Source organism: Dreissena polymorpha, chromosome 1 (genome assembly GCF_020536995.1).
Source record: "Dreissena polymorpha isolate Duluth1 chromosome 1, UMN_Dpol_1.0, whole genome shotgun sequence".
NCBI classification, from domain to species: Eukaryota; Metazoa; Mollusca; class Bivalvia; order Myida; family Dreissenidae; genus Dreissena; species Dreissena polymorpha.
Window position 1 is genome coordinate 182,519,955 of NC_068355.1, and position 72,089 is coordinate 182,592,043.

The 72,089-nt window shown below is 36.4% G+C and overlaps 1 protein-coding gene and 2 long non-coding RNA genes across 6 annotated transcripts; all 3 read right to left on the reverse strand.

Moving 5' to 3' along the window:
- Nucleotides 1-23,880: 23,880 nt before the first annotated feature.
- Nucleotides 23,881-44,286, reverse strand: LOC127864204 (uncharacterized). 4 transcript variants are annotated; one of them, XR_008041570.1, is made up of 8 exons: nucleotides 43,934-44,286; nucleotides 40,489-40,554; nucleotides 37,588-37,740; nucleotides 35,825-36,674; nucleotides 32,060-32,537; nucleotides 28,435-28,678; nucleotides 27,540-27,705; nucleotides 23,881-23,973 (listed from the first exon to the last, which is right to left on the reverse strand). It is a non-coding gene; the product is annotated as an uncharacterized LOC127864204 (long non-coding RNA). The 4 variants fall into 4 exon arrangements; XR_008041571.1 differs by lacking the exon at nucleotides 23,881-23,973 and adding an exon at nucleotides 25,801-26,651 and having other exon boundaries at nucleotides 26,848-27,705; XR_008041569.1 differs by lacking the exon at nucleotides 23,881-23,973 and adding an exon at nucleotides 25,801-26,700 and having other exon boundaries at nucleotides 26,848-27,705.
- Nucleotides 44,287-46,165: 1,879 nt separating this feature from the next.
- Nucleotides 46,166-57,257, reverse strand: LOC127864883 (uncharacterized). Its single transcript, XM_052404777.1, has 3 exons — nucleotides 56,859-57,257; nucleotides 46,412-47,433; nucleotides 46,166-46,176 (listed from the first exon to the last, which is right to left on the reverse strand). The coding sequence occupies exons 1-3, from the start codon at nucleotides 57,194-57,196 to the stop codon at nucleotides 46,166-46,168; spliced, it is 1,371 nt and encodes a 456-aa protein (XP_052260737.1). The 5' UTR covers nucleotides 57,197-57,257.
- A 9,159-nt stretch (nucleotides 57,258-66,416) lies between these two features.
- Nucleotides 66,417-70,041, reverse strand: LOC127864220 (uncharacterized). The gene is made up of 4 exons (XR_008041587.1): nucleotides 69,962-70,041; nucleotides 69,059-69,159; nucleotides 68,723-68,830; nucleotides 66,417-66,553 (listed from the first exon to the last, which is right to left on the reverse strand). It is a non-coding gene; the product is annotated as an uncharacterized LOC127864220 (long non-coding RNA).
- Between the last annotated feature and the right edge of the window lie 2,048 nt (nucleotides 70,042-72,089).

The window sequence follows — 72,089 nt, forward strand, 5'->3', positions numbered from 1 at the left end:
AAATCATTGAAAATAACTGTGCCTAACAATATCAGTTGCCGAATATTATCATAAATGTAGATCTACACAATTAGAGGCAAAATTTGCTCCCTTCATTTATGTTAGGGTTATGACTGAAAAACGAAAAACGCTCATATCCGCGGAAAGAGCTTTTATTGAACGTATGGGTTTTATAACAATCTGAACACTTCGGACAGTGGGCTACACATCGCCGGTATGGCGAATTGTCCGAGGATTCCCGATTGGGTTTTATAATAAACTATTACAAAAATGTAACGAATATTAAAATAGAAAAAAAATCATTTTAAATTATGTTCATACTGAACATTTTCACCAACTTCATGATTTATTGATGAATGTGCGAAGGTTTTTCTGGTTAAACAATAAAAAGATACGGAAAGGGTCGAACACAACGGAAATGTACTTCTGTCATTTTCCTTAAAAGTATAATGTCCCTTTCCGTGGTGTTAATTAAGGGCCACATGTCAAATTGCAAGTATACTGTATCGGACAATAATCGATAATCATGATAAATAAACATATAATTTAATAAAGATAAAGTCAGTATAGGTACAGTATACGTGTTTGTACATTGGAGTCTAACTTTGTATCGCATGTTATAAAATAGTAATTAATTCATAATTTTCTTCACATGCTTCAAAGTCATTTCGTCACACTTATGACGTCATTTTGTGTTTTGAAATGTATTGATGCATGCCACGGGAGAAAGGTTACTTTTCAGCGAAAGAGAAACAGCTGTTGATTATTTTCTTTAAAAAAGGGGCATAAAAGAAACATAAAATCTGTTCATGTAAGTGCAAGATCGTTTGTAATTTCACTCGTTATCATAGAACAATAATATTTTCACTTATTTTCACTGCGCCATTCGTGAAAATATATCTTATATGATCTCTCGTGAAATAACAAACGATCTAACACTGACATGAACAAATATCCTCTATTTAATCTTTTTGCATAACACGTCGTTTCTGTTCGTTTGTTTTCCTTTTTTAAAAACAACAAAAGCATTGGTGTATCGTTTCATCATTATATTCGTTTTTGTGTACAATGAGGTAATTATATACATTTCAACAGATAATTATATTACATATAAGTTAAATGTTGATTTCATATCAATTATTCAAATTAAAATTAAACCACCAAAAGCCCCAGTATTGTTCAATTGTTCAGAAGAGTGATGACATATAGAAAAAAAATCACCAAAGCAAGAAGGGACGGGTCTTACAAAGAGTTATGGGTTACACAACCCTACTGTTCGAAATAAATATGGTAAAAATGTACAACTATTAGAAGTATACATGGTAATAACTGTTTAATAACAGTATATTAACGACTTTTGAATTCTTACATGCGAGTTTATAAAACGTCATGGGGATGCTGAACAGTGAATAAAACTTGGCTGACCTGGTTATGCAATTCACTACAATCCAAACACTTGTTGTGAATCAAACCCGTTTTGCTTCAGGGTCAGTTAAATCCTGATAATCACAAAAACAAGATATTAACAACAGTAAGTACATTTTCAAAACAGAGCGAGTAAAACGAATCAATGTGTGATTAATATTTATGTATACATTTACAAAAACATAGTTGCGTGTATGTCATAATTCTAAAATTAGCGCATTTGCAGGATGAGGCGGGTTTACAGAATGTTGGGTTCGAGTGGTTGCGATGAGTTCAAAATATAAAGAAAATAAAGAGACCACCAACAATTTGCTGTCAAGTGTCTAATGGTCAAGATATATTTCGGATTAAACACAAACACACAAGTGTTGGTCTTTTTTAGAAGTAATCGCCCAAATCAGCCCAAACGCGACAAAACTCTCGGGAAGATATCAAATTCAGGCGACATACTTTGTCCCACTTTTGCCGAGCGCTCCGGTCCCACGCACTTGTCGTTGTAACCTGAACAATGACCACTATGCACATGCAGGTTGTTTCGAAGTGTATTAATATGAACATTGTCAAATTTCACAAGAAAGATGTGATTTAAATTTTAAAAATAATATCAGAACCTTCGATTGGCAGAAAATAAACAGCTCAGCTTGTAAAACCACGGGGTCATGTAGTTTCAGAGAAAATTAGGTGACTCATTTTTATATTGAAGTATGTATAATCACTGTAACCCCACGCAGGGATAAGGCGCCTTACTTTCGTTCTACGATGATTTAAAAAAATATTTTGTGATAAAAATAAGGACCTAAATAATCTACCTAGGCAAATATCAGCCTTTGACTCACAATTTGTTATTCACTTAATTAACATATACAAAGAATAAATGGCGTGTTGTATTTCAATACATACGGTATTTTCGAACAACTAATACCTTCTATTCCTTAAAATGAATATCTGAATTGTAAAGTATGCGTCAGTTGTAAGATTGAAAAATAGTGATAGTAGTAGTAGTAGTAGTAGTAGTAGTAGTAGTAGTAGTAGTAGTGGTAGTGGTAGTAGTAGTAGTAGTAACAGTAGTAGTAGTAGTAGTAGTAGTATAGTAGTAGTGGTAGTAGTAGTAGTGGTAGTAGTAGTAGTAGTAGTAGTAGTAGTAGTAGTAGTAGTAGAAGAAAAAGTAGTAGTAGTAGTAGTAGTAGTAGTAGTAGTAGAAGAAGTAGTAGTAGTAGTAGTAGTAGTAGTCACTGATTATACGTTTCGGAAATCATGCATTATACAAATTACACTTTTCAGAAATTATACTTTTTACACATAACACTTTTGACAATTATTATTTTTTATTTTTTTTAATTACTTTTTCATTGATTCGTATTTTGGAACTGTGTTGAATCAATTTTTTATTACTTTTTTCGTTGATTCGTATTTTTGAACTGTGTTGAATCAATTTTGTATGTGAATTTTTTTATAACAATTAAACGGAAAATGTGCCAGTATAACAATAAAAAAAATATGAAAATATTTAACAACAACTGAAACGACAAAATCTCGCATTGTGAAGGAGTTCAAGTTGATGTTTGTGGATCAATGTCCCAATGTTCATTTATGAGTAAATTTGCATTTCAAAGTGTATGAGGTCCTTACGCGTCCGTGACTGCATTTACTTTCTACAAACAAGGACGTTTGGTCGAATACTGAATTAAAGCAGCAATTTACAGCAATTAAGTTATTGTCACTGTATATGTAATTTTGGTGTGCTGTTGGGCGGAGATCCGGAAAAAAACAGAGGACATCCCTCTATCCGAAGAGCAAACCGGACATGCGTATATTAGTTCCCCGGTGATGCCTCTCCCAGCTGCAAAGCGTGGCTCGATGACGTCACAGTTTGACAACCTATGGCGAATTTCGTGTCCGGCCAGCAATAACAACAGGAACGGACGCCAATATTTACCTCTCACTCCCCTGGGTCCGCCCATCATCCCACCGCCACTTCTGGCTCCTCCACTGCCGCCATTTCTGGCGCCCATACAGAACGGGCCCGTGCAGCCGCCATTACCGCTTCCACTAACTACCGGAAACATCGGGTTGATGCCGCCTTAATGAAGAAATGCAGTGCTCGTGTATAAACGCTACATGTGGTATCTTAAAACAAAATTTGTTGTAAAATATGGAACAAAAAACATCTTCATTATCCTGGCGACATTAAAAAAAAATCGGATTTATCCATTAAGAGTCATTCTTCCTGCAACTCCATCCAGCTCCTTCTTTCATAGCATGAAGTATGATTTGGACTCCTATATCACGTTTCGATTTATTCTCCGCCCAAGAAACGGGACGGACGAACGATACAAGCGAAATTTATGATCCGAACTCACTTCGTAGGCATCGCACGCTCGAAAATGACCTCAATTCATCAATTTCCCCACATAAGGCCACTGCATAGACACACTTTAAGTCATTATACTAGTGAAATACATGTTCAATTAAACATACATAGGTCATGCAATATAGAAGTTTAAGAGATTAACTCAAGGTTTTATAACGTCGATTTGCGAATGCGTAATATTTTCTTAAAATAGTGCATATATAATGTAGTACGTATTCATTTAAATGTGCGTGTTTTGTGATTCTTAAAGCGGGACTGCACGATTTTGTCAAATCTTTGTGAATTTATATAAAATGTGTAATAAAAACATATAAGACATATATTTCAATATAAATTAAGATAAAAGTTAAGAAGAACATGTGTCGAAAAATGCGAAATAAGCCAGATATTTTGTTCTGAAATCGAAAATGTCTGTATTATAGTCAAATTCGACAGCATGCATATCATGCATGAACGATGTGAATCTAAATTTATTTTTACGGATCATTATAATTTCCGGCAACGATATCTATTTATACGACACACAAACACCAACTCCGATCCTCATAAAAAAGACGAATGCTTCGGTTATTGTAGGAACATATGTACGAAATATCTTCGTCACAATCGGCTCGGGGAGCTAATCTGTCTGCTGCATTTTATGAAATTGGTCTTCAATGTATACTTTTTATTCTTGCTTATTTTGTGTTCTTGTAACATATTTTGTATCAATTTATTACCATTTAACACATATAAAATTCGTGCAGTCCCGCTTTAATATACATATTACACAAAACTAATTGAGAGTATTCTTCAAAAAGTCGTCGCACACATAAGTCATTTCTTTACATTCATTTACACATTAATGTTATTCAATCGTTTAACCACGGGTGGTCGGACGGAAGGACATGTGCAATTTATCATGTTTCCCATTACGTGTGGGCATGTAAACAAACAGGTCAAAACTTATAATGAAATAGAGACAATGGCCTTGCCTATGTGTTATACCATAACATGAAGTACAAAATGTCATCCACGCATATTGAGAATTTTGATAAGAATACCATCGACGGGGTCATCTGTTATTTGTCTTTTTATTTAAACACCGTATGAGTGTATTTTAAAATTTGCCGCATTAAGACACTTTTGAATTAGTTGAATGCTAAACCCATTTCTTTATGAAAGCGGTGATACAACTCGGAACCCCTCGACCAAACGATGGACACTCTATTAGCCGCGTTTTTGGAATATTGGGTTTAATACATATGCTTTATAAACGTCTCAAATTAGTATGTGCAGTCCGCATAGGCTTATCAGGGACGACACTTCCCGCCAAGACAGGGACGGCACTGCCCGCCAAGACAGGGACGACACTTCCCGCCAAGACTGGGACGACACTTCCCGCCAAGACAGGGACGACACTTCCCGCAAAGACAGGGACGACTCTTCCCGCCAAGACAGAGACGACACTTCCCGCCAAGACAGGGACGACACTTCCCGCCAAGACAGGGACGACACTTCCCGCCAAGACAGGGACGACACTTCCCGCCAAGACTGGTAATTTCGTCTAGAAGACACTTCTTTTAAACAGTAAATTCCTTAAAAGCGGAAACTGTCGTCCCTGATTAGCATGCGCGAACTCCTTTTAACATCATTTATGCATTAAACTCCGTTTTATAAGAACGAGCCTCATATTTTGTTGATGAGGTTAAATCAAAAAACGAAATAACAGTACTTTCGCTTCCCGGACACATTGACCCGAAACAACTAAAAGACGCCCCGCTTACGACGTTAATAGCTCCTCATGCGTCCATCCCGCAAACTGAAGCGCTCCCGTCACTGTCTCCAACCGACGCTGCATTTCAGGGATCACCACTCCCGCCACTGCCTCCGGTTCCTGAACCAGATCCCCAAGAGTCTATTCCAGCACTTGCGCCGTGACCGCTCCCGGATAATGAGAGCCCGTTTCCGCTTGAAGAGCTCATACCGGATGCTGAAGTGGTTGGTTTTTCTGTGGTTTGTTCCAAATTTTGCTGTGACGCGGAATGTTGCGAAGATCCTAGAATGGTATTCGTGGAGAGTCCATACTTTTGCTCTAAAGTGAAAATGCTTAAACATGTAATGCCGCACCATCAATATCATCATCATCATCATCAGCATCATCATCAGCAGCAGCAGCAGCATCATCAGCAGCAGCAGCAGCAGCAGCAGCAGCAGCAGCAGCAGCAGCAGCAGCAGCAGCAGCAGCAGCAGCAGCAGCAGCAGCAGCAGCAGCAGCAGCAGCAGCAGCATCAGCAGCAGCAGCAGCAGCAGCAGCAGCAGCAGCAGCATCAGCAGCAGCAGCAGCAGCAGCAGCAGCAGCAGCAGCAGCAGCAGCAGCATCAGCATCATCAGCAGCAGCAGCAGCATCATCAGCAGCATCAGCAGCAGCAGCAGCAGCATCAGCAGCATCAGCAGCAGCAGCAGCATCAGCAGCAGCATCAGCAGCAGAGCAGCAGCAGCAGCAGCAGCATCAGCAGCATCATCATCAGCAGCATCAGCAGCAGCAGCATCAGCAGCATCAGCATCATCATCATCATCATCAGCATCATCATCATCATCATCATCATCATCATCATCATCATCATCATCATCATCATCATCATCATCATCACTCATCCTCATCATCATCATCATCCATCATCATCATCTCATATCATATTATCATCATATCATCATCACGCAAGGATTCAAATTGTGATAAGAAAGCTTTGAGAGGAGTGGGTAACACATTAAGTGAGTTTTCAATACATGTCCGGGAACAATTAGGAGGAATAAACCAATAGAGGAAATTTTAAAGCGTAAAAGGGTGTAACCGCTGCGGAGAGTTTGTAACCAATATGGTATGTAACCGCAAACCCTTGGGAATGTAAAGTTGGCTAGATTCTTGGAATAAGTACGCCATGTATACCAGCCGAGACTCTCTGGAAGGCGGGGCAGTTGTTTAGCAGATTCGGATTGAGATGAAGGCAGATATCCACCTGCAGACACTCCGGAAAACTCTGTGAAACTTGTATGAACAGAACCATTTGTTTGCCTGTTTGTTATTCAAAAATTAATATTTAAAAAAACAACAACATATGTTCAGAATTTTAACACGCTTACTGTAAGTAAAGACCAATTTTACAATAAATTATATACATAACGTTGCTTATCAACCAATTAAGATTTAAGTAAATAGGATTTAACAATCTGCAAGTGCAATTTTAAAATTCTCATTTATTTTCCTGATCCTCAAAAATATTTAACAATTTTATAGATACATGCGCCGAAACGGACCACTAAAAACTAAAGAATACATATGAGGCAAATTTAGAGGGGTTAATACCACGTCTGGCTATTAGGGTTGGACATTCTATTTGAGGACATTTAAAGGAACACCACCACCGCTTACTCGAAGTTTTAAATTTACATCATGGGATGGGCGGTTTTAAAATTCGCACGTTAAGACATCTTTTTCGGAGTGGGCGGAGGTAAATTGTAAATACTCCGCCCTCTAATCCCCACACAACTAAACGACCTCTCTGCACTTATAAATCATTTCTTTTTAAAAATAGTAAGCTCCCAATACTGTGTTCATGTCGATTTCATTGGTATACGCCGACGTATGCTTGAAGCTCTCTTGTAGCAGGAAGCGAGGTTTTTGGGCAGATGGTGAAAGTTGATAAACTCTTTGATGCTCTGTGTTTTATCATGGTATTCGTCCGATCCCAGATACACTCTCATCATAATCGAGCTACCGTTGCCAAAGAAAGCGGCGCTTAGAAGAGCTGATATGAGAGGCAAAAATAGTGTTTATAAAAAATATCGTTTTCAAATATAGTATTTCAAAGAATTTTTTTTTGAAAACAATGTTCCGAGGAATAGTGTTTCTAAGGAGCTAAGCCACTTAATATTTTTGCAGGTTTTGATTCAGATAGGCATCGAATTGGGCAAAATATAAAACTAAGATTAACACGTGCCTAACAAAAGAACTTTTAATTTTGTAAATCTAAATACATTACAAAAAGCACTAAAACTGAAAATGATGTTGTCATTAAGTAAATTTGGCCGCCGCGGAACGCACGCTTAAAGTTTTAGCATTCTGTTGATTTTGAACAAATGGTAAAATTGAAGACAATTATGACACAATATGTGTATAATTTATGACTTGTTAATTACACAATACTATTATTGATGGCAATATGTGATTCAACGAGTTTGTTTCTATACATATCCGGTTTGAATGAAATGTTTCTTTACATATCCGGTTTGAATGAAAGCAACATGCAAAGATGACGTCACATTATACACTTATTTCATGGATGCGCGGAGAACAGTCAAAACTGTTTCCCAAGGTATCAGGGATGACTTTGGTAGCTACTGTTGCCCGAGGCCGATAGGCCGAGGGCAACAGTTCCAAATGTCAGCCCTGATACCGAGGGACAACAGTTTTGACTGTTTACCAAGCATCCATGAAATAAGTGTTTTATTACCTGATCAAATTTCCAACATAGAAATAACAGCAAACTAAATTTGGATTTACACACAACAGTAATCGATAAAATCAATAATTTTGACTGTTTAACTGTAAAATGACGTCATTTTTTTCGACGAAATGACGTCATTATTCCAGCGGGCAACAGTTCAAACTGTTGACCGGTCAACAGTTCGATATTCACCGGTAACAGTTTAAAACATTGCAAATTTCTTTTTCGACGAGGAAATAGCAAGAAATAATTAATTATCATTTATATACGACATCAGGTAATAATAGTTAATGTTATGTTCTACTGTATATCATATAATAATAAAATGATCTCTTAATGTATGAACCATTCTGTGACGAAATAGGATATTTTTCTCAGATGAAATATATAATGCGAATAAAATAGCTCTACATTAAAAATGAGGTAGGCTCTGCGAAAACGGGGTTTAGTGAATTCGCACTTTCCTACTTATCTGGGTGTTCGCTAAAAAGAGACTTCCTTTAAAAGGAAAAATACCAAGAAAGCGTCAAAAGTTGTTTCCCAGATCAGCGTGTGCAGTCCGATTGCATTAAGCTCCATATTCCCAGAACAAGGCTGAAAGGTAAATATGAATCAAATAGAATCTTACACCCATGCAACATAGCAAAAATGGAGAATATCTTCTCGGCGTTGGTGTTTGGGGAGACGTTGCCGATCCCTATACTGGTGAGGGAGGTAAACGTAAAGTACAGCGCCGTTATGTAGTACGTCTTGACGCTGGGGCCGCTGTCAGTGACGTAAGCGACGTACGGCTCGTGGATATTGGTCGCAAGCTTTTCTAGCCAACTTGCGACAAACCGCAAATGTGAGAGCGACCGAAACATGTTCACGGACAATTACATGTACTTAATCAGAGCAACCGCAAATGTTTACAACTTTCCCAAAGAAAGAAATAAAAACGACCACCAATGTTCAAAAGGATATGTAAAAACTGGGCATAATGCATGTGCGTAAAGTGTCGTCCCAGATTAGCCTGTGCAGTCCGCACAGACTAATCAGGGACGACACTTTCCGCTTTAATGGCATTTTTTGTTTAAAGGAAGTCTCTTTTGACCGAAAATCTAGTTTAAGCGGAAAGTGTCGTCCCTGATTAGCCTGTGCGGACTGCACAGGCTAATCTGGGACGACACTTTACGCACATGCATTATGCCCAGTTTTTACAAAAAAAAGACACATTTGATCCACGCTCTGAGCAAACGGTTTTATGCATGTGCTAAACGTACCGTCCCAGATTAGCCTGTGAAGTCCTCACAGGCTGATAGGAGATGTGCTTAACGTACCGTCCCAGATTAGCCTGTGAAGTCCGCACAGGCTGATAGGAGATGTGCTTAATGTACCGTCCCAGATTAGCTTGTGAAGTCCGCACAGGCTGATAGGAGATGTGCTTAACGTACCGTCCCAGATAAGCCTGTGAAGTCCGCACAGGCTGATAGGAGACAACTTGTTCCACTGTAATTATATTTCTCGTTTAGAGAAAGTCTTTTGTAAGCGAAAATCCAGTTTAGGCGGAAAGTTTTTTCCTGTAAACGAAACATGTTATAAAAGCGGAAAGTGTCGTTCCTGATTAGCCTGTGCGGTCTGCACGGGCTGATCTGTGACGACACTTTAAGCACTTTTATTAAACTGCCTTTTAACAGATCAAGGCCCATATATATTATAACGCAAAGTTTAATTCAATTTAATATCCCACGACATCTATTGATTTCACTCATACTATAAGATTCCTTCATCGGGTTCTTTAAGCATTACGTATCGCGTCAATAATTATCTAAACGCTAGAATCGATTTATCTAGAAAATCATGGGAAAAGGCGAGTTAATTAATTAATATTCACGTTTGCCTCTTTGATTAATGTGCTCACTGACAAAATCGCGCGCAGAAAAGAAATACACAGTCAATATCTGTTTGTTAAATACTAATGTTGGCACCATACTGCCTCCTACCAAGAATATTAGAGGTTGTAATTACATATCGGTTAAGGAATGATCCTCGTTCTGGGAAAACCGGGCTTAATGCGTGGGCGTATAGTGTCGTTCCATATTAGCCTGTGCAGTCCGCAGTAGAGCCAGTGAAGCCGGAACTTTCCGCCTAAACTGCTTTTAGATAATAAGAGACTTCCTCTAAACGAAACATACGAAATCTAGGACGATATTTCACGCAATTGCATTAAAGGTAACCTTCAGCGACAATATCAAGTTGCTTTGAACAAGATTGCATCATAGTATAGTTGCATGTAACCAAATAAAATACGGAAAAATCCGACGTTTTACTTGTTAATTAACAACGAATTACTTTTTTTCTTCAAACATTAGGATGAGCGACAATTTATTTATTTGCATTTAATTTATGTGTAGCATATTCTGATAACTATATGGTAGTATATAACAGTTAAGGCTAGATTGCACTTTACCGGTACGCAGTTGTTTACCATTATCAAAGACCTATAGATAACACTATAGGTCTTTGCCATTATCGACAAAGCGGGAATTTGGGGGCGGTAGCCCCCGATACTACTGTAAGGAAATATATAGGATAAAAAGGATTATTAGCTGTTGCGTTTGGTGTAATGTGTTAGGTGTTGCGGGTAAGAATTAGGGTACGCTTTTCCGTTCTTTTTTACGTACCGGTAAAGTGCTATTGCCCCAACAGTTAAAGTACATACAAAAAGTGTTGTAATTTTCGCAAAATAACGTAGCGTTTTAAGCATAACTACATTTTGATAAATCTCAATTTGCAAAAGTGTCGTCATAAATTATAGCCACTCAGTTGTAACCACTTTGCTTTAAAATAATAAACCCAAATAACTTCGTTTTCCATTTGAATGACACGAGCCAGACATTGACATATTCGGCTGAAACGCGCAAGAGAAAAATGCTGGAAGCAGACTCGTATTAATATTCCGCATAAATTGCATTTTCACTAGCAGGAGACTTACTTTAAATGCAAAATACTTTAAAGCGCAAAGTGTCGCCTCTGATAAGCCGTTTCGGATAACACAGGCTTTTCTCTGACGACACTTTACGCACATTCATTAAATTCCGTTTTTCACTGAGTGCGGCTCAATCATAACTTGTTTATTTTACAGTACAAATATACACGCAAACGAAGTTATAGTTTAATTGTGTTAACTGTTTTATAATTAAAATTTGGCTTTTATAGCAATATTTTAATGATTGCGAATATATTTGTTTTACTGATATAAAGTATATTGATTCTTTTCGCGAATTCATTATCCCATGTTGTTAAAAATATATACCCGGTAGTCGGACAAGTGCGATTGTAAGTTATATGCAAGGTTTGACATTTTCCGAAAATATACCAGTATGAAATGCATACTTTATGTATCAAGTTAGCAGTTCTGTTTATTATACAAGTACAATTGAGCCGCGATCTGAGAAAATGGGGCTTAATGCATGTGCGCAAAGTTTCGTCCCAGATTAGCCTGTTTAGTTCGTACAAGCAAACCAAGGATGCCACTTTACGCTTTTATGGAAACTTTAGTTGAAAGGAATCTCTTCTACACGAAAATCCAGTATAGGAAGAAAGTGCCAACTGCACAGATTAAACTGCAACACAACTTTAAGTCCATGCAGAAAGCCCCGTTTTTTCCAGAAAGAGGCTAAATTGCATCGTGATTGAATACAATCGCCGGACTTAAGTCTCTGCGAAAGAGCCTAACAAAAAACCGTCCCAAGGTTAAATTAGTGTATAACGGATATTATATATATGTCAGCTGTCCAGTCGACCTGAAGACAGCGATTTAATTCTGAGAATTATTCGGTATTACGTACGGAACGAGTCTAGAATAATTGATGCAGCAAACAGCGAATTCCGTTGAGGGATTTTTACGTCGACACATGGGAGAATGACCGCCAGAGACATATTTTTCAATTGAATGAATATGGTTGGTTCGTGTTCAGTTGGTAAAATGTTTTGAGTTACACAGTACAACTTTTAGAAAATTGGCATGTAATATGTTTACAATAACTAAACATGTACTTAGAAAACTACATGTGTATACTGTTTTTAATAGTCATAACTTATTACAACAGCTAGTACAAAGATTACATAAAATATTTCTGTCCCGGCATTCTAATCCCAACCCAGTGTAAGTAAAAGATAATACGCTACCACTGAGATACGCTGGCTTTTATATTCATTACCGAATTATAAACCGTATTTTAGGACTACACGCATTCTTTAAATAATCGAGTAAAGCGTTACAAGCGATTTATTATTTTATTATTTTGCCGATTTCGAATCACGAGTATAATGAAACACTATATAAAACAGTTTTCTAAGACATCAGTATTCTTTCGCTTGTTTAAATATATTTGTATGTGTTCTTTTTTTAATCATGACAAAAATTTCTTCATTTTACAAAACCGTGAACAAGTGCCCTTATAGGAGCCGTCCAACAGATAAAGCGTCGTGCGACGCGAAACAATATTTGTGGAATCTACGAGGATTGCTTATGAAGCTACAAGATTCACCCGTTTTAAGCACGAGTATTAATGGTCGAGTGGTCTAGGCGGGAGTTTTTTTACTCCAGGACTTCAGAGGTCAGTGGTTCGACCCCTGTTGAGGATAACTTTTTTCCTTTTTTTAAATTGCATTTTTTTTACTGGATATTTTAAGTTCAAATGTTTAAATTTATCAATATAAAGCATTTAAAACATTTAATGACAAGATTCAATACATGCCAAATTCTGTTGGACGGCCCCTCTAAAATTAGATGTTAAAATATGTTTGAATGCTTACAAACACGCGACTAAAAGAAACATTTTTAAATATGTCTGATGAATAAAAAATAAGGTAAGTGATATTCTAGTTTACTGACCAATAACAACATGATTTTATTCTACATTTATATCGTACCATCAGGAACAATATTTGCCAATTCAACATTTACTTTCGATCGGGTGACAGTTTTTTACTCGTGGAAATTATTCTTTGTCTTTTTTTGTGGACACACATTGTTTTGTTTTCTCGAATAAATAAAAATTCGCTTCCGCTCACTTGACGGGAGCCCTTATTAACGTGACGGGAGCCCTAATTAACGTGACGGGAACCCTAATTAACGTGACGGGTGCCCTAATAAACGTGACGGGAGCCCTAATTAATGTGACGGGTTTCCAATTCGCTGCTTAGGCTGCAGCGATGAGTTTCCGGCAAGTACATCCACCACCAATTTAATTTCTGGAGAATCGATCTTAACTTTATCAAGACGATCGGGTTTGAATTTTGACAAAACAATGAAAGTTCTCAATCACGCTTTTCCGTAATAATTGTCAGAGATTTTTGACAGTTTCTGGTCGAAGCAAAGTCGATGATTATGTGAAAGAGGGCACATTGACACATGTCATCATGAACCACTTATTATGATGTTGCTATCAGTTTCCATGGAAACCTTTGTCAACCTCTGTCCTGGGTTTTTCAGATTCGCAAAGTTTTGTTTTAGTTATGATACTTGTAAGGAAACAGTAATACTGAACATTTACCATGCTCTAAAATAGCCATTATATGCTTCTTTTGAATATTTAAAGCGCCGAAAATTATAAAGCGTTGCAATGCGAAACGAATTTATAATTTGGAGAGTTCTGTTGTTGCCGTTATATTTTGGGAAACTTTAAGGATTGCTTATATAAAGTATAAAATACATCTGATGGTATATACGGAAGGATGGCCGAATGGTCTAAGTCACAGACTTTTTACTACAGGAGTCCAGGGGTCAGTGGTTCGAGCCCTGCTAACGGTTACCTTTTTTTCTTTTTTTAAATTTTATTATTGAATTTTTTTTACTGGAGCATATTATATCAAATGTTTACTTTTATCAATATAAAGCATTTAATGACAAACTTCGTAACATGCCAAAATCTGTGAAAAGGCCAATGTTTCAGAGATTACATGAACTCGTTTGAAAAGAGCATCAGTTTTAATCCAAGGGAACACTATTTATTTCGTAAGAAATGCATTTTATTATGGCAATGCTCGAAAGCGCGAAGTAGTTGTTGGTGTGGGTGTTCGTTGTGCTGGGGAGGGGCGGGGTGCGGTCGTGGTGGTTTTTGCTATGGTGGTAAAATTGATGCTGGAGGTGGTTTGAATAAGAACAGGGGGTGATTGTTGTGCTGGTGGTTGGGAGGGTGGTGGTAGTGATGGTGATAATGGTGGAGGTGGTTTTTGGCGATAGCGGTGGACGTTGTTGTGGTAGCTGTTGAGATGCGGTGGTGGTTGTGGGAGTGTGGAAGTTGTTGTGGTGATATCAGAAGCGGGGGAGGTAATTGAGTTTGTGGCGGTTCTAGCTTTGGGCGGGTAGGGGTGGGGTAGGTGATGGTTGTTGTGGTTATAGTGGTGATGCTATAGTTGTGGTGGTGGTGAAGTTGCGGTGTGTTGGTGGTGTGGTTGAGTCGGTGGACGTGATGGGGTTAGTTGTGGTGGCAACTGGTGTTGGAGTCGTAGTTAGCGGCTGTTTTAGTGATGGTGGTTGTGATGGTTGAGTCAATGCCCCAAGAATGCGTTCAGATCACGGTGTTAAAAGGGCTTAAGACGAGTTGGGGTCGAGTTTTCAGTGTGTGTTATTGATGTTTTATCTGGTTGTGTAATTATTTTTTTTCAAAACATTTTGTAAAAAAAAAAATAACATTTAACAATTTATATAATCTAAAGAAGTTACAAGGATGTTTTGCATAGATTGGCCTCTGTCAGGTTTTTCGTGATTAATTTATGTTTGTAAAAAGCGAACATTTGATGTAAGAGAGGCTATCGTTGTGCGCTTACGAAGTCATTAATGCGAAGTGCTTTCCCATGTTATCATGTATAAGTTTGAAATCTGCATAATTGCGCGCAACACAGGAAAACGAGACATTTGTGTACAAGCATGCACTATATATTAATATGTTTTGCAAATTATGTTTGTGATCAATTATATTACGCTTAAAAAGAAATATGTTCGCAAAATTGAATGTTTGTGTCGGAACCTCATAACCAAATTCCCGCAGACAATGGCGGACAAGCGTTGAGCGTCGAGTAAAAAAAACAGCAAAACAAACATATACAATCACGCACAGAAAAAAAAGAAAGTGTACTTCTGGTACGACCGCTAATTATAACCGGCCATTAATTCAAACCACCGTCCCAAACATAAGGACCTAGTGGTAGTTTTATATGTCCCACATCGTTTGTCAAAACAAAAAGACGAACTTTGATTTCACAACAATTATAACAAATATAAGAGATAATATGTTTTCACTGAACATGGAGTAACAAATACAAAATACATTTAAACAATGTGAATTAATTTATATAATTCGTATCGGAAACTACATTCCCCAATGTTGGACCGATTTGACCGGCAGTGCGCCGGGGGAAACGGTCCAAATTTGGAAAATATAGTGCTTGTCTAATGACTCTCTGGGAAAACGACGTTTAATGCATGTGCGTAAATTGTCGTCCAAGATAGGTCTGCGCAGTCTGCACAGTTTAACCACAGACGGCCTTTCTGGATTTTCGTTCAGAAAACAAAAATCCAGTTTAGGCGGGAAGTGTAGTCCCTGCTTAGGCTTTGTGGACTGCACAGGCTAATCTGGGACGAAACTTTTTTAGATTGGGATTGGGACCGAATAATTTATGTATATGATAAGGCATAAGATATGCGCTTGATGTATAGTTTTCCAGTTTAGGTATATTATATATATAAATAAATAAATAAATAAATAAATATATATATATATATATATATATATATATAAATAAATATATATATATATATATATATATATATATATATATATATATATGTATCAAAACCGAACGTGTTTGTGTTGTCCGCGTCATTAGAAATAATGACGTCATTTCCTGTCGAGAAAGATGGCTATGACGCCATTGTGCAAAAGCATCTCGCGACTGTATTCATTTTCCTCTGAAATTTTCGTATAAATTGTATTTATACCTTTGATAAAATATTTACCACATAACCAACAACATAAAGTAAAATATCTCTTTAATATTAGTTTTTATTGAGATCAGAATTAAAGAAATTACGTCATATTGCCGCTCTTTATGTCAAACTGTCGTTACGCCTCTTTTATTAAATTAAAAAAAATCCTATTTAATTTTACAAAGTGTAGACCATAATAATAGAACAGATAATATCGTAGACAATTTAAATTACAAACTTAATGAAAAAAGTGATAGAACATAATATCTATATAACTCACAATTCGCTCTGGTGCTCTCAAATTATATAATTAAGCTTAGATCTGGGAAAACGCGGTTTCATGCATGTGCGTTAATTTTCGTCCCAGATAAGCCTGTGTAGTCATCCTTTTCAGGGGCGACACTTCCTGCGTTTATAGTATTTTTTTGTTGAAAATAAGATTTTTTTTTTCTTAACTCAAATCAAGTTACGATGGAAAGTGACGTCCCTGATAGTTAGCGCACTTGCATTAAGACCCTTTTTCCCAGAGAGCGGCTGGATTTAATATAGAAAAATATCATAAAGGTGGAAATTATCGCCCAACATTAGGATGTGCGGACTGCACAGGCTAATCTCTGTCACGAGTATCGCCCAACATTACATTGATACAAATGTAAACATTTGATCTATAAAGCTCCAGTAAAAAAATAAGAATACAATTAAAAAAAAGGAAAGTTACCTTCATCTGAACCACTGAACCCTGGAGTAAGTCTATCGCTTAGACCACTCGGCCATCCGTGCTGATACAATTAGTGATTTATTTTATGCTTTATATAAGCAATCCTTGTAGTGTCCCAAAACTAACGACAACAACAGAACTCTTCAAATCATTAAATCGTTTAGCGTTGTAACGCTTTATAATTTTGCAGATTTTTAAATCGTCAAAAGATGCATGTAACGGATATTTTAGAGCATGGTAAATGTTCAGTATAACTGTTCCCTCACAATATGATAACTACAATGAAAATTTGCGAATCTGAATATTTTGTTTTAATATTGTCAATTTACCGACACGTGAACAGGTCCCTATAAGCCCTGTGTACCTGGAGCGAAACTCATATATTAACCCATTTATGCCTAGCGTCTAGAAAAAAGGCTTGGCAAACAGCGTAGACCCAGATGAGACGCCGCATGATGCGGCGCCTCATCACGGTCCGCGCTGTTTGCTTAAAGGAATTTCTGTAAGCAATATTCTAAATATGGAAATAAATATACTAGACATCCCTAATTTTGGAAATGCATTGATCCAATTTAGAAGGATGGGAGAGTCCATGAATGGGTTAAAGTCCCTGCCCATTCAGACTTCAAACAAACTTTACATAAATTGCTTCTAATGGTTATGGTACCGTTTTCAAAACATTAAAACATGTGCTGATCAAACAACAAGATGGCATGAAAGGCACAAATTCGCTCACCTCACAAAGACATAAAGGAACTGGCCTGTTCTTTGCAGCCCAAGATAGCATAAGAACAAATGTTGTGACCAAGTATCATGAAAAGTGAACTATAAATGTAACTTTTAGAGTGCTAACAAGTTTTTTTTTGCCATATAAGGAAAAATGCCCCGGACCCTTGCGGTCATGTTTTTCAACCAACCGGAACCATTTAGAATGTTAACAAGGCAAATGTTGACGCTGCACAACGCACGCCGGACTAAAGACGATCGCAAAAGCTCATCATAAGCACATTGTGCCCAGGTGAGCTAAAAAAGGCTCGAAAATTACCAATTGCGAAGTTTGTAGTAAACTCTCTCAATAAGCATTTTTTCTGATGTTAATTGATATTTCTTGTTTCTATTCATGCGATAGATGATGACGCTTCTGGAGTAGATCGAGTAAGTACACGGAGTTCGTACCCTGCGTATAAATGGATATATATTCGTTTCGCACCAAGTTCTTATAAACACGAACATAACTAAATGTACTACTTAAAAATGAAAGAATTTTCAGTGACTAAGTGTCATATCCATCAATCAGTAATTATGTTTTTTTCGCATGGATTTTTTGATCGGTGTACATGTGTTTTAAAATACTGTTGATATAATACTGACACATCAGTACATAAAAACAGAAGTAACTATGCGTATGTCTAAATTTATATGTATCTAGCCGGTCTGTCTTTAATTTCTGTATCTTTGTTCAACTGTCCTTAAACATGATCTTATATTTCGCAGTGACTCAGTGGGAATGGTGGCTGCCTAGCGTTCGTCATATCTCTCTCAAGGAAACAATATATAAACTAAAAACAGCGGAGTGCAATTGGTCTTTGCGTTGATAATTGAAAAAGGTGATTTGGACGAAGTAACTACAACTCAGAAAACGTGTTGTGGTTTTGTTTATCGCCTTAACATGATTTGGTTCCACATACAATATCTACTGAGGATATATCTTAAGGAACTGTCGTCATTCTGAATTGTATCAACTATTAAATGAGCCACGCTCTCGGAAAAAGGGGCGTAATGCAAGTGCGTAAAGAGTAGGCCCAGATAAACCCGTGCAATCCTAACATTCACTCGGTTATCACCGACGACACTTTCCGAAACTTGATTTTGCTAATAAGATACTTCTTGAAAACGAAAGATGCATTAAAGCGATCATAACGGTCGTCCCAACTTAGCATGTGCCGACTGCCAATCTGGGACGACACTTAACCAACATGCATTAAGTCACATTTTCCCAGAATGCGGCTCAATGGGCTCAATGACCGACATAAAAGGACACGTATTAAGTGCTAAAACATGGTACTTTGAATGTTATACAAAATATATAGTATTATACATAAATGTGTATATACATTGAATAAAATGTATAGAAAATCCACAAAAACTAATGCGACTGTACACAGTATTTTTTTTTCAAAAAGAATAGGCGTTTCGTCAACATGAAGTGAGTATATACAAATCTTATGATATGGGTTTCGTTAAAAATTACTATGGCTTTATTGTACTATATATGTATCACGACATTTATTCTATTTCCAGTATTTCAAATTAATTATATACTTCATAATGAGAAGACCCTACCTATAAAAAATACCTTTCTAGATTAGAATAACATATTATTTTCTAAATCTAAATATGTTACTTTTCATTTCAAGAAAAAGGATGTTAAGATTTTGCTTTTCTGTGTTGGTACTCCTGACATAAATATCCTGCAATATTTTTCCGACGAAACAATTGATAACATTTCAATTAACAATGTGTCGTTTATTTTTTATTTAAAACCTAAGCTGAAGTACTTTAGTTGTTGACATTTACAAAACAGATTTATATGCGGAATATTACGCTAGTCAATTGTTCCAAGAGTTTGTATCAATCGAGTGACTTGTGTAATGACGTATCACACGAAATGCGAGCCTCGGGTGTGACGCGAAATAGCACAAGCCACGAGACTGATACAGTCTTACTTGAGCCACCAACGTAGTAACATCATTAAATAGTATAGCGCCTATAAGTATGTGTTATTACTATGATTAACACAAGTTTAATATCAACTACACATAACATCAAAACATAAAACAATTACTATGCATGAAATGAATACACTTTCTTATGACTGTATCCTATCTTCCAAACGTAACAGAATATCCCTCTGACATCTGGAGAACACATGAACTGCCTATAATCACTATTTAATATTGTTACATTTAAAGTCTGCAATTTGAGACATTTCAACACTATTGTCTGGCAACTTTACTGTAAACAATACATTGCACATTAGCTAGTATATAATTTATAAACAACGCTGGACATAACCAGTTGACAATTTGGCACAGTGGTATACTAAATAAATATACCATTATCCTGAAAAAAGTAAACAAACTTCAAACAAAATGTGCATTAACGTGAACTTTTTGTATCATCTAAGAATTTAAAAAAGGTTACTCTATAAAATACTCTATATGTACAATTATTGATATGGGTCCGAAACTACGTAATCTAGCAACAAATGTATACATGAGACGGCAAGGATTTGCAAACTGTGCATGATCGCCAAAAAGGCTAGTTGCAGTTACTAAAATAATACATTGATCGAAAAATGTCAACATCAACATTGTTATATGGCCTGTGGAAAGCACTAAATTTGTATTTTTTTTTTATCTCGGACAACTTTATGATTTTCATTACTTGCTCTGAATAATGCATGTTTGCAACATAATCTGACTTATCGTATTTGCATCTCGGCCATTTTAATATTGTTACATTTTATATTACAACAAAACAAAAATACTTTGATGAGTGTAGATCAATGTCTGCAACAATTATTTAATAGTGGATACTAAATCAGGTGTTATCGCCTAAAAACTTTACAACATGTTAATTTAGTACAATCCAAATGCCCTGAACCAGTTATTGTCTATTCAATCAATCTTTGTACTGGCGGGCAGTAAAATGTCTTGGTCTCAATGAAAGAATGAACTATTAAGATTTTGTGCTAGCTTGATCAAGCAGCCACTTTGCATGAATGATTCAAATGTCAATGTTAAATTTCAATATTGGACGAGCCTGTTACTTGTAAAACCATGCTTCATTAATGTGAGTAAAGTAAAGTGCCGGGTAGAAAATGCAGTCCTTATCAGTGACAAAACTCTCTGCTTTTAGGGAAATTTTGTTTAAATGTAGTCTTTTCCAAACGAGAAATCTTGTCTGGGCAAACAATATCGTCCCTGATTAGTCTTTGTGGACTGCCACTAAACACACATGCATTAAGCAATGCTTTCCCACAGACAGGCTCTTGGCATTATACAAATAGAGGTTTGGCTTGATTCACGTTCATGAACCACTAACCCTTCATTGAAATACAAAAAGCACCATCCTGCGTTTCTTCTGTATACTTCCTAGGAGCGACAACATCCACTATAAAAGGTTTCAACTCTAGCTGATACAGGTATGACATGATTTCTATTGTGTTTTTCCTAACTTTTCTTATAGCTAAATTCTATCCACTTTCCTTACTGTCCATTCTCAACAAACTTTTAGTCAGCATTTCTTCTCTTCTGCTACACTAGCTTAAGGTTGCGGCCTTGAAAACTGTTGATGTGCCTGAGGTTGTTTTTTTTTCTGGGCAGGTTTGATATCCACCATAATTGTTCCTCGCTAAGATTTCCTGCTCCGAAAGGTGGGTTCAGGGTTTGTTCTTGAACAATCCGATTTTTTTACTTTACCTCGTGATGTTGCTTGGGTGCCAAACATTTTGGGCTCACTTTGGGGCAAACCGGACTGCCCCGGATAAGAGTTTATGCTACTGCCTTTTGGTTAAGACATGGTCTGGCCCTTTGCATTTCCCTGCTGTGCTAAATGTTTTGGGTAAACTAGCAAGTTTGCTGCGGGTAGTTGCTTTGTTGGTTTTGGTAGCTCTACTGGAGATTCGAGTACATTCCCATGGGACCAGAGTGGACACCGGGGACTGAATTGAAGACAAGGACGCCCCCAGATAATCCGACAGAGAGTACTGTCCCTCCTGAGCAGTTCTGAACGAGAAGAATTGTTTCAGGACCTCCCAAACTGTCTCGCAGTTCAAGTCCCTGTCTTGGTTCAAGTCCTAGTTAACGCCCCTGTGGTTACGTGGCATGGTTGAAGACGGAGGGGTCTGACTTCTGGGTGGGGTGGACACGGGGTATGGTAGCAAGCCGCGGCTTGGTATCTTGGTGTTTTTGGTATCTCCATTATGGGCCTCTCAGCTGAAAAGTGGTTGTGTTTCAGATATTGGACCTGAAATGAATTACAAACATTAAACTTTAACTCTTAGTCATTAAAAACCTATGACCAGACAAGGGCAAGTATACATTTTTACACAATTATGCAATTTAACATAATTTTTACTAATATAAAAGAAATTATTAAACTTTCCGGTAACATTTGCAGCGATCTGATGCAAGGCAGATAATGAGTACAGGGAAAAAGTGACAACATTGCCACATGGTTGAATCAAACAGCAGGATTCTACTTAATTGATTGAAATCCATGATCAGGTAAGCATCATTTTAGCTCTGACTTCCATTTAGGATTTATTATTACATTTATAATGTGGTTCAATGTATTTATTTATTAAATAGTAATTGATTTGCTTTATATTTTACTGCAATACATGTAACTCTTATTTACAAAAGTGAAAGGTTATGGTTCTTGTGCAAGCACATTTACTCATTGATTTCTTTGAGACCATGAAGTTTCGAAATCTTGTATCGTATCTGAGATACGGCCATGAAAAGTTACATCATATAAAAACAACAAAAGGCAATAACTCATATATAAGACAGTGTTGGGTTATGGTTCTTGTGCAAGTCACTTCTCTTCATCTATGCAACCATAAAGTTTAATGTTAAAATCTTATGTATTTTCTTAGATATAGTTTGTGACAAAATGACATACAGACAAAGCCAATTCTAGATCACTCTGGCTGTGGCTGGGTATAACAAGGGGCATTCATTATGTCACTTTCACATAGGATGATAAAATGTGCACATTTCAATAGGGGTTATCTACTGCCCAAGGCGAATGCACATGTGAATCAGTCAATTGTTGACGAGTAATTGATTGGAAATGATGTTTACACTTATTGTGACAGTGACCTTGACCTTTGACATAGTGACCCCAATTTTAGGGGGTCATCTACTGCCCAAGTCCAATCGGCATAGGAAGTATCAAGCCAATCGGTCAATTGGTTGACAAGTTATTGATTAGAAACGATGTTGACACTTATTCAGACAATGATCTTGACCTTTGACCTAGTGACCCCAATTTCTAAAGATGTCATCTACAGTCCAACGCCAAAGCACATGTGAAGTATCAAGTTAATTGGTCAATTAGTTGAAGAATTATTGATCAGAAACAATTAAACACTTATTGTGACAGTGACCTTGACCTTTGAGCTAGTGAACACAATTTAAATAGCGGTCATCTACTGTCCAAGGCCAATGCATGTGAATTATCAAGCCCATCGGTCAATTCGTTAACGAGTTATTTATCAGAAAAGACTTTCACGCTTATTGAGACAGTAACCTTGACCTTTGAATTAGTGACTCTAATTACAACAGGGGTCATCTACTATCCAAGGCCAATGCACATCTGAAGTAACAAGTCAATCAGTCAATTTGTTAACGAGTTCGTTATCGGAAAAGATTTCCCACTTATTGTCACAGTGAAATTGATCTTTGTCTTAGTGACTCCAATTTCAATGGTAGTCATCTACTGTTCAATGTCAATGCACATGTGAAGTATCAAGCCAATCGGTCCATTGTGATGAGTTATTGATCATAAATGATTTTCACACTTATTGTGACAGTGACCTTGACCTTTGACCGCATGACCCCAATTTCAATAGGGTTCATCTACTGTCCAAGGGCAATACACGTAAAGTTTCAAGCAAATTTTGTCAATCCATTGACGAGTTTTTGATCGGAAATGAACTGGTCTACCAAAAGACCGCCCGACATCCAGCAAATCAATATACCCCTCTTTTTTGAAAGAGGGCATACTAATGCTTAATTATTGTTCATATAGTAAAGTAGGTAGTAACAACTTCCAATCTTGCAATAACAATCAATTTTATAGGAACTAAGCAAACAGACAAAACTCGCCTTTCAAACATTCCCATATCGCCGTGACCTTGAACCTGAGCTTGACCACCAGACTGGGATGACTCCATTGATTCCACACACAGGTTGTTAGCGTGTAGCTATAATATAAAGTAGTTAAAACATCATTTTGAATGATAAATAATCAAATTTTAACAAAAAATAAAATTTTCTGAAAAAAAAGTTCAATATCAAATATATATAACAAGGTAATTAACTCAAAATCACCCAAAAACTGGGTACATCGCTTTGAACAACCAGAACTTCATCAATTATGCAGCGATTTTCACGAACTTGGTCTTATTCAATGCAGAAATGAATTTCCTTTCTGGAAAGGTACATATCTTGCAAGATTTTTACGAACGCTGGGTCAACGTTTAAGAAACAACACGATACGCAACACGCGTTACCTACTTGTTGTCAATCGGAACCGATCTCAGACTGAAATCTTCACGTTCTAAAGGGCATTTTCCCTGCAAATGTCACGAACCTCAGTACCATAATTCAACAAGAGCACCGCCTTGCAGGTGCAGACCGCTCATCTATTTTTATTTTTAAAGGTGAAGGGACCTTCTCAATTTCAATCACAAAGGAGGGAGGGGTGGAGTGAGAGGGGTGTATAGTGTGGGTGTGTGGTAATTTATTACATTATCTTCCAAAACTGCAAAAACATGCATAAAAAAAAATTTTTTTTTGGTGGGAGGGGGGGGGGGGGGGATTTTTGGGTAGGATGGTTGGATGGTATTTCAAAAATAAAGTAATACAAATAACTTAAAAAAAAATTCGGGGGGGGGGTGGGGGGGTGGGTATAGTGTGAGGGTGTGGTGGCCGTTTATTAGATGATCTTAACAAAAATTGATGGGGGGGATTTGGGGAGGGAATTCGGAGGGGGGCGTGGGGGTTGGTTTGGGTGGAGTCTATATTGGTATGTCAGGTAGTGTTGTTTTGTCAAAATATTAATCAAATCTAATCATAAATAAAGAAGTTATGGCAATTTTAGCAAAATTTAATAATTTGACCTTGAGAGTCAAGGTCATTCAATGGTCAAGGTAAAATTTAACTTGCCAAGTACAGTACCCTCATGATAGCATAAAAGGTATTTGAAGTTTGAAAGCAATAGCCTTGATACTTTAGAAGTAAAGTGGATCTAAGCACACAATTTTACCATATATTCAAAGTTACTTACTCTAAAAAGGGCCATAATTCCATAAAAATGACAACCGAAGTTATGCAACTTGTCCTTTACTGTCCCCTTATGATAGTTTGCGAGTGTTCCAAGTATGAAAGCAATATCTATGATACTTTGGGGGTAAAGTGGACCAAAACACAAAACTTATCCAAATTAACAATTTTCTAAGTATAAAGGGCCCATAATTATGTCAAAATGCCAGTCAGAGTTACATAATTTGCCTGCACAGTCCCCTTATGATAGTAAGTGTTGCAAGTATGAAAGCAATAGATTTGATACTTGAGAAATAAAGTGGACCTAAACAGAAAACTTAACCAAATTTTCAATTTTCTAAATATAAAAAGGGCACATAATTCTGTCAAAATGCCAGTCAGAGTTACATATCTTTGCCTGCACAGTCCCCTTATGATAGTTAGTAAGTGATGCAAGTATGAAAGTAATAGCTTTAATACTTAAGGAATAAAATGGACCTAAACACAAAACTTAACCAAAAATTTCAAATTTCTTAGTATAAAAAGGGCACATAATTCTGTCAAAATGCATGTCAGAGTTATTTTACTTTCCCTGCCCAGTCCCCTTATGATAGTTAGTAAGTGTACCAAGTTTGAATGCAATAGCATTGATACTTTATGAGAAAAGTGGACCTAAACGCAAAACTTAACCGGGCGCCAACGCAGACGCCAAGGTGATGACAAAAGCTCATAATTTTTTTTCAAAAAATAGATAAGCTAATAAAATGTACAAAAAAACTATCGTACAGTTCTTGCCATTACATTATGCATCAAAACTAACTGCCCAGCGCCGTTTTAAACCATTGTTTACATACGTTTCAACTGGCTGACATAATAAACACACAAGTGATTTCATTGGTCCATTGCGATGGTGTGTCTTTTCACCTGACAATTTCATTAACCGGGTCCGATCAACAATGAGTAGCTCACGCGAGTTGTGTATCGTATTATTTCTTAAAATGTGAGACACACGCTAACCACCTGTGATTCCACATTGTATGGAGGGGTGACCTGCTGTTAACCAGGGAGTCGCATGGCAACAGCGTGGACTTCACATACATGAAGCAGAAGTTTTCTTCCCTGATTAGCCTGTGTGAACTGCACATACATGAAGCAGAAATTGTCTTCCTTGATTAGTCTGTGTGAAATGCACATACATGAAGCAAAAATTGTCTTCCCTGATTAACCTGTGTGAACTGCACATACATGAAGCAGAAATTGTCTTCCCTGATTAACCTGTGTGAACTGCACATACATGAAGCAGAAATTGTCTTCCCTGATAAGCCTGTGTGAACTGCACATACATGCCGCAGAAATTGTCATCCCTGATTAACCTGTGTGGGGTGCACATACATGAAGCAGAAATTGTCTTCCCTGATTAACCTGTGTTGAGTGCACATACATGAAGCAGAAATTGTCTTCCCTAATTAGCCTGTTTGGAGTACCCATACATGAAGCAGAAATTGTCTTCCCTGATTAGCCTGTGTGGAGTGCACATACATGAAGCAGAAATTGTCTTCCCTAATTAGCCTGTGTGGAGTGCACATACATGAAGCAGAAATTGTCTTCCCTAATTAGCCTGTGTGGAGTGCACATACATGAAGCAGAAATTGTCTTCCCTAATTAGCCTGTGTGGAGTGCACATATATGAAGAAGAAATTGTCTTCCCTGATTAGCCTGTGTGGAGTGCACATATATGAAGCAGAAATTGTCTTCCCTAATTAGCCTGTGTGAACTGCACATATATGAAGCAGAAACTGTCTTCCCTGATTAACCTGTGTGAACTGCACATACATGAAGCAGAAATTGTCCTCCCTGATTAGCCTGTGTGAACTGCACATACTTGAAGCAGAAATTGTCTTCCTTGATTAGCCTGTGTGGACTGTACATATATGAAGCAGAAATTGTCTTCACTGATTAACCTGTGTGAACTGCACATACATGAAGCAGAAATTGTCTTCCCTAATTAGCCTGTGTGGAGTGCACATACATGAAGCAGAAATTGTCTTCCCTGATTAGCCTGTGTGGAGTGCACATACATGAAGCAGAAATTGTCTTCCCTAATTAGCCTGTGTGGAGGTCACATACATGAAGCCTGGTTTTCCCAGAGCCTAGCTCATATGGAAATATATATGTAAACAACAAGTACCTAACATGATCCATACAAACGTATGATAATACAAAATGTAATATGCATACTTTGATATCACAAGGAATGATTCATGGAAATTTGCAACATGCACATGGGATATAAATATAAGGCTTGTTCTGGGAAAAGTGAGCTTAAAGCCTGTGCTTAAAGTGTTGGCCTAAATTGTGCAGTCTAACCAGGGTAATCAGGGAGGACACTTTCCTTTTGAATGGTAGTTTTCGTTAAAAGAAAGTCTCTGGGACAACAGTTTACGCTCAAGCATAAGCCCAGTATTTTCCATACTGAGCAAACGTTTCAATAAACTGCTGTCCATACATTTGAGATGGCTGATCCGCGTGATGTTGTTGTTGTTCCTGTGTGGATGCCTTTGTTGTTTGGATACTGTGGGCTCGCTGAACCAATAAAGCTGATTTTGCAACGTCTGAAGCTGAACGCCACCAGACAATTATAGGTGACCGTTGTTATAGTGTGAGATCCCCTGCTTTGAAAGGAAGATAGAGATAAAAATCAATTGAACTCCACGAAATATGACCTTCAGAGTTGTTTTAGGGACTTGTTCACAGTTTTATGAAATGACGAGCTTAAAATTAATTGGCATTATCACTATATGTGATAACACAATTCAAAAAATAATTTATTCAAAATGTTTAAGCAAGCGAAATAGCCCCCTGATGAAGGGGTGTTAAATTTAACATGACTTAAAATAATATTTGTCCTTAAATGGATTATAATCAACTTTCATAACGGCTAAATAATACAACATTTGTACAAATTGTACTCGATAATTTTGAAAATGCTATAAGCACTATTATTATATGATAGACTTGGTTAATGATTCTTGTTTGTGTTTTAAAGTTGGGAATATAAGCATGCTATCTGTGTACTTCAAGTTGATGACACAGTTGAATGTAATATTCAATTGCTTAAGAGGTGTGTACAATGTTTGTTCCACCAACTTATAACACAAACTTTTATGTAGACCAACAGACGAAGCAACTGACAGCGACTTATTGTTCCCCTTTTGAACTTTCGAGACCAAGGTATAATGATATATTTATTATTTATTTAGCATTCATGCAATGCCCCTAAATTGTTTGAGATAACTAAGTCCTCTATACAAATAGTAATGAAAGAGCAACAGTAGGGGTCTGTGGTCAAAATAATTGTATTAAAGCCTGCATCGTGCTAGAAACATGAATCTACAGCTAACCTGGGACGCCAGGTATTCCCACTGTTGCTGAGAGAAGCCCTGGGACAACAGAGTTAAGACCCCATGGACATCTTGACCCCTTCCCAAGTGCTCACAAGGCTTGGGCTGGGGGGCGGCTATTGTTGGAGCCCTGATTGATACTGGGGTGATATTGGTCCTAGAATTCCTTTTCTCTGAAGGTTCACATTAATCGCAGTGCCACTGTTCATTCCGGAAAGGGCGTCATGTTCATTGATAAGATGTCCTGTAAAATCGAATATAAACACAGTGGAACTTAAGTTGCATCTGCTGGAAATCATTCTGATCATCACTAAAAGGTCTTTCATTAAAATTAAGACACAGGACTTAAACAATACACAGCACTACACAGTTTAGTGTATGAACTGTTGAGATAATTACACCTTATTGCATACATTCGGATGGCATTTATGCACAGACAAGGGACAACATTTCAGACCGATAACCCAATTGTTCACTCAAAACCAGAAAGACAACAACCGTTTAAAAGACTGGGTTACATTGATCGTGAGTGCAATAGCAGAAAAGTTTAATTTGGTCAATTGTTTCTAAGTTAAAGAGTCATATTTTGGAAGTGCTACAGGCATGCTGGCTGGTTACTAAACTGGTTAAGGATATTATGACCACAAACATTATCAACAACTGTCATGATGATCCAAGCTAAAGCTTTGTTCTTAAGACAGCAGGCATTATAGTGGACACCAGCAGTCCACTTGTAGCCGCTCAAAGTTTTTCTATAAAATCAAAAACTGTTATGCGTTATTGTTTCTGGTTTTGTTTTTGTTGAATGGCCCCATGTAATACTTTCTGCAAACATTGATGCCATTTTGGCAAAGACAAATGAAAGCAACCAGTGCTAAAGTTGGCGCAAAACAATAATGTCGAATTGCAACTAGTGAATGGAAGAGTAACACAGTCATGAAAATTAATGAAACATGCGTTAATTTGTAGATGTAGTTGGTTCATCAAGGTCCAAGGACATAATCAGAATGCTGCATTGATCATGCAGTAAACGCAGATGTAAACCCCTGAATTTCAACTTAATTGCAAGTTTTACATTGGTACAACACTATTCTGAGTGCATATCTGCAAAAAATGCATAGTAGTATCATAAATATATATACTAGAGGCCATGTGTACAATTTTAAATTGGGTGCGCATTATACATGGTTTCTGGTTATACATGGTTAACATGTTAACAGTACATGACAATCTATTAAATTATCATAATTAAATCAATAATAAAACAAAATATTCAACAAAAGTGAGTCTCAAAATTAGTAAGTCTCATACATTTAAAGGCCGTTGTCCATAAAACTGTTGATTGCTTAATTGTGAACACTGTTGTTGCTTCTGCTGATGTTGCTATTGAAGCTATAGCATCAATGTTTGCATGTCTTGCTGTTGTAACCTATCTTTCTCTCTCTCAACTTTAGCTTATGTTGTTTTAAGAGAAATGATGGACCTTTGCATATCAAATTAAACATCATACGTGTTTAATGTACACTTAAAAACATATTCCTTAAGTGTAGCATTATTCCTTGAAATGTATCTGAATGTTCAATAATTGAAATCAATCTGCATTTTCTTTAGTTGAAATAAATTTAAATGATTCTTAATTGAAATCATCTAATTTGTCTGTATTTACATGGAATTATTAGTAGAATAATGCCTGCGGATAAGCTTGTGTTTACGAACAGACATACATATGGCCAGGGTGATTCCAATATACCCCCTCTTTAATTTGTTACTGGGTAATAATGAACATACCAACAGGCACACATATAAGAAGTAACAGACACAATGTCCAAGGTAATTCCAATACAACGCCTTTTTATTTGCTGCATTTTCGCCCCAAAACAGAAAAAACTATGCCCCCACCTTGAATGATTAAAACCGGGTTTGATGTAAACTGTTAGATAAGGTATTTATTCACCCACTTTGGCCAATTTAAAAACACACTTTTCATAGCTTTTCCCCACAAAGATCAGAAGAAGGTTTGTAGAACTATATGAGCCTTGTTCTGGGAATACATGCCTTAATGCATGTGCATGAAGTGTGATCCCAGATGAGCCTGTGCAGTCTGCAGAGGATACACAAGGACAATGTGTGCATAAAGTGTCATCCCAGATGAGTCCAGAGGATAAACAAGGACAACACTTTAATGTGCATGAAGTGTCATCCCAGATGAGTCCACAGAGGATAAGCAAGGACAACATGTGCATGGAGTGTCATCCCAGATGAGTCCACAGAGAATAAACAAGGACAACATGTGCATGGAGTGTCATCCCAGATGAGTCTGCAGAGGATAAACAAGGACAACATGTGCATGAAGTGTCATCCCAGATGAGTCCACAGAGGATAAACAAGGACAACACTTTCCGCATTTATGGATTTTTTGTTTAAATGAAGTGTCTTCTTCGCAGAAAACAAGTTAAAGCTAATCTGGGAAGACACTTTACACTCACATTCATTAAGCACTATTTTCCAAGACTCTGACTCAATGACTACTTGCATTTATTATTGTTGTTGCCACTGCTGGTGCTGCTGCAACCAAGCTATAGACAGAGTTGGAGCGAGTCCCGACACTGACGTCGCCACCCCAAACCCGGCAATGTCCAACAACAGCTCGTGCTGAATGGAGACAATGTAAGTTACATAAAATACACGAGATATAAAATGCTTATTTTTTTTTTTTACACAATATTTTCCATTTTGATTTCCCACAATGATATCTATTTATGCGACACACGAAAACTTACATAGCACATGAACCTGTGTTGAACATATTGTCCCACAAAGACCATTTTGTATCTTATTAAATCTATATTACCAGACTACATCTAGCATTGAAATTTTAGCTATTGCTTTAAGAAACACTGATTTTGTATGTGCTAACTTTACGTTTCGAAATATTGTATGAAATATTCGATGATTTTGAGTGTGTATTGGCTTTTAACAACTGCTCTTGGCGTTATGTTCAAATTATTCAAGATCATTACGGTAACTGACGTTAACAGACAAGTCACTCAACAACTGCTCTATGTGTAACTTAATAGATCAGATCATTACCACTCAAGTGACAGCATTACAAAATTATTTTGTGGTAGTTATGCAAGGGAATTTTTGTGTTATAAGTTAGTGAAAAATACTAAAACATTTGGTTTAGGGCTGAATTTCAGCCCAAAATGTATGGAAATATGTCTTGACCCTTTATAATTTAAACGTATATTAAATCAACTGTTATATGTATGTATTCACTCAGTTTGACCAATCTACAAACACAAAATTCCCAATTAGTCACAGGTACTTTTCTCTAAAAAGGTCAGGAAAAAGTCGAACTAATGTTACATGAAATAAATGTGAAACTCTAAACTCTTTAAAAACTGGACTTAATAAGCCTAAACTATAATTTCCCACATATGCCTGCGTAGTCTGTACATCTAATCAGTTATGACATTTTCTGCTTTTATGTGATTTTTAGTTTAAAGGTTTATTCACAAAGTTTTGTCTCTGATTTGCCTGAGCAAACTTTACATGCTTTTCTGGGACAACACTATTCCCATGCATTAAGCCCTGTTTTCACAGAGCTAGGCTGAACTACTACCTGTTGTTGTTAATGCTGTTGCTGCTGTTAATGGGATACAGACAGAGATGGTGCAAGTCCAGATGCCAAAGTCAACAAACCCAAAACCGAGCATGTCAGTAAACAGCTGCTGCTAAATGGCGTCAATCACAGACTGCTCCTTGGGCGTCAGGTTCACATTATTTCAGAAAAACATATCGAGGTCAGTCACATTTACAGAAAGATACTTAACGCCTGCTCTATCTGCTGTATAATGACAAATCTTTTCCACTTGAGCAACTCGTCTGGAACAAGTTGTCCATGTCCAGCAATGATAGTCGGACTCATCAAGGCTCTGCTGTGTGAAGCCAACATTGGAGAAGATGTGGGTGCTAGGCTGATGCAAGACGTCTTGCTACTTAATGTCTTGAGCGAGTTGTAGTATTTGTTGAAGAAGGGGGTGCGGATTGCCATCAACATTCACTTCAATGATGTTTGTCTTGTTGGCTAATACTGTTTGCTGAAAAGGAAAACTTAACATGTGAGATAAAACAACTTCAAATGTGAGACTGCATAACTTTTAAAGGGGCCGTCCAACAGATTGGTACATTGACATCATTAAAAAAAGTTGTTTCAGATTCGCAAATTTTTGTTTTTTATGATATTTTTGAGGAAATAGTAATACTGACAATTTATCATGCTTTTAAATTTCCATTAATTATTATGCATCTTTTGACAATTTGAAGACAAAGCGTCGTGCGATGCGAAACGGTTGAATAGTTTGGAAAGTTATGTTGTTGTTATATTATGGGAAACTACGAGTATTGCTTATATAGGTAAAAATACATCCGCTCTAAGCATGAACATGGATGGTTGAGTGGTCTAGGCGGGAGACTTTTAACTCCAGGACTCCAGGGATCAGTTGTTCGAGCCCTGTGGAAGGTTATTTTTTTGTCCCCCACCACTATAGTGGAGGACATATTGGTTTTGCCCTGTCTGTTGATCCGTCTGTTGGTCTGTTGGTTTGCTCCAACTTTAACACATGCATGTGTATCTCATGGAGCTGCACATTTTGAGTTGTAAAAGATCAAGGTCAAGGTCAAAGGTCAAATCTATGGGTCAAAATCACTCATTAAATGTCACTTTTGCAATATTGAAGCAAGCAACTTGATACTTGACATGCATGTGTATCTCATTGAGCTGCACATAAAGCCTTTAATGACATGCTTCATTCAATACATGCCAAAATCTGTTGGATGGCCCCTTTAATATGAGATTGAGCAATACAACTTTAAATGTGACACTACACAACTTAAAATGTGAGACTGTACTTCTTTAAAAGTGAACATATACAACTTTACATTTGAGACTATACAACTTTAAATGTGTGACTATACAAATTAAAATGTTACACTGTACACCTTTAAAGGTGAAACCATACAACTTTAAATGTGAGACTATACAACATTACACGTGATACTTTTTTCAACTTTAAATGTGAGACTATACAGCTGTATAGCATATCTTAAGAAACAAATAGATGTGAGTTGAGTACTGTAAGTGTATGAGTACTTGATCACACACGTTTAGCTATGGATTAGACACAGATACAGAAATACAGATTGGCGTCTGTGGTGAATTTAGTGTACCACATTCTATCTTGCTACAGGGGATTTTTATACTTTTAATAGTCATTACTGCCTATTCTGGTTGAAACTATGCAATGTAAGTGATATTGAATAGATACTACATGCAGTTATACAGTGTATCTACATTATATGGCATCTTTTTGTAGGACACACCTTTGATTTAAAGTTTCACTTCTAGTGTTGAAATTGTGTGCATTAGGATATAAAAGCAATATAGCGCCATTGTTTCTCGCAAACATCTGGGCTCTGATTTAAATAATAATCAAATCCAATTACAATCCAAAAGCTGTATCGAAAACATTGACTTCACTAAGGTACAATAGTAATGATCAGCGCTAATTGTTTACAACTGTATTATCCGTTGTGTGTTTTTCAGGGGTGTTGCAGGCAAACCGCGGAACTGGATCAAAGACAATAACGCTTTATGATCAACAACTGACTGATATACATTCTGTATTTTAATTACAAAGAAATAAAACACGTATTAATGCGTGTTTGATTGTTTGCGTTTACCTACAATTACTATTATCTAATGTTTGTGTATCAATTCAGATTTGTTTAATTCATTGACATTATTGTCTTATATACATGTAGTTAAACATTCTGTTATAAATTGCCATAAATTATATTCAATTATAGGATATATATTAATATTAGAACAAGGGCTGTTTGTAAAACATGCATGCCCCCCATATGGGCTGTCCGTTGTAGTGGCAGCCATTGTGTAAATACGTTTTTTGTCACTGTGACCTTGACCTTTGACCTAGTGACCTGAAAATCAATAGGGGTCATCTGCAAGTCACGATCAATGTACCTATGAAGTGTCATGATCCTAGGCAAAAGCGTTCTTGAGTTATCATCCGTAAATCATTTTACTATTTTGGGTCACCGTGACCTTGACCTTTTACCTTAGTGACCTCAAAATCAATAGGGGTCATCTGGGAGTCATGATACCTGTGAAGTTTCATGATCCTAGGCATATGCGTTCTTGAGTTATCATCCGAAAACCATTTTACTATTTCGGTCACAGTGGTCACAGTGACCTTGACCTTTGACCTAGTTACCTCAATATTAATAAGGGTCATCTGCGAATCATGATCAATCTACCCATGAAGTTTCATGATCCTAGGCGTATGCGTTCTTGAGTTATCATTCAAAAACCATTTTACTATTTCGGGTCACCGTGACCTTGACCTTTGACCTATCATCCGAAAACCATTTTACTATTTCGGGTCACAGTGACCTTGACCTTTGACCTATCATCCGAAAACCATTTTACTATTTCGGGTCACAGTGACCTTGACCTTTGACCTAGTTACCTCAAAATTAATAAGGGTCATCTGCGAGTCATGATCAATGTACCTATGAAGTTTCATGACCCTAGGCCCAAGCGTTCTTGAGTTATCGTCTGACAACCACCTGGTGGACAGACCGACAGACCGACCAATAGAAAGACCGACCGACATGAGCAAAGCAATATACCCCCACTTCTTCGAAGGGGGGCATAAAAATGGTATGTAAACAGTTATTCAGTCCTTCCCATCAGCTTAATTTTTAACAATGAACTTGTTAATGGCATACAGTAAGGAAGGGCAAGTAACTACAGCGAACAATAACAAACAAAAAAATAACCTGATAATAAAAGAGTTAATTTACATGTGCTTAACATGGTCTACCTCCTGCAAGTTACTCCCAAGGGTTTTCCCCTTTTTCCCACCGAAATTTATCGCGGAAATGTACTACAAACGAACCGGGTATTTACTGACACAATTTTGTTAATTTTGTTTAATCATAAATTAATAAATTGAAGTGCTGATGAAATAGTCATTTTTCTTTAACACACAATTTCGAGCTGACGAAAATAAATGGTTTCACAGTTTTTGTGAAATAAACAACATAAACAATATTTATAACATCTATAACTTCAAAATAGTAATAACTTAGTGAAATAAGAATATAAAGCCAGTAATTGTTCTAAAAGACTTAGACATGTGCTAGAGGGGCTAGCTCTGTGAAAAGTGTCCATTTTTATGGCAAACTGTCAATTGGGAATTTTAGCCAGTAATTACTTGTATGTTAAAATATAGACGTTTTAAGATTAAAAAGGACTTAATTATCAGCCCTAATTTTCAAAATAAATAAAACTGTAAGGTCTCACCTGAGGCTGAAGAAGGCGAGATGACACGCTGGCCTCGCTGATATTGCTGAGGATTGAGTTTGAGTTCTACCTAATGTCGGGTTGAGAGTCAAAGGGCTTACTGGACCAAACAACAAAACTGCTAGCCTCGCTGATATTGCTGAGGGCCGAGTTTGAGTTCTACCTAATGTCAGGTTAAGAGTAAAAGGGCATACTTGGCCACACAACAAAACTGCTGTCATTTTTCAACACTTTATCTAGTGTCTAATCAATGCCAGGCCGTTTTGTCTTGGAGTGTGAAGTGCTCGTAACAAACCCTGATGGGTGCACCTTAAGCACCTTGTTAACGAGGATGGGCTGAATTTGTGCCTGAACCACACCCGATGTATTCATCATGCTATGAGTGTTCATAACAAAGTTTTTTTTTCAGCAACTGCGTAAAAAGCACGTTCGTCTGAACATTTGGGACGCATTAGAGGACAAATCAGGATGGTCCATTACGACTACTGAAATCAGAAGTAGCCCCCGTGGATAGCTTATGCTTCCAATTTTAACTCTTCAACTGTTTCTTGATTTTCTCCCATTATTCGCTGTTGCTTTGTTAGTCCCATAAAGCATGTAACAAGTTATCCAACTTTTTATTTTTCGGCACTGGAGCTTAACAAACTACTAAGGTTCGAGTGCTTATTGATCGACACGGAGATGCTCAGACATTCCAGCAGATTGGTATTGTTCAACAAAGCTTTGAGGCAGGAGGTCAAAGGGGTAGAGCTATGGGTCATGGGAGGGGAAGGGTTGTCCTGGACTGAGGCTCCTGGGGGTCCGACTGGTGCCGTTGCCATGTCAACTCGATAACAATGCTCATGCTCACCTGAAATCAACAGCACCATGGGTGATATGAAACATTAACAAAAAAGTTCATATAACACTCTATAACAAACTATGCCTCTTTATTGGATAGGATGTGAAGGTTTTCAACAGATACATTTCATTTTCATCAATTTTTAATCAGGCATTTCATTGGTTCCTTGCCCAAAAAAGCATGATAATTTATTCAATCAAACCATTTCGTATTAAAACATTAAAAGTGTTGGTCAATGTTATATTAACCTGTAAATTCATAATAACGATTTTTTTCACAACTTGAAGAGATGTAATTTCGTAAATCAATATGCAGCTCATTAAAATTAAGTGTTGTCGTCTCAGATAAGCATGTCAAGTCCACATACGCTAATCAGGTAGGACACTTTCCCACTAGACTGGAGTTTTATAAAAAGGACAATTCCTTTTAACGAAAAATACCTTTGAAGAGGAAAGTGTTGTCCCTATTAGTCTGCGCACTGTGCATACGAATATGGAAAAACAATTTGAGTACATGATTTAAGCCCCATTTTCCCACAGCACGGCTCATTTATTTTTGTTTGCCAGTTCTGTCCTGCATAACAACACAAACATTATGGAAAATGTAATGTTTTCTAATGGTACTTATTCAATTAAACACTTAGCTTTTAAAATGCCCCAAAGGTGTTTTAGTTTAGATATATGTTTCAATAGACAAACATTTAAAAGTAAATCAACAAACAGTGGTAAACATAATTAGAAGGGAACTAAAGGTCAACAACTCACTGCTTGTGCAGATCTACAGTTATATCCCTTGTTAGTTTCAGCTTCATAAACTTAATAGCAATAAGGGCAACAACTCATTGTTGGTGCAGATCAAAAGTTCTCTCCCTTGTTAATGTCAGCTAAATTAATTAAACAGTGACTTGAGGTAAACAACTCACTGCTGTTGCAGATCTTCAGTTCTCTCCCTTCCAAGTTTCAGCTTTCATGATGCAATCTTAAGACATGGAACGACAGCATCATCCCCCCTCATCACTGGACTGTGATACGGCTGAGCCTTTCGTCAGACAGTCATCTTCTGTGCTAAGCAGTTGCTGTAATGTGGAGGAAACCAATATAAAATATGTTGGCCTAGTCAGCCTTTTGAACTACATATAGTACGTAAGTAAAACGCCAGCGAATGCTTTGGGTCAAATTAGCTAAATGCCCCTTATGACATCAATTAGGAATAATTACTGTAATTACTGTGATTATTAATGACATTTGCAAAATTCTTAGATTTTTTTTAAATTTGGAAATAATGGGTTGTTTTCATTGCATAAAACTTAATTGCACAAACCCATCAAATTATTATTTTATATGCGTTTTTGCTAATTTGCAGTGTCAGTGCCAATTAGTCCGCAAGCGTATAAGCAAATGCCTTGAATGTGTACTTTATACAGAAGGAAATAAATGGCTGTCCACATTTGCCTGGGAGTAAAATTCTGTTACAAACGTCTTTAAGTAAATTTGTGGATTTTTTATTTTGTAAAACAAAGGAATCTGTACTTGATTTTTTGTTATGTTTGTGAATTTAATTTGTGTATCAGTAAATCCATGAAATGAACATTTATTAATGTCCCACAAATAAAAGCGATTTTAAAATTCATATATCAGAGCTCCAGATAAGGATTTGTGAAATTAGTAACGGTACTGCCACTGACAGAAAGAAAAGGAGTAACGCTTAAAATCAATTAGTACCTGTACTACCATATCCAAAAATACAGGTAGTACTGTACTACCCGTGTTCTTGGATATTGAAGGGTGTATAACTGACTTTACAGAAACATTTGCAGCAATTATAATAAATATATGTAGCTTCTTAAACAGTTACTGTATGAGGTTTTCCATTCTGAATTATGATGCTTATACAACTACACATTAAAACTCATGACTAATACTATTTCTTCATTTTTCTTGACAAGAAAACACAAGCCAACTAGTAAGCTAAGTAAATGAACACTTATTTCACTGTCTCATCTGTTTCCCATCGTGTTTTCTAACGTTTTACGCCACCGATGCAATCAAATCGTTTAATATCGGGGCGACAATGTCTTTTTCTGGGTTTACAGATTTAATGTCAGGATGGTTAGAAAACACTGTGTGTAGTCATTATATGACAACAAAGTGTTGTTTTGAGCCGCTTTCGGTTAAGCCGGCATTCAATTGCGCGCAGATATATCGTTTTTGACGGATTAACAAGTTACAGGAAATCACGCGACAGAATAGACAATAATATATGAACCCAGTCTACAACTTTTCGGTAATTTAAATTAACGAAAAGCGCCGTTAGGTTAGAGACCAACAAATCACGCCGCGCTGACGCAGACGTATCGGTACGGCCAGATGTTTTTCTTAAATGCGTAAAATGGATATTAATGTCGTAATTGTACTTCCAGTTTATAAAAATAAATGCGTAAATCTTCATGAAAAAGGCGTATTTACGGCTGTACGGCCCTTATCTGGAGCTCTGATATATAACATTTTCTGCAAAAAGTGTTTGTAATGCTTTATTTTATTTATTTTTAATATATATATATATATATATATATATATATATATATATATATATATATATATATATATATATATATATATATATATATATATATATATATATATATTGTTTCTCAGTCAGGTGTATTCCTTAGTTTTAATACAATCTAAATATTACTTGCTGAATATTATAATTATGTAAAAAATTGCCATTCTACTAATCTGTGAACAAGTCCTAATACATGTAGGTTCTCTTCATACATTTTTTATTGTACATGCATTATTGCATTTTTTTCAAATAAATTTCGACTTAAGAACATGAGCCTTGTTCTGGGAAAATTGGGCTTAATGCATGTGCATATAGTGTCGTCCCATATAAGCCTGTGCTGTCCTCACAGGCTAACCTGGGACGACAATTATCGCCTAGATTTGATTTTTATTTAGAAGAAATTTCCTTTAAACAAAAATTCATCAAAAGCGGAAAATATTGTCCCTGAATTAATTTGAATGCATTAAGCCCCCTTTTCACAGAACAATGCTTACTTTGAATCCCATTTTGAAATTCTCTGTTACTCACGTTTGGAAAGCTCCGATCTGAAGAAGGGTTTGCGTTATGGATCCTCAAATAAAATAAGTCATTTTACCTTTTGTTAAATCATATCAGTATTGTCCAATTCATCTTTATTATTCTTAATAGGGAGGTACACAGTCAAATCATTATTATTATTGGGACATTATTGTGTATTGATTGTAAGGCTTTACAGATCCACAAATTTAACACAAACACACTGACACAAATTCCTCATTTATTTGTCCAAACTGAGCAATCCACGCATTAACTACTGTGTCCACGAAAGTCTTTTCAACAAGGAAATATCATGCAGACAAATATAAATGGTTTACAGTTTACAAACAATTAAAGAGGATAGTTTACCTTATGTAAATTCATACTGTTCTTTTCCACCTCATCTGTTTTGCATTCTTAATACATAGGAAATAAACAAGCATGCCTTTTCCTTGTATATCTATGGGTAAGTGAAACGGACCCATACAAATAGCGTTTTTCTTTTTTTAATTAGTGCCTAATGATTAATATATCTCAATTATATTTCAATTAAATCTAGAAAAGTATATTACTATCATACTATGATTTTATTTTTATAATTTGAAGTATTACAAAGAGTTATATTATATTAGTTTTGCTGAAATCAATGGACTTTTCACACAAAAAATGTCAAAATCCCAAAATTGCATTTTTTTCCCAAAGTGGCCAAGAAAAGGCCTGACATTTAAAACATCTATTTTACCTTCTGCGTTCTCAGGCCATTCTTGTCCACCACATCCTCATCATTGTTGTCCTGACTCAGCAGACACTGGAGAAGCAGAATAGATTGATGTATTTATTGTATTTATATTTAGGACTCACACATATTTATATAAATGTAATGAAAATCAATAACAAATGTTCAACAGCATAAAATACGACCAGTGTTCGACACTAACTAATCTGAGTAAGGAGTCCAAGGACTCCTAACTTTTGAAATTTAGGAGTCCGGACAGATTTCAAGGAGTCCAACAATTAACACACTTGTTTATATAATATTTTCGGCCATTAACACATGTAAATCCATGAAATATTAAATGTTTATGGTATGTTTGTTTTAAGATCGAAGTTGTAAGTGATTGCTGTTTAATATTTGTTATATCAAATTGCAAATATTTAACGCATTCAAGTGATATTTAAGTTAATAATTTACTTAATCATTGTAAGATTTCAACATATACTAATTTCTATTATGCAATATGATTGCTTGTATAACCTCGATATTCGGGTTAAAAAACATCGGAGCCTTCTGTTTTGTTAGTGTCATAGTTACTAAATCTCATCGCAAGGGTGCTACAGCCCTATATTTGTCATTGCTTTATATATATTCCTTATAATCTCCAAGAACGTGGAAATTTGGAAACGTAATATAATTCTAAATTTATTGTAATTTCAGCATTAGGTTTTTACACCATGAAAACATGTTTAGACAATATTTTGCATGCAAAGCACAATATCCACGAGGATTACACCCTGTTGCCATCATCAGTCTCTTAAGTAACTTGCCACGATATTTTATCATGGAGGTGAGCATGGTAGGAACTGGTTAGTGTGGTTGGTATGACAATGCCTACAAACTGCAATAAACCACTGAAATCATCAATCGATAGTGACACGGGGCATTCACGCTCAAATGATAAGCAGCCGGTCCCATCTTCAGTACCTTGGGGCCATAAAACGTACAATGTATAACAAGAAATATCTTCAAAAAAGATTAACGGCGTTGATTGTGGTTGGAGTTTATGAAAGGTAAAGAGTTCAATGAATGAGATCAAGGAAAGCGAATGTCTTTTTCTGTGCAGTTCTTAGCTGCATAACAGGCAGTACGGGATGTTACGCGGAGTTTTTGTGGCTTATTTTACATTATTACATATTGCTGTTTATAAACCTATAGATATAAAACAGAAAACCAAAAGAATAACGGAAGTGACATTAAAACATATGAGTCAACCGCCCATACGCGAAGTATCCGTACATATTTTAAATATTTATACGCGCATTCTTTGAACAAACCTGTTTTAGTGGTTTGTCGGGCATTGGTATTTGATTCGAGTATTAACAGTATCGAGAATCGTCACGCTCATGCTTAATACATTACTCAATATGATGGAATAATTCTTGTTAAATTAATTAAAAATAATATTTATCATGGTCCGGTCAGCACATAATGTAGTCGTGAAGACGCAGCGAAGACCTGTATATAAACTCTGACATTAACACACACTAACCACGAACTGACAAAGGTGTAGAATCTACACACAAATTATATTGATGTAAAGAGTTGAGTGTGAAACTGTTTTATCTATCATGCCTTTTCATAAGAAATAAAATTGTTTCATGCTGAACACGTAGTAAAACAGTGTTAGAAAAATGCGGCCATGTTTCCAATGTTCTGGCGGTATTCTCAAATCAGACTAAATGAAGTATATTCATTCGTGGGTAGCCGCAGGCATTTTTATGAATGTAACCTTAAGGTCACCTAAGGTCAAAAGTGACGTTAAACAGCTACGCAGAAAAAAAATCGGGTATTTGTTGATATTTATAGTAACGAAAAACTGTTTGGCGAAGCTAATTTACTACAGCAAAAATATCAGTGAAAAAGAACGGCCACGACCGTTTCATAGTTTGCATGTTCCTCTATTACTACATGCACAGACATTGACAGGGAACCAAAATAAATAGTTTTGGATTTTTTTGTTTTTGTCCATGTGTTCAAGCAGAATGATTTGTGGCACATTTTTCGGATCCACAAAAGTTCGGACATTCTGATCTTGCCAAACAAATAAAGTAATCAACTGATTTTTTGTAAAAATTCAAAGATTTTAAAGGAGTCCGACGGACTCCCATGACGCAAAAACAAGGCGTCCGAGTCTCCTTTTAAGGTGTCTCGGACTCCCGGACTTCCGTTAGTGTCAAACGCTGACGACACATTAATAAATCTCACATTTGACAAGGTCTGTTTGTAAAAAATGCATGCCCCCATATGGGCTGTCAGTTGCAGTGGCAGCCATCAAGTGAATACATTTTTTGGCACTGTAACCTTTAACCTAGTGACCTGAAAATCAATAGGGGTCATCTGCAAGTCATAATCAATGTACCTATGAACATTCATGATCCTAGGCATAGGCGTTCTTGAATTACATGTATCATTTGGAAACCATTTTTCTAAGGTGAGTCACCGTGACCTTGATCTTTGACCTAATGACCTGAAAATCAATAGGGGTCATCTGCGAGTCATGATCAATGTACCTATGAAGTTTCATGAACCTAGGCATAAGCGTTCTTGAGTTATCCTCCGGAAACCGTTTAAATATTTCAAGTCACAGTGACCTTGACCTTTGACCTAGTGATCTGAAAGTCTATAGTGGTCATCTGCGAGTCATGATCAATGTACCTACAAAGTTTCATGATCCTACTGCGTAAGCGTTCTTCAGTTATCATCCGGAAACCATTTTTCTAAGTTGAGTCACCGTGACCTTGACATTTGACCAAGTGACCTGAAAATCAATAGGGGTCATCTGCCAGTCATGATCAATGTACCTATGAAGTTTCATGATCCTAGACAAAAGCATTCTTGAGTTATCATCCGGAAACCATCTGGTGGACGGACGGACGTACGGACATATGTGCACAACAATATACCCCCTCTTCTTCGAAAGGGTGCATAAAAAGTGTAACCTTTCTGTAAATATTGCGAAAAGTATCAATATATACTACTCGAAAGATTACTTAAACAATTTCATACTTTATAAATAACAGTATTCATCCATTTACATTTCTTACATGGCATGGTATTTATAGAAATTAAAGTCTAAAAATAGCCCCGTTGCTATGTACATGTGCATCTATGTACAAATATTAAATTTTCATTTTAAAAGCTTTGTTTTTTCATGCAAAGTTTACAAGAACTAAAATTTAGGACCATAATGACAAAAATGTTATGCCAACAACATAATATGCAAAAAATCTAATGTTCAAACAAAACCCCTCACAATGTGTAATCAGCTAAGAATATGTGTACATAAATTATTTGTATCTTTAACTACACACTAATGTTGTATTGTAACATCACACACTATTATGCTCGTATGCTAAACAACACATTGTCCTTGAAATACTAATCACTAATTACAACAACTAATACATACATGTACACACTATTCCACTCTGAACACCAGGATGGTGTCCTGCTGTCCCACAATGATGGATGATGTGGTGCTGCTGTAGCAGACTGACTGTGGCCACCACACTCCATCCTTCTGTTTAGCCAGCGTAGCCAGCTTACTCTCTCCCCCCCAGCCCACCTGTAGTACAGTGTCAGACCAGTCTCCACAGACCAGCACTTGGCCTGCAGGGGTCACATGTAGACCAGATGGGTGCTCTAGTGCTCGGTCTGTGAATGTAGCCAGGAGTGTGCCATCCCTGGCCAGGGTGAGAAGCTTGTCCTGCCTGGAGCTGATGATGTACAGCCTGTCCCCTGTGGGATTCACAGCACACTTGTATACTGCAAAACAGAGTAACATCAAGATATTGAATTACTGTAAATGTTAAATAATCTAATTAAACATACTGCAGTGATATTGTATTACGCATATGTTGTTATAAATAGGCCTTTACAGATGCATACATTTCAATGATTTCATAGTTAAGTATGACATTAAACTTCAGTAGCAGAGCTATTGTGTTAACGTTTGACATGTTGAAATGCGACTGGTGAGTTAGATAAGAATTGAAGCAAAACAATTACTCAGATGGAAACAATTACACATACAAAAACAATTGCACAGTTCAATCAACATGTTTATACCATGTTACTATGTGCAGCATGAATAGATTTCCCACACAAGTATACATGTGATAACTATGTACTGAAATGAGTGAAATTGACCAAAGCAGACATAATTCATGCGCCGTGTTACAACGTTATTTGTGTTTTTCAGGTGTTTATAACAAGAAAAATAATATTCAAAACAACAGTTATTGACACTTTTCTAGCTAGTTTGTTACCAAACCAATTTCAATAGCAAAATGTTTTAATGAAAATACTACTATAATTACAATGAAATTAAAACATACATTTGAACACTTCATAAAAGAATACAACCACAAGAGTACCTATGTTATATGGTGTTATGAAATTATTCAATTGATCTTACATATTGTACATGTACAATCATTTAAAAACCACAAAATTAAGACTAGGTCAGAAAGTGTCTCTCTCCCAAGAACTCAGTTTCAATTTATAGACATGGCATGTAGTTACAGTCAAAATACTTCATTACTCATATTTATAAATCAATATTTCTGAATCTTATTTTGGCTACAATGTTCTGTAGTATTCAAGGGCACATTTGAATTATAGAACAAATATTTTATAATACATCAGCGGGTTTTCTGCTATGACATCTGAATTTTATTTTATTTTTATCTCACAAAGTATATAACTATAATTTATATGATTTAAAAAAACAACAAGATCAAACCTTATGGGTCAATATTTGTTGATTAAAAAAATAAATCCCAATTCGGTTCATTAAGTCGATAAAACTTTCCAAATTTGTCATTGTATGGATTTAAAACAAGAGCACAGCATAACAGGTGCCAACGCTCGGCTGCGAAAGCTTGTCAGATTTTTTTTAGAGGTCACAGTGACCTTGACCTTTGACCTAGTGACCCAACATTTGGTGTGGCGTGTAGAACTCATCAAGGTTCATCTACATTATGAAGTTTCAAAGTTGTAGGTAACAGCACTTTGATTTTAGAGCCTATATTAAAGTTTATATTAAAGGTCACAGTGACCTTTGACTTAGTGACCCAAAAATGGGTGTGGCGCGTAGAACTCATCAAGGTGCATGTACTTTTGAAGTTTCAAAGTTGTAGGTGGAAACACTTTTATTTTAGAGCGAATGTTAAGGTTTATGTTAAAGTTTTAAATTTGAGGTCACAGTGACCTTGACCTTTGACCTAGTGACCCAAAAATGGGTCAGAGTTTATTTTTTTTATAGCCGAAATTCGGCTATGTTCCCAATCCCAAAAAGTATACTTTTTTCCCAAAATGTGGCAAAAATTCCCAATTTCCCAAAAAAAAAAAAATTTTTTTTTTTTTAAAAAGAAGTCATATGTTTTTTTTATCTCAATTTCAATTCAATTACATCTAACAAAGTATTATATGATTTTGTTCATTTAATTTGAATGATTATAAAAGGTTATGTCAAATTTAGTATTTCCCTAATCAGTGGACTTTTCATGTGGAAAAAAAGGCTAATGAATTTATTTTCCCAATTTCATGAAAATGCCGATAAAATTCCCAATTCCAAAGCCATGGGCTATCTTCCCAAAAAGTGGGAAAAAAACCCTGTGGGTGTGGCATTAAGAACTCATCAAGGTGCATCTACATATGAAGTTTCAAAGTTGTAGGTGGAAGTACTTTGATTTTAGAGCCAATGTTAAGGTTTTAGCACGACGCCTACGACGGACGACGAACTGGCTATGACAATACCTCGGGTTTTCTCTGAAAACAGCCGAGCTAATAACAAAATTTGACTAGACTCCTTTTCCCACAATGGCTAGAAAAATCCCTTTACATATTATAAATGTTATAAGGATGGATTCACCATGATTCTTACCTGTCAAATCAGCTGATCTATCTTCAAAATTTTCATCCAATGACCAAAAATCACTATAGAGTATGCATATCAGTTTGCCATTCAGTGTGTATTTGAAAATTTTTTGACCAGAGGTGACAAAAAGGTCTCCTTGGTGATGGGCAATACCTCTACATTCATGTTGTAACTGAAACTTCCTGCCAGAAACAAGCTTTCCCTGGTTGACAGTGATAAACTGGACCTCATGTATGTTACTAGTATTCACAGCCACTGCAACCTCACTGGGTGTGATCAAACAAATGTCCAATGGCCGAGCATTCACATCCCAGTGACTCACCACCTGGTATTGCTGGTTCAGCAGCTTGACATTCTGATTATTCCAGTCTACAACCAGTACCTGCCCATTGGGAAGAACACATATGCCATTGATATAACATACATCTTTATCACTTGGTATTCTCACATTGTGCGCAGTATTACTCTGGACATTAAACACCTTGCCTGACTTTCCTAGCAGAGTTAATGCCTGCTGTATTATATGCTTACATTTTATGCTGGCTATAAGGCAGAGCTCCTTATTATCTCCAATTTTCTGAACAAATTCATGGAAATGTGACAAGTCATTGTGAAGACTGGTGCATTTATGAATAGAACTTGTAATTGACCCTTTTATGCTTATAACTTCATCTCTCATCTCGTTTAGTTCCTTCACAGTAATATTATCAAATTCATTCAAGATAAAAAGAACACTCCTACACATCTCTTCTTTTAAATATTGCTCATGTCCGCCCGATGTACTCACATAACTATTACCACACTCATCTATATCATCTATATTAAAATTTAAATTGCCACGCATTTGTTCTATCATGACTGCCCCATGTTCCTTATATGTTCTTAGCAATGCCTGAACACTGAGCTCCTGACTGATCTGAAGGCTTTTGATTTCTCCCAGAACAGTTTCCAGCTCCACTGACAGTCCCTGTAGGTCTGTGGGCTGCATGTCAGTCAGCTCATTAATTGGAGTCACTTTACTGCACTGGCTGAAATAAACAATCAATACATGTACATACCAAGGAATAGTCATTGATATTATGTAATGCTTTAAACAAATCTACACATTTAAACAAGGGCTGTTTGTAAAACATGCATGCCCCCCATATGGGCTGTCCATTGTAGTGGCAGCCATTGTGTGAGCACGATTTTTGTCACTGTGACCTTAACCTTTGACCTAGTGACCTGAAAATCAATAGGGGTCATCTGCGAGTCACGATCAATGTACCTATGAAGTGTCATGATCCTAGGCAAAAGTGTTCTTGAGTTATCATCCGAAAATCATTTTACTATTTCGGGTCACCTTGACCTTTGACCTTGTGACCTCAAAATCAATAGGGGTCATCTGCAAGTCATGATCAATCTACCTATGAAGTTTCATGATACTAGGCAAAAGCGTTCTTGAGTTATCATCCGAAAACCATTTTACTATTTCAGGTCACCGTGACCTTGACCTTTGACCTAGTGACCTCAAAAACAATAGGGGTCATCTGCAAGTCATGATCAATCTACCTATGAAGTTTCATGATCCTAGGCGTATGCGTTCTTGAGTTATCATCCGGAAACCATTTTACTATTTCGGGTCACCGTGACCTTGACCTTTGACCTAGTGACCTCAAAATTGATAGGGGTCATCTGCGAGTCATGATCAATCTACCAATGAAGTTTCATGATCCTAGGCGTATGCGTTCTTGAGTTATCATCCGGAAACCATTTTACTATTTCGGGTCACCGTGACCTTGACCTTTGACCTAGTGACCTCAAAATTGATAGGGGTCATCTGCGAGTCATGATCAATCTACCCATGAAGTTTCATGATCCTAGGCGTATGCATTCTTGAGTTATCATCCGGAAACCATTTTACTATTTCGGGTCACCGTGACCTTGGCCTTTGACCTAGTGACCTCAAAATCAATAGGGGTCATCTGCAAGTCATGATCAATCTACCTATGAAGTTTCATGATCCTAGGCGTATGCGTTCTCGAGTTATCATACGACAACCACCTGGTGGACGGACCGACCGACTTACCGACCAACCGAACGACATGAGCAAAGCAATATACCCCCTCTTCTTCGAAGGGGGGCATAATAACAAGAACTATGGAAATGGAAACTAAATGAAAGCATGATATTTTGAGGCTTAATATGGAGGGAGAGCTTATACTTGCACATGCCTGTCTGTCCTTCCAACAGTGCAACTTTTATGTCACACGTTACTCAACAAGTATTCCAGACACTTTACAAATACAACTAAAAATGGCACGGCAGAGGCCGACGGGTATCCCAACGCGGCACGTATTGCCATAAAAGAAGTTCAGTATCAATTAGAAGTGAATCGATGTAGAAATGAAAAAGTTAATGTAAAATAACCTAAACAAGTGCTGTCAGAGGACAGCGCGCTCGACTATTCAAGTGCTTGACAGTATAACGTAAGCCATCATGGGGTAATTGTTCAAATAATTCAATAAGATCAAAGTAATATATTCCGCAATGTATTGAACATTTGTAAAGACATTAAACAAAGTAATAAGATTTTATTTCAAATTTGATAGTAATAGCTTGGGTGGAAAGTTTGTACGGTCCTTCAAAAATAAAGTAAACAAGGCAATTGTCAAGCAATCTAGTCCCCTACTGGCTCCACCATTGTCAGAAATTCCACCATTTTCAGAATGTTATTTCATTTGGTTGCCATAGCAACCACAATTTTTGACTTAGGAACAAAATGAAATGACGTGCATAATGTCCATATTTCCATCTATCCATGTTGCAAGTTTCATGAAAAAATATTAAGAACTTTTAAAGTTTTTGCAGGATTCAGAAAAGCGTGACAGACTCACAGACAGACGCACAGACAGACTCACAGCCAGACACACAGAGCGCAAACCATAAGTCCCCTCCGGTGAAACCAGTAGGGGACAATAAATATTTGTATTTTAGAGGGGGTATAATGTGGGGTGTGGTAATTTATAAGATGATCTTTTGAAAATAAAGAATTTTTTTTTGGGGGGGGGGGTTGGGGGTGGGGGGCAGGGATTCTGGGTTGGGGCGTGGGGTATTATTTGGGTGGAATCCATTGTGGTATTCAGGTAAGTGTTGTTTTGTCAAAGTATTAATACAAGTTTATCATAAATAAAGAAGTTATGGCAATTTAACTAAAATTTACTCTTGACCTTGAGAGTCATGGTCATTCAAAGGTAAAGGTCAAATTGAACTTGGCAGGTACAGTACCCTCATGATAGTAAGAAAATATTTGAAATGTGAAAGCAATAGCTTTGATACTTTATAAGTCAAGTGGATCTAAACACAAAATTTAACAAAATATTCAGTTACTAAGACAAAAAGGGCCATAATTCTTACAAAATGCTTGATACAGTTGTCTGCTCTTGTTTATAGGTTGGGGTCATGTTGGTAAAGAAGTTTGCAAAATGTGAAAGCAATATGTCAAGGGACATTGAAAATATTTGAGGCGGTACGTAAACTTTAACATAGATTTATCAAAAATATGCATATTCTAAGTAAAAAAAGGGCCATAATTCTTACAAAATGCTTGATACAGTTGTCTGCTCTTGTTTATAGGTTGGGGTGATGAAACATGAAACAAGAGATGTGTTTTTCAGAAACACAATGCCCCCTATTGCATCACGTTGAAGCCATAAATTTGACATTTGACCTTCGAGGATGACCTTGACCTTTTACCACTCAAAACGTGTAGCTCCATGAGATACACATGCATGCCAAATATCAACTTGCTATCTTCAATATTAAAAAAGTTATGACCAAACTTTAACGAAGGTTAAAGTTTAAGGTAAGAAAAATAAATGATATTTGACCTTTGACCTTGAAAGATGACCTTGACTTTTCACCACTCAAAATGTGCAGCTTTGTGAGATACACATGCATGCCAAATATGAAGTTGCTATCTTCAATAATGCGCAAGAAATCAAACTTTAACCAAGATTAAAGTTTTGGGACACACACATACAATGAATGAATGAATGAATGATGAATGAATGAATGATGAATGAATGAATGAATGAAGACAGACAGACAGACAGACAGACAGACAGACAGACAGACAGACAGACAGACAGACAGACAGACAGACAGACAGACAGACAGACAGACAGACAGAAAAGTGTGACAGACTGACGGACTCACAGCTAGACTCACGGACACACAGAGCGCAAACCATAAGTCCCCACCGGTAATACCGGTAAGGGACAAAAACAAATAACACCTAGAGTAAGGGGAATTTTGACCCCAGCGTCAATCTTCACGCTAATTTTTTTGGCAAAATAGACCTTCGGGCTAATCAGATGGAATTTTGAATAGCCCGAAGACATGTTTGATAGCCCGAAGAGGTCAATATAAATTTTATGACTTTTTTGGCCAGGAACACCAAAATAGTTATTAACAATCAGAAAATCTACTTCCATTAGTAAAAACAGATGCATGTGATTACAGTAATAAAGGATATTCTGTTTCCTGTTGAAATGCATTTTATACAAAATGCACCAGATGATTATGCTGTTTATTTTAACTTTATTATTACACATGTTCTCATTCAATGATTCCATTAATCAGTTTGACCGGTGTTTGGTTTTATTTAAAGCAAATTTATTATTATTGTATTATTACTAGGACAATCGCCGGTAAATTTCCGAATTGTCGGCATGTGGCTTCAGAACAAAAAGGCCACCGTTTGTGTTAATTTCCCAATCTACCAAATGACAATGTCTGCTTCTTCAATTTATTCCCGATGTTTTGATAAGCAATGATGTGTCAACCGTGAAAAGTATTGTATATTCGTAAGCAGATTATAAGTAGCAAAGTAGGTCACGTAGCAGAAAGAGATAACAGAATAAACGAAAGTTCTACAATTATTAATAATTAGTTGAAAAAAACGTCTCCTAATACGCAAGAATAATTGAGTAAAACATATGGAAATCTATCTGTATTAAGGATCAATTTGTTTGTAAACCAATGCGTACAATATCCCTTACAGACTCTTTTATTTTTATTGAAAAATTACTTCGTTCATTTTTCATGAATTATAAATACATTTTCGAAAAACACTTCTAAAATTAAATACGCTTCTAGATTAGTCATTATTTTAAAACATTACGAAGTGACCGATGCGTTAACATCCCGAAACGTGATCTACGCATGGTCAGTTTGAATAATCTCATCTCGATTGGGCATCATCATTACTTTAAATAGCAACATAGCCGGATGTTTACACAACAGTTGAAAAAAAATGGCGGCCGCATGTGTTCATGCAATTCTTTAAAAGTATAACGTCATTTTAGGCATTTAAATAGCAAATTTAATCGTGCCTCTTAAAAACGGGTATAAATCAGGTTATTGATATAACGCTCAAATATTTAATCGACCTGTAGGGCTATTTTATAAGCATTTAGGATCGACCAACTGGCCCAAGAATCGACTTGGGCTTCGGGCTTGTAGGCTTATTCGAAGACTGCCCCAGCGTCATGATTTGATCAAACTATGTAGAGGACCACATAATGATGTTAAACACCAAACATTAAACCCCAGACCCTTGTGGTTTCTTAGAATACAATTTTTATGGTTATTTACTACATCAGTCTAATTAAATCATTTGACACATAGGCTTGGTTAGTTTTGACCCCAGACACATGATTTGAGCAAACTTTGAAGAGGACTACCATACTTTGTTACACACAAAATATCAGTTTTAGAGAAGTTTTTTTGTTGAGATAAACAATAAAGGTGTTTATACATCTGATCACTTGGGGTGGCAAGTTTTGACCCCATCAACATGATTTGAAACAAACTGAGCAGAGAACCACTTTAAGTATTACCGTAGGTTTCCACGTATAGCGCGCACCCGTGTATAGTGCGCAGGCTGTTTTTTAAATGCAAAAATGGAGAAAAAAATATTTCAAGACAATAAAACCACCAAATCGGACCGAAAATGGCCGCCATTTTACTATTACACAGTCCAATAATCCGGGGCATTGGAAAGCTTAATTAAGCATTCAAAATAGGAAGCGTCATTATGATTAGGAGCAGGGGTTGCATAGCACTATACTTTTCTGACAATTTTATAATTTTGTAGCAAAAGATTAACAGTCCACGTGCATTTCGTGAAAAACGTGAGAAAATAAGAATTAGTGTACATCGTGTGATTTTTCCTCGGGGAAAGCGTGTGCATTACCGGTAAATTTGAATTACGCATAGAAGACAGGGATACAATTGTTGAGGTATGCGGGCGAAGGACTATATTTTTTGACAATTGTTAAGACTATTCTCTCGAGAATATGGGTGGCCCTGAGAAGGGCCGTTGTTGTCTTTGTCGTTCTTCCGCGGTCGTCTAGAGCGTTCTTCCGTCGATGTCAGATGTGTCGAAACCTTCAAATTCTTCTTCGTCACTGTCGCTCTCAAATAACTTCTCTATCTGTTCGTCTGTCATTCCGGTCGGTGTTTCCTCGTAGTAGTCTTGTAGTTCGTGGTGGTCTTCTTCATCTGTAGTTGTAGAGCAGTCGTCGTCGGATGTCTTCTTCGTCATGTCGTCCCAAACAGAGTCGTCTTCAGTCCCATCTAGGTTGTTGGAAATGCAGCACTTTTTGAAGGCTTTCACAATGATGTTGGGATCCAATTGGTGCCATGCTTCTACTATCCATTTGCATATCTCCTCCAACTCCGGCTTCCACATGCGCCCGGTGGTTGTGAAGGAGTGGTCGCCCTCGCTGTACCACTGGTTCCAGCGTCGCTGCAACAGGACCTTCATTGGCTTATTGATGGATACATCAAGTGGTTGCAGGACGCTGGTCAAGCCACCCGGAATGATGGCAAGAGTGGTTTTGTAGTCCTCTTTGAGTAGGCGCAGCAGAGCCGGGGAACGATGGCACCAGAGGTCGAGGACAAGGAGGCTTCGTTTGGAAAAACCGCCTGGTCGTCTTCCCCAGACCGTTTTTACCCAGTCTTTAACCAGATCGTCGTCCATCCACCCCTTGTCCTGTGTTCTCACGATGATCCCGGTGGGCCACGTGACACCCTTTGGAAGTGTCTTCCGCTTGAAGACAACATACGGGGGGAGCTTTCCACCGTCTGCTGTGCATGCAAGCATGACGGTGAAGCGATTCTTTTCATTTCCTGTAGTGTTGATGGTCACCGTCTTTGACCCCTTTGCTGCAATGGTCGTATGAGCAGGAAGATCAAACGTCAGCGGGGTCTGATCAGCGTTGCCAATCTGTGCCATGTCAAATTCAAAAGTCGTCCTCTTCTTTATAATATAGCGATGAAACTCTATCAACTTGTCCTCGAAGTCGCTAGGTAGCTTCTGCGCTATATGCGTTCGTCTTCTTATAGAGAGGGGGTGGCGTCTCAAAAAGCCGTGGGCCCATCGAACTGACACTTTGAAGTCTTTTGTCGACTCGCTCAGACTAGCGAGCCGACGAGCCTCCATACGTAGCTCAACAGTGGAAACAGCGATTCCACTGTCGCGCCTCTTCTCTACCCAGGCGAGCAGCTGTTTTTCGACATCTGGGTAGTGAGCAGACGACCCTCGCTGAGCCTGCTTTGAACGCGGAAGTTTCAGCAGACTGGACTTGTTCTTACGCCACTCCCGCACCGATGACTCGCCGACATTGAACTCACGCCCAGCAGCTCGATTACCGTGAGTCTCGGCGTACTTGACAACATCAAGCTTTTCTTTGGCGGTATACGACTGACGTACACGACCCATTATGACAATCAAGATAAATCTTGTGTTTATGGACAATTTCAAGACAATTTCAAGATAAAACTTTCGATGGTAGACAATTTCAATTGGATGATGTTCTGTATGACGATGTCAATATCTCTCTGTGTTGTAGTTCAGGCGATTGCTAACGATAGTTTGAAACACCACAGTTGAACGTTGAATATTTATACGCACAAAATGCAATTGCATATTGTCACAAGTCGTGGCACATATTACTCAATATCATCTGCCAATTACGAAGTGCAAAATGATCCCCTTTCACACCTACCGTTACCCGTAAAAAGACCTCGTTCGCACCTACCTTTGCCTGCTCTCGACAACAATCCCCATCGGAATTCATCGAAAAGGAAGTGTTAAAACACAAACAAAGAAATGTCCGCAAGTTTATTCAAACAAATTTATTTTGACAAAACTTCTTCTACAGCGTTCATACCTACCAGTAGCGACTTCTGGTTGTTTCGACAATGGCCCCTCAGTCAGTAAGATTATAGGGTGGTGGTTTTCTGGAAAAAAAACATGGCGGCCATTTTGATTATTTACGATTACACAACATATTTTTACCAATTTAGCAGCCAGGATAGCGTTGTATCAATGTATAACGCGCATCAGCTTTTTAATTTGATTTTTGGAGGTAAAAAACTGCGCGCTATACGTGGAAACCTACGGTAGCTAAGCATAAAAATTTCCCCCTTTTCCCCTTTTACGCGCGAATTTTCCCCCAAAACTGAAAAAAAAACACTGCCTGATGTATTAAATCTGTTTGATTCTTAGTGTTAAAACATTATTATATTATTAGCATATTAAATATGTTTTTTGCTTATTAATAAGTAAAGACACGGCATTATTGCAAGATATTTCTTCTGAACAAAAGTCACTTTTAGTTGATTTCACCTCTTTTTAATTTGTAAACACATAAATATAACATACTGTAAATGTACTTTAACTACTGTTATAATTCCTTTAGTACAATATATAGAGGATATTTGTTGGATTCGGTGGATTATCGATTTTAATTCACGAGTGATCATAGAAAATAATATTTTCACGAGTGGCGCAGCCACAAGTGAAAATATATATTTTCTATGATCACGAGTGAATTAAAATCGATAATCCACCGAACCCAACAAATTTTCTTTTTATTTAATGCTTTTTTTTCACAGTTTATATACATTGTTAAAGAGTTTAACTAAAGAATTTCGCTGGGAAAATGAGGTCATTTCGTCCAAAAAATGACGTCATTTAACATAAACAGTGAAAATTATCGATAATTTTCACTGATAATTTTCATTGTTTGAAACAGTGAAATTATCAGTTTTAATTCACTGATATTTCTCTATAAACCACCGGAAAGCATAAAATAAATAGTGTACAACCAGTGTTAGTGTATCTGTATTTATCAGTATATACAAATCAAGACAACCAGATCCAAGACATGGATAAGAATACATAAATAGCAGCTTGTCAAAGTATTGATAAAAACCCTCAATGTTGAAAGTCCAAATAACTAAAAATAAAAAGAAATTATCAAAATTAATTGCCACAGACCAAGAATTACACTTTTTGGCCATGAGGTTTCAGAGGAAATGAAGTTATTTTGTGATACAAATTTAGTTAAAACATGTACAATAGAAGACCTCCACGGTGTTGCAAGTGTTGTCCCCAGGGTAAGGATTTATTGAAACATAGTAGACAGCCACTCAACCATGTTACATAAGCCCCAGGAAAGTGATTCATTTAAGTATACTGGGGTTTCACTGACCCCCAAAAAGTTGTCGCCATTTTATCGCGACGTGAAAACCTTCAGTTAATCTGACCTTATCTTTAATGACAATCATTTAAAAAAAAACTTACAACTATATTTAATGTCATTGACTATGTTATAACTTAAATAACTATAATTTCCTATATTTACCCAAATTATAAGAAGTAACTTTAACAAGGGCTGTTTATAAAACATGCATGCCCCCAATATGGGCTGTCAGTTGTAGTGGCAGCCATTGTGTGAATTCGTTTTTTGGCACTGTGACCTTGACCTTTGACCTAATGTAAGTTATCATCCGGAAACCATTGTACTATTTCGAGTCACTGTGACCTTGACCTAGTGACCTGAAATAAATAGGGGTCATCTGCCAGTCATGATCAAGGAAGGAGTGAGAGGGGGGTATAATGTGGGGTGCGGTAATTGATAAGATGTTTAAAAAAAAAAAAAAAAAATTGGGTGGGGGTGGGGGGTGGGGGTTGTGGGGGGGTGGGGTGTGAGAGGGAGGTATAATGTGGGGTTGGTAATTTATAAGATGTTTAAAAAAAAAATTGGGTGGTGGGGGTGGGGGGGTAGGGGGGGGTAGGCGGAGTGAGAGGGGGGTAAAATGTGGTGTGTGGTAATTTATTAGATGTTTTTTTTATTTATTTTAAAAAAATCCCGTAAATCAATTTATTAAAAAGTGTTGGCCTAATCCATATGCTTGAACTTTGAAATGTTATTTCTAGCAAACACAAATTAAAGCTCAGGAACAAATTGCACACATGAATGATGAAATGATTTGGAAATACTTATATAACTAACAAATTAAAATGGATGATGGTAATTGCATACTGGTAATACAATGCAATAATTTATACTGCAATAATTTATACTGATATAAATTATCAAAAATAAGATACATGTACCTGTGATTCAGCTCAACACATTTAGAGCAGCACAGCTGACTGTGGTCCGCGCAGTACGTTGTCAACTGTTCATCCTTGTGTATGGTACATGCTAAAAGATAATTCTCTATCTTCTTAGAAAGTGGCCACTTCATTATTTTATCCTTTCCATAAGGAGATTTTTTATAAAACCACCTACCATGCTGTCTGTGGGAGTTTATACATGTTCTGCAGAAGTATTTAAGACATTTTTTACAGTAAAAATCTGCATCTACTTCTACAGACCGCTCTGTCTCGCAGATTGTACAACAATAATATTTAACCACATCAGAATTTCTAGAAATTCCAGATGTTGCCATTTTGATAATTCACTTTTAACAAACAAGATTTTACAATCTAATATCAATTGAAATATTTATGTCCAAGCCTATGTAAAGACTTAATATCCCAGAAAACACACACACAATTAGTATTAAACACAGGCAAGTAATAAGAAATTTCGAACTGAACAGCAACCAAGTTAACTGTCAACTGGCGCTATTATGATAGGAGTAAACAGTGTAACTATGTATACTGTCACCTGACTATTGGGTTACAAATGCGTGTATTGATTACTTTAAACTGCACAAAACAAGCTTTGCGAATAAAAACTTGAAACCAGAGTCTTTAACACACCACATTTTTAATTGTTTTAATAAATAACATGTTATGAACATGTTATTATAAGTTTAATACAGTAGCTAGGTTCTAACATCAACCAATTTTATTACAATATATCAGATCCTTTTCCTTAAACAGTATTTTAAACTGATAGTTTATACTTGGTCATAAAAATGCAATTGCGCTCATTGGCTAGTGTGAATATAGACCAGTTCATTGTTATTGTTTTGATTCTTAATTTTAGCGCATGCGCAATCCACTGGTAGGCAAAAGCATGGGATACAGTGACGCAAAACAAATACAAATACATTTCACTTATATAGCGCAAAAATTATTATAAAAATATTCTATTGCACTTCACAAACACTGCACATTGGTTATCCGTGAAATAGATTGAACAAATTAGTTTTAAGTCTTGATCTAAAACAGCCCTCATTGTCAATGAATTTTAAGTGGCTTGGTCGATTGTTCCACCACTACAACAGCTAAAGATCTATCCGCCATCTTAGTTTGCATCCTGGGAATAACAAGATTACAGTCACTTTGTGATCGAAGTCTATACCGACTGTTTGCTGGGACAAACATTTCTTGCAAGTAACCAGGAGCATAACCATGGACAACATGAAAGACCATAACCAGGACTTTTTACATGATTCTAGCTTTTACTGGTAGCCAGTGGAGTTGTTTCAAGAGTTAAGCACTTGGTTGATCAAATGACGCATTCAGGACCACTCTTGCGGCATGATTTTGAGTCCACTGAAGCTTTTGAATTTGGTAAGCTGGTAGATCGGTGAATAAACCATTGCAAAAGTCAATATGGGAGTGTACAAGACCATGCACTAACATCTCTGCTGACTTCTGTGTCAAATGCCTGCGTATAGCTTTTAAATTACGCAATTGCATTTGGGCAATTTGGCACTTCTTGGTGATGTGAAGGTCAAAGTTAAGAGTGTTGGTCATTGTAACACCAAGATCTCTCACACGGTCTACTAACTTAACAATGCATCCTCCAACACTCACAATTGATATGGACATTTTAGATAAGTGTTGCCTTGTTCCGTATAAAATGATTTCTGTTTATGATTGGTTCATTTTTAGCTTGAAAGTTGTCATCCAGTTTATAATATCATTTAGACACTTATCAAGTTGTTGTATAACGTATGCTTCATTTTCATGATTTTCAAAACATATGGATAACGACACTTGTTAAGTAAATAAATCGATAAGAAGCTCTGAAAAAACAACACCTAAATAATATTTCAAAAATATAATATTTAGTGTAAAAAGAATTTATTAATACATTTATTTGCATCTTAAAACAACGCGCCATTTGTATCAAAGTAAAGATTTCTTAAGACTGAGTCAGACGGACTATTTGACACAACAAAGAGCTCTATGCATAAGCCGTATTATTTTTTGCATAAAAGCTTTAATAAATTACCATAATAATACATTTAATTATAAAATAATAATTATCAATTGCATGAGTACGCTAGTGTGATAAAAATGAGTGATACACTGTAACTCCAATATAACGCGGATGACGGGGTCCAAGCCACGCAACCGCGTTATAAACGGACAGCGTTATAAGTTTTGAGCTAATTTATTGCAGGGGGATATAAAAACAGGTAAAGTATAGCCTATAATATAGGTCCTGTGTATTGCCATGCTCTGTTGTCATCCGAAAATACTTGCATATAAACCGAATCGAACGATAACGTAATACATACCGCTTTTCTAATGTGCACATGCATCCGATAATCCAATATAATTACAACATCAATTACGAAAAAAATAATCTTTAACATTTATGACGAGAAATATGAGATTCATAAGCACATCCATATGCCGACGCCAATTTTCAGAAAAAGAGTACAGTGCATTATGGGACAGAGCTTTAATTGGGCGAGCGACTTTAAATTTAGATTGAATGCAATACGACACATGTACAAAGAAATGTTTTATTGCGTCATACGCGTCATGTAAAAATCGTGCTTTCCGTGGACTTTCTGATAAATGGCAAAAATTCAAGTGAATCTCTGTTAAGTATACTGCGTTAGCACGTAAATAAATCGTTAGGATTATTTAATTTATTATTCGTACACGTACAGAAACAACAGAAACATTAAACATAAACAAAGATCTTTTTATTTATCAAGCATGTATAGCATATAATAAACGATAACACTGTCAAAGTTTATACAATACACGATACATACAAAACATTAACAGGTAATTCATCTATTCGCTATGAAATGTGAAATATTCCGTCATCTTTCTCTGCTTGCACGAGTCTCTGGCTGCGCAGTATACTAGTTGTGCGCAGTATATTTCACAGCCGCTCCTTTCATATGGACAAACTGCAATCAAATCAAAGTAAAAATGTTTTAATCGTTTTGAATAACTTTAATTTGATAATTATTCCACTTGCACTTACCTTATTGAAAATAGCGCACTGAGCCGCTCTGATAGAGAATACATGTAATAAACACTGACTCGCAAGTTTTCACGCCTTTATTGACCTTTATTGACATTACACAAGAGATTAACACCAGTTAGCTTTCTCGTGTCGTTTAACTTCTAATCGATTAAAATCGATTAAAATCGGTTAAACGGACGGATAAAGCAAGCAGGCTGTGATCGCCGCCATCTTTGAATTTTCTGAAAATACATGAAGATGCATAACATTGGTTTGAATCAGAAATGGAAGGTTGGAGAAAAAACGGGATCCAAGGACCCCCCGCGTTATATTGGACACAGCGTTATAACGGACCGCACTATATTGGAGTTACAGTGTAGAATGTGTAAGGGGTGCATTGAAAATAGCATACTTCAAAGCCCTATCATAAGCAAAGTATTTACATGTAATTTTAATTTTGATGGGTTTTGTACAGAGAATGACACTTTTGAGGAATATATAACATACAGCTGAAAAACACAACTTTACATGATGCGAATTGAACTGTGTATTCACGTATATTGAAAACTGGTTACTAGTGAGTATGCGTGACACATATCTAACATTTTAACACACATATATCTATATACATTTTTTTTTATTTTATTTTTTAAACATTATTTACACCCGTTGGTGTCAAACATAATTTCTTGTTTTTATGATGTCGTTCATCCATTGCCGTAACATTGAATCATCATACGGAATCATTCCGAATGACGTAGTTTTAATTAACCCACTAAATACGTTAAATGTTTTCTACGTAAATTATATAATTATTGAATACTTTTTTTTTATTAAACGGGCTAATATCTTTACAGTGTAAAATTTCTGATAATCCATATTGGACATGACTTTTAATTTGTACAATATGTAACACATCTAATTTAAGCAACTGTTAAGTATTTTGGCAGTAAATTATTTAACCAAATGACTGCCTAATACTTCCAGAAAGAGAAGGCATGGTGGTATCCTCAACTGTGTTGAATGACCGGACTGTCATCTGCCACCCAGTGTGGTTTATGACACCATATTGTTAGTGAAGTCTGGACAATATCTGATCAAAACGAGATAATCGGTTTATGCAGAACAAAGGGGCAATTAAACACCGGAATACAAAGGCTTACACGATTTTACGATTGATGCAAACAATGAAATGAAAAATATTGCATTTAATTTAATTAAATGTTTATTTAATGTGTCAACGTGTTAGTTTTCCAAGACAAATACCATTTTGGTTAATTTTTATATGTTGTATAATTGGAATTGATCTATTTATTGCTTATTTTTAATCTATGTTTCAGTAAAATGGAACAAATGGTTGGCATGTTGAAAAATAAAATCTACATAAAATCGTTTAAATAAAAACGATCACGCTCTATTTCTTCCCATTGATTGTGTCTTTCTTTTGCCTACCAATGTAGTCCGGATGTAAACATGCAGGTGCGCCTGACGTCACCCGTAAACTGATCTATTGCAATATGAAAAAGCAAAAGCGTTAGTGATACAACTTCTGTTGTAAACACATGTATGTATTTAATTGACAACAAATGTGTTGGATGCATTAATAATTAGTTGTGGATGGGTCATTCAGCAGGGGTGTGATTGAGGCAAAGTCAGAGGGGAGGAAAATTCTGTTGACTGATTTTAACTACGCGAATGGCGCGCATAACGCAATGACAAACATAAAATCAGTCATTAAAATAAACAACTTTTTGAACTTCATAACAATATTTCTTTATAAAAACCTGTTAAACTTCACATTAATCATACTGAGGATGCAAAGTAAACAGTTTAATAAGTATTTATTGTGATCAATAGCAGCAGTTTTTCAATGTATTGAATGACAGTTAATATACTAAATATAAACAAACACACTTGAGTGTTCTTCTGGTGTTAATGATGTATTAACTGAGTTAAATTAATATATTTAATTTGTTTACCTTTCAATATCTTGCATTTCACATCTTCACTCAGTTCAAAGCTATTTTAGTTAACTGAACAGCGTGACAAACATAATAAAGCAGAATATGCATATGAATCTGATTATACACAGACCCACAGACATATAAAAATCAAATCATGTTTGTCTATTTCCATGTTCGAACGATACTCTCTAAATTGTTTTACTTCGCGAGTAGACTACACTCCAATTTGCAAACACTGGTTTCCGTGACACAAATTCAGTGGGCACATTTCTTAACAAAATATGTGTTGCTTGTATCTAAAACGTAGTCTTTTTTTTTTGACAAACACATTTCATTATTCCTCTCAGACTAGGTGATGTCAGTCGTTTATTCGATTGCTATTTATTTCAATAATCTTAATTTTCTCTTCACAACGGCGCCATTTGCAAACAAATCACAGAGCGCATTTTAAGAACACGATTTTAATTGGAATATTGGGAAACGACAGCCAATTATATGGCTCGTTTTAAAAATGCTTAGGCAGAATCTACCAGTGTAAAATGCGGAGAGATTTCGCGGGCCGCGGATATTTCGGGCCGCTTATGAAATACGTCCGCGGAATCGGTGGTAGCCCCTCTCCCCCACATTTTTTTAAACGAATTTACGCAAATCTCAGAAGTGACATCCGGGACAACCCGATCCGCGGAAATCCGCGGATCCGCGGAAAAATCACACCCCTGTTCAGTTAGCTACTGAGGAAGGTGTGACCTTAATATTTTGTTAAACAATCAACATACCTGAAAATTTTTTTACAAATATGTCCAACTGTTTTTTTTTATACTTTAATTACATGTTTATGGTTCCACTGCTTGGGTCATTTAAAATATGGTACAGACAATAACTACCACTTAATAAACATCTTGCAGCAGACAATTACTTACTACAAACATTCATTGTTGTAGTTGGGTTGTATGCAAAATCTCTTAAATCTGTATACATTCTTTTGATGTGAATGCCAACTAAAATTGGCTAAATGGTGAGTGGCAATTGTCAAATTAGATAAAGTCCCAATCTAGGAAACTTTTTCTAGGCAGGACGAAGGTCAGTACAGGTCCAGTGTCTGGCCTTAGCACCATTTCAGCTGCTTACTCAGGTTAAACATATGTACATCATCTATACATGCAAGTAAATATCAGTAACAACATTTGGTTGCATAACAGTTATGCAAACTCTAGTACACAATCAACAATACATGATATAAAACATGTATGCCCTTTCACAAGTGAAAATAATAATGCCTCTTCACAAGTGAAAATAATAAAGTTTTATTAATACTAAATGTTGCTGTAACCTTGACCTGTAATTGATCTGAAACTCTCAACATTGCTGGGGTTCATATTTTCTTCAGCCTTACTAATATACTAATTTATATGATCCTACCCTTTAGTGTTTTCTAGAAAGTGTTTTCATGCTTCAACAGTGCTCCAGCTAGCAATAAATAGAGGGGCGCTGCGCCCCTCTAAAATTTGCCCACTTAAAAAGTGCCCCTCTATTTTTCTGTCAAATGCCCTTTTAATCTCTAAATTCCTCCTTTCAGGCAATCGCCAAAAACATCGACATGAATACACAGATAACACCCTTACATGACTGCCTGGGGTGTATTAAGTCAACACATTGTGAACAAACAAGTGCCAAGGCCATGGTTTGTTATCAGATCACCTATTAGCCTTTTGTTGCAGACGATAGTAACATGCTGTGAAAGATTACAGTATCTCGGAGGTCATGCTTGGTTAGGCACAATCACACTGAATGAAATCAAACTCAGCACTATTGATTTTTTAAAACTTCTGAATTCTTTGGCTATAATTTTTTGTTTGCAAAAATAGTGATTTTTAATTCAAAATACCTATTAACACTTGAAAATTAATCATCTTTTTTTAATACGAATATGCCGTTATTTTTAAGTCCCAAATTACGGAATGGAAACATATTTGTGTTTGGATTTTATTTCTGAACTTTAAAACACTGTCTGTCCTCAATCATGATGAATTTAAAATGAATAGGGGCAGACAGTTGTTATTTCAACAAATAAAGAACTTGTTTGGAAGGAGGATTTATCACTCTGCAAGTAAAATGTAATGTTGATATTGTCATATATTTTCGCGACCTAACAAAACTGTCAACATTGTTGACATTAGTTGAAATAACTTGTTGTGAAATAAATATATCCTATTATTAACAATAACAATGTTTCATTTTAATCTCCAGACTGGATGGTACTTCATGGTGACATTGTTCATTGTTTAGATTTTAAATTTGTCAATATAGATTTTTGTTCTAATTAATATTATTATTGTGGACAAACATTGGCTCAAAGTTATTTAAAGAAACGAATTTAAGTAGTGACAGTTACAACGTTTTTTTGACCCAGTGAAATCCCTGAATTTATTTCATGTTTTCTTCATTTCATTTTCTTCTAAAAGGCCACTGATGCTGAAACTGGAACCTGAAAGATTAACATGCAGTTCAATGAGGATAGGTGATAAAAACATCAAAACCCCCCCCCCCCCACACACACACACAAGAAAGAAATACTATATCTACATATCTCTAAAGCGTGAAGTCAGATGCTAGCCCAAGTCGGTTAGGAAATTGGCTCCTAAGTTGTTTTCCTTAGCGCAAATGTAGATAGTTATATATTTATTGTAATTTCATTACACAAAATGAGGAACAGCATACAATTGGTGAAGTCATCCAATGCACTAGTGTTTACAATTAATAAGTATATAGTATAACCAAAGTATATACTTAAGTATATGTATAACCAAATGCCCTATTTTGCAAAATTACGCGTGAAATGTGCCTTTTTTGGGGAAGCTCCCCTCTATTTTGAAAAGCTGGCTGGAGCACTGCTCAAGCAACTGTGACCTTCACCTCTTGTCGGTGTATCTAAAACTAAACGGCTTCTCCTTTCCTCTAAAGAACTCAGATAACTTACTTTCAAGATCCTAGAAGAAAGCACTCTCAGCATATAATCTGCTGACAAAAACTGGTCTTAGGTTACAAGCAACTGTGACCTTGACCCATCTGACAAGTGACATCAAATTTGATAGGCGTCTCGACTTACCAGCATTTCAATTAAGTTTATCATAGAAAACAGGGTTTTTGAGATATTGTGTATCAACACATTTCATTTTACAAGCCTCTGTTACATTGACATTTGACCTCTTAACCTAACAAGAGCACCGCCTTGCGGGTGCAGACCGCTCATCTATTTTCTTTTTAAAGGTGAAGGGACTCTCATTTTCAATCACAAAGGAGGGAGGGGTGGAGTGAAGAGGGGTGTATAGTGTGGGGTTGTGGACATTTATTACATTATCTTCCCAAAAAGCGAAAAAAAAAAAAAAAAAACGGGGGCGGGGGGGGGGGGGGGTGGGGGGGAGGGCGATGGGGGGGGGGGATTTTTTGGGTGCGATGGTTGGACGGTATTTCAAACATAACCGTTTAAAAAAAAAATTGGGAGGGGTGGGGTATAGTGTGAGGGTGTGGTGGTAATTTGGGAGATGATCTTAAAAAAAAAAATATAGTGTGAGGGTGTGGTGGTCATTTGTGAGATGATCTTTAAAAAAAAATAGGGAGGGGGGAGGGGAGGGGGGGGGGGGGGAGGGCATGGGGGACGGTTTGGGTGGAGTCTATTGTGGTATGTCAGGTAAGAGCACTTTCGTCAAAGTATCAATCAAATCTAATCATAAATAAAGAAGTTATGGCAATTTTAGCAAAATTTAATAATTTGACCTTGAGAGTCAAGGTCATTCAAAGGTCAAGGTAAAATTCAACTTGCCAGGTACAGTAACCTCATGATAGCATGAAAGTATTTGAAGTTTGAAAGCAATAGCCTTGATACTTAAGAAGTAAAGTGGATCGAAACACAAAATTTAACCATATATTAAAAGTTACTAAGTCAAAAAAGGGCCATAATTCCGTAACAATGACAACCAGAGTTATGCAACTTGTCCTTTTACTGTACCCTTATGATAGTTTTTGAGTGTTCCAACCTGTACGAAAATGTTTGGGCAGACTGCAACCAGATTATGTGCAGAATAAAATACACAAAATCTGTGTAGAATATGTGCAGAAAATATTTGGAGTCCATTTTAAATGAGTTGAACCAGATTTCTATTCATAGATTTTTTCAATATAAACAAAGAACGAATTCTGTACAGATTTTACGAATTATTTAAATTAAGCAGAATTTGTTCGAGGCAGAAAAAAATCTGGTAGAATTAAATCTGGGGAGAACCAAAATGTGAGAATAGAATTCTGTGCAGAATAAGATCTATTTAATATTAAATTCTGTACAGAAAATTTTCTGTACAAAAAATGTATGCAGGAAGAAAAAGCAAAATAAACAGACCATCAATAAATAACATTTTTTTTTATGAGATTATAAAATGTAAACAATAAACTGTACACAATGAAATATACTGACAGTACCAATATTTGTATTGTTGTTGAATTGATCACATTATGACAGGGTAAAAATAAAAAAATCACCCCCTATTTTTAGTCTCAATTTAAACAAGATGATTTCATTTATTTCCTGGAGTAGTCTATTTGGAGTGTCACTGCCTTGTTGAAGGAGGTGTCATCTGGCACTGTTTTGCTGTGGTCTTTGCACCACATCCAGACATCACCTATCGAAAAAAAATTAATGTTTACACATTTACATATTTATATCATTCCTCAACAAGGGCACCGCATAACAGGTGCCAACGCTCGGCTGCGGGTGCAGTTTTGAATAAATAAAAGCTTGTCAGATATATTTTTTTTTTTAGAGGCCACAGTGACCTTGACATTTGACCTAGTGACCCAAAAATAAGTGTGCGTGTAGAACTCATCAAGGTGCATCTACATATGAAGTTTCAAAGTTGTAGGTGAAAGCACTTTGATTTTAGAGCAAAATGTCAAGGTTTAAGCACGTCGGAAAGGCTGACGCCGGACGGCGAGCTGGCTATGACAATACCTCCGGTTTTCTCCGAAAACAGCCGAGCTAAAAAACTGATACATTTTGAAACCAATTTATTCTAACTACTCAGTTTCAAACAGTAATGCCATACCTGTACTAAAGACATCATACATCAAGTGCCAGTCCAACAAAATTCACTTATAGCACAAACATCCAATTGAATTTCAAACCATTGTTTGATTCTAGTATTAATAAGACCCAAAGTTAAAATGCGATCCCAATAGTTTTTTGGTATTTAGTAAATGTTACTTTGACCTTGATCCGACTTAAACTGCAAACAACTAAATTTTCTACGTTTGCATTATTGTTTGATTTTGTTGGATTATTGGCTGTTGTCAACAGCATATCAACAATATGCCTGTCATATCATTAAGTTAACCAACTCAAAGTATCCTGGAATAGCTGGTTTACCAGGACCAAGTGCTTATTATACCAAACAGTTAAACTAATGTCAGTAAGTTGAGTAACAGACAACTGCACTACTTCATTCAGAGGAAGGGTGAGAATGGCTGTAAAAAGGATAAAGCTAACACACAATTTGTGTCCAATACCTCCATCCAAGCTAAAGTTAACCTTTTTATGTTCCCCCAAAATTTATTTTGGGGGGAGCATATAGTCGCCCCTTCGTCTGTCCGTCCGTGTGTCCGTCCGTGCACAATTTTTTTCCGGGCTATTTCTCAGCAACTAATGGCCGGAATTCAATGAAACTTTATGAGAAGCTTCACTACCAAGAGGAGATGTGTATATTATCAGCGGGTTCTGGTCGGATGATTTTTCACAGAGTTATGGCCCTTTGAAATTTTCCATTAACTGTACATATAGTGCAATTCTTGTCCGGGCTATTTCTCAGCAACTAATGACCAGAATTCAATGAAACTTAATGGGAAGCTTCACTACCAAGAGGACATGTGCATTTTATCAGCGGGTTCTGGTCGGATGATTTTTCACAGACTTATGGCCCTTTGAAATTTTCCATTAACTATACATATAGTGCAATTCCTGTCCGGGCTATTTCTCAGCAACTAATGACCGGAATTCAATGAAACTTTATGGGAAGCTTCATTACCAAGAGGAGATGTGCATATTATCAGCGGGTTCTGGTCGGATGATTTTTCACAGAGGCATGGCCCTTTGAAATTTTCCATTAACTGTACATATAGTGCAATTCTTGTCCAGACTATTTCTCAGCAACTAATGACCGAAATTCAATGAAACTTTATGGGAAGCTTCACTGCCAAGAGGAGATGTGCATATTATCAGCGGGTTCTGGCCGAATGATTTTTCACAGAGTTATGGCCCTTTGAAATTTTCCATTAACTGTACATATAGTGCAATTCTTGTCCGGGCTATTTCTCAGCAACTAATGACGGAATTCAATGAAACTTTATGGGAAGCTTCACTACCAAGAAGAGATGTGCATATTATCAGCGGGTTCTGGCTGGATGATTTTTCACAGAGTTATGGCCTTTTGAAATTTTCCATAAAAAAAAAATTTGTCCCCCCAACTACTGTGCCCTCAAGACGTTTCCTTTTATCTGAATATATAGTGCAATATTGTGACAAAAAAATACTTTGGGGAGCATCACCCGTCTCCGACGGTTTCTTGTTTATTTTTAGTGACACATTTGGGCTCTGTATGCAATCCCTATCTTGGCCTCAATGCAAGGTCATCAATTGAGTCTAGACAAACTTAAGGTATTGACCAGATACGCCCTACCCGCATTTAATAATCTCATTTTTTATCTTCTTTGAAAACCTGGTCATAAATTTAAATAAAATTCCTACCACTGTTTCATTATGTTAAATACCTAGCAAAAAAAACCAAGACAAAATGTACCTTTGCAGGCAGAAATGATGACGGCATCAAGCACAGGCTTTATGTCATGCTTGTTCCCCGCCAGAACCTGACCTCTTGACCGTTCTTGTGTCTCCCTCGGATTTATGGCTGTTTAAAAATAAATGAAAGCACTTCATTCCACTTAACTAAAAAATATATTTTAAGACAGAAGTTGATCTAAATCAAAATCTGTGAACATTGCTAATCAAACGTTAAATTGAAGCATTTGTCGAAGTTATGTATGCTTTATGATGATACAATCAATGTTTATTTCTCGAAAAGACTAATAAAAAAAGACTTATATGAAAAAAACTTTTACTTTAATACCTTACATACCCGGAACTAAGTTTCACCATCAGGTAAAAGGCAGCACTGCAAAACTTGCGCATTCCAAATCTTTTTATTGTCGTTGGATAATGTTCCATCAGTTGAACCATCTGGAAAATTATAATCATTATTTTTTTTTAACTTGTCTGCTAATGCAAAAAAAATGAGGGTCAAAGGAAAATATTGAGCTTACCAGTACCAAAGACCCAAAGTTAAACTCAATTGATTTGTGCAGTTTGTCACTTGTGTTCAGAAGATTTCATTATAGCAATACAAGGAAGAATTACCTTGGTGTCTATGTTTTTGTATGTAAAGGAACCATTTCCTAACTTGGCGTATTACCATTCAAACAAATGTTGTTGTTTTTTTAAGATTAGCAAAAGTGCTATTATTTGAAAAAAATGTTCAAAACAAGTTTCATAAAGATTTGACATTAAATATTTCCACAACAGTGTTTACATGGTAAATGTTTGAGGCACAATGGATAAAAGGCAATCACAAAAGCTTACAATAAGAACAACCTTGTGTTCAGGTGATCTAAAAGCCTCCTTAAAAGATCTTATATATACATACATAGACTGACATCATATAGCTCACCATGATCATTTAGTGCTAAGGTGACTTAAAAAAAAAGTTCTGCTCAATAACTTGAGTTTGGATGGCGATACTGCATATATCATTTGTATGCAGATTCATTGCTTACATACAGACCTAGCATAGGAATTCATTAGGGGACCAGTCGTTTCAAGGTCAAGGTCATTGTTACAAAAACTAGGAAACTATGATTTATGCATTATAAGTTGAATATGCACAACCAAAGTTTCAATTTTAAACAAATTTACAAACAAAGCCAAATACTGTCAACATATTAAATACATATTTTGATGAAAGAAAAAGCAAATTTTAACATACCTCTGGTAATAATAATTCTTTCCTCATAGTCTTCTGCGCCCCATTTCATGGAACATTTTGATTCTCGCTTGAAAACTTCGAATGTCAAGTCTCTGAGATTTTGTTGCACACTTAAAAGTGTACTATCCTTTTCAAATAAGACTAAACCACCTTTTTAAAGTAGACTCAACCAAACATCTTTAAAACCATATATATTACAACACTTTAATAATGTTATGTCTTAATTTCTTAATTGTTCCTATTTATAATGGTATTTTTATTTTTTGTCACAAAATTTGTTATGTTAAAGCACTGGCATTCAAATGAATATTTTCATAAAACGAGAGCCAAGTAAAGTAAATGTGCTGAAATAGGAGTAAATTTATCACACCTGACGCTGGTGTTTGGGTAAACTTGGGTAATTGGATCTCTCTCTATCTTGGATATCATTGAAAATGTCACTGCTGACAAACAGCAGACAAAATGTCCTAGCAATTTTCAGTATTTTGGGACAATTTATCCAGCAATAAGCAAAGAATAAAAACTTTGCAAAAAAAATTAAACCTTATTTCACTCCATTGTAGATTTTTCTTGAAGCCTGTTGGATTAAATTGTAACTTTCTATGTTCTTTATGGTATGAACAATAGGTACTGCTGTTTGTTTTTTTTGCTAATAATATGCTGTATTTTTTGGTCATTTTAACTATTGTATGAATTGAACATACTGTTAGTTTTCGGTGAATAGAGAAATGTTTCCTGCAATATACAATAAGAAACTGAAATCAAAATTCTGTTTCTTAAATTTTACAAGTCCCATTTTGAAATGTTGAATCTAATTTTTTTCAAAGTCCAACATTCTGCCTCATTTTTCTACCAAGTACAGAAATTCTGCCTGGCTAAAATGCAAAGTGCTAAAAATCTGTCTTGTAAAAATTATAAGTGTTAAAATTCTGTCTTGTGTAATAATCTTTACAGATAAAATTCTGCTTCATTGTAATTCTGCTTAGAAAATCTGTACAGATTGCAAGGTATATTCTGTGTCTGTGTCCTCTTTGTACAGAAAAAATGAATTCTGTCTTGATTCTGGGCAGATTTTGTACAGACTCTATACAGAATTTGCATAGAATTTTCGTACAGGAAGTATGAAAGCAATATCTATGATACTTTAGGGGTAAAGTGGACCAAAACATAAATCTTAACCAAATTTTCAATTTTCTAAGTATAAAGGGCCCATAATTCCGTCCAAATGCCAGTCAGAGTTACATAACTTTGCCTGCACGGTCCCCTTATGATAGTTAATAAGTGTTGCAAGTATGAAAGCAATAGCTTTGATACTGTAGGAATAAAGTGGACCTAAACACAAAACTTAATCAAATTTTCAATTTTCTAAGTATAAAAAGGGCACATAATTCTGTCAAAATGCCAGTCAGAGTTACATTACTTTGCCTGCACAATCCCCTTATGATAGTTAGTAAGTGTTGCAAGTATGAAAGCAATAGCTTTGATGCTTAAGGAATAAAATGGACCTAAACACAAAACTTAACCAAAATTTTCAATTTTCTAAGTATAAAAAGGGCACATAATTCTGTCAAAATGCATGCCAGAGTTATCTAACTTTGCCTGCCCAGTCCCCTCATGATAGTAAGTAAGTGTAACAAGTTTGAATGCAATAGCATTGATACTCACTGAGAAAAGTGGACCTAAACGCAAAACTTAACCAAAATTTTCAATTTTCTAAGTATAAAAAGGGCACATAATTCTGTCAAAATGCACGCCAGAGTTATCTCACTTTGCCTGCCCAGTCCCCTCATGAATAGTAAGTAAGTGTACCAAGTTTGAATGCAATAGCATTGATACTTTCTGAGAAAAGTGGACCTAAACGTAAAACTTAACCGGACGCCGAGGCTAACGCCAACACCAACGCCGACGCCAACGCCAAGGTGATGACAATAGCTCATAATTTTTTTTCAAAAAATAGATGAGCTAAAAATAAATAGGCATATTTCTTTCAAGCAACCAGCATACCAACAAAAGCTATCTTAGGTCAAATTGTCTACTTAATAATAGATGAAATAGACAGTGTACAGATCAAAAGAAGGACCTTCCAACAAAATGCCAAAAAGACTTCTAAAATTGGGAGCACACTCTT

Bases quoted from the DNA above. Each gene is read 5' to 3' on its own strand.
- LOC127864883 (XM_052404777.1), bottom strand. From the start codon at position 57,196: ATGGCAACATCTGGAATTTCTAGAAATTCTGATGTGGTTAAATATTAT. The intron at 47,434-56,858 runs GTACATGTATCT...TGTTTATTTCAG, and splicing joins TGTGTTGAGCTGAATCACAG to CCAGTGCAGTAAAGTGACTC.